At 33.3% G+C, this 72,089-nt stretch overlaps 1 long non-coding RNA gene and 1 pseudogene across 1 annotated transcript; both read right to left on the bottom strand.

Moving 5' to 3' along the window:
* Positions 1-51,895: 51,895 nt before the first annotated feature.
* Positions 51,896-52,734, bottom strand: LOC149547912 (uncharacterized; annotated as a pseudogene).
* Positions 52,735-68,771: 16,037 nt separating this feature from the next.
* LOC149547911 (uncharacterized) lies at positions 68,772-70,699 on the bottom strand. Its single transcript, XR_016354431.1, has 3 exons — positions 70,501-70,699; positions 69,974-70,374; positions 68,772-69,826 (listed from the first exon to the last, which is right to left on the bottom strand). It is a non-coding gene; the product is annotated as an uncharacterized LOC149547911 (long non-coding RNA).
* Positions 70,700-72,089: the final 1,390 nt, after the last annotated feature.

The following is a 72,089-nucleotide window of genomic DNA, read 5'->3' as shown; positions in this document are numbered from 1 at the left end:
AACCTTGGCTTTTTTCTTCTTTCTTCAACAATAGATTGTTCATGAAGTTTAATCCCAAGTTCACTGTGTACTTCTCTATCAGGTAACTTGACATTCCTTTCCTATAAACTAATCTTAGCATTATAATGTGTCTCAACTCTTGAATTTAACTTGGTTCCTAAATGTAGCTTGGTTCTTGAATGTAACTCAGCTCCTAAATGTAACTCAACATCCATTGTATGTGACTCGACAATTATTGATTCTTGTTGATTAACAGCTTGGTTCTTAGTATCATTAGACATGCCTTCATAGTAGTACATAAAGGTTTTGTAATTTTTAGGTTCCTTTTTTTGTTCATCTTCATGTACTTTTTTATATTCATCAACCTTTACATTTTCACTTTCCACAACTTTGTTAGTGTTAGTATTTAAACACTTCTAAGCTTTACTTCTTTTGAAATATCTTAGGAATATACCTTCATCGCTTTTTGCATCAAATTTTTCATTTTTTTTCTTTTAGAATGTCATATTTTCTTCCAAATACCTTAAAATATTTGAAATTGGGTGGGCATCCATACCATAATTCAAAAGGTATAAAATTTGTACCATTCTTGACTTGTACTCGGTACAAGGTATAGACAATTTTACTAACAACATCTCTCTAGTATTTTAAATAAATATTCCTTTCCAGCATCAGTGTTCTTGCATAATCCATCATAGATTTGTTTCTCCTTTCGGCTATCCCATTTTGTGGAGGGGTCCTTGGTGAAGAAGTTTGTCTTTTGATTCCTCCATCCTTGTATAAATTATCTAATTCATTTCATGTAAACTCTCCACCTCTAACAGATCTAAGAAATTTTTTAGCTTCTACCATCTTCATTTTTAACTCTTGCTAGATACCACTTATATATTTGAAAAGAATCATATTTTTCTCTCAAACACATCATTTTCATCATTCTAGAGTACTCATCAAGGAATAGAATAAAATACTTGTCACCTTTCTAGCTTTGCACATTAATTGGTGCACATAGATTAGTATGAACTTTCTCGAATTTATCTTGAAGTATGAATTTTACTCTTAAAATTAGACATTTTCATCTTGCCTAACTGACATTGTTTGCAAATCACATTATTAGGTTTCTTCAATTTTGGAAAATCTCTAACTCTTTTCATCTTACTGATACTTGTTGCAATTTTTTTAGCACTCCCCTCAGGATTCATGGCAAGGGATTAATTGCCTTATGTGCATTATAAGTTGAGTGGTTGTATTTAGCATTGAAAGATCAATCTTTTGGTGTAATGACAACCCCACTCTAACAAGTGGTATCAGAGCTTGGCCACAGGTTCGAATCCTTAGACCCTCAAGTAACGCTAAGGGGAAGATTATTGGAAATTTTTTTAGCTTCCCCCTCAAGATTTGTGGAAAGGGCTTAACTGCCTCTTATGTATTATAAGTTGAGTGGTTGTATCAAAAATTGAAAGATCGATCTTTTGGTGCAATGCTAACCCCATTCTAACAATACTAACCAAGTTGTCAAGATTTAGACGACAACATTTTGTGCCATAGCCACACATCATCAAATTGTACAAAAAGATAGGATTTAGTCATGTCAAGATAAAATTAATTACCTCTTGTTTGATCACCACTTCCAATAAGTTTTCCATCAGTACCATAGATTTTGGCCTTCTTGGTTTCAAATTTAACTTTGCATCCTGAACTATTTAATTATGACACACTCAACATATTATAGTTGTCATTCCACATAGTAAGCATTGGAACACATGATATTTTCTATCAATCTTATTGATCCTTTACCTTTCACTAGATAGGGTGCATCATTACCAAATCTAACACTATTTCCATTATAATGCTCAAGAGTTATGACTTTACTTTTGTCACTAGTCATGTGATGAGAACATCCATTGTCAATGATCCATCTATCACTTTTGGATACATAAGGTGCTAGTGTAGTTGTTTCATCTTCATTAGAATCATGTTTCATAGCAACATAGACAACTTATTCATCATGATCATCTAATTCACTGTCAAATACTTCTTCAGCAATGTAGCAATCTTTCTTTCCCTTGTCTTGATAGCATTTGTTACTCTCATATTTTCTACTTTTGTATTTTTATTCTTAGGGCATCTTGTTGCAATATGACCAACTTCATTACAATTAAAACATATGATGGGTAACTTACGTTTGTATTTTCCTCTTCCTCTATAAAATTTCCTAGCCAACAATGCTTCAAGTTCTTCTAGATCTTCATCATCTATTTCACTATCACTAGCAACATGTTTGACCTTTTTTTTTCTCCTATCTTTAGATTCTTTGAGTGTATGTTTAGCTTTGAAAGCAGAGTCAATATTCTCATATTTAAAATTATCAAAATTTGAAAGTTCCAAAGTTGTAAGTCTATCAACTAGCCCTTCAAGGGTCAAATCACTACCAAGAGTACACCTCAATTCTTGTATGGAAGAGAATCTAATATCATAGATAGGTAGCATGGTTCTTAATACTTTTTTTTATCACAATCTCATTAGATCCTCTAATTGCATTTACAATATCTTTGATTCTTCCACAATACTAAACTATATTTTCACATTTTGCATTTTCATACCATCAAATTTTCCTCTTAGACTTTCTACCTTAGCTCTCAGCAAATTTGTGTCTCCTTTGTCAATTTTCTATAGAGCATCTCGTATTTCTTTAGCATTAGTATATTCTTTGATGTCATCAAACTTTGAATAGATTAGGGAAGATGCAATCTCTAACATTATCTTATTGTTTTCTTTCTTTTCTTTTAGTTGTTGAGTAGTAGGGGTTTCAACCACTTCCACATACTTAGTGGTTATAGTTGATTTTGCAAAATCTCCAAGTCTTCCTAGGTGCAACCTCATCAAACTTTTCCATGCAAGAAAATATCCTTGTTTATCTTGGGTACCTCCTTTTTGTACATCTTGATCTTTAGCTTTAATTACCTTCAAATAGTTTCCTCACAAGCACCAAGAGCTCTGATACTAATTCTTGAAATAATTTAGAATAACTTAGAGGGGGGTGAATTAGTTATCCAGGGTCCAAACGTACGAATAAAACTTTTCAGTATTTAGCAAGTATATGTGTATGCATTGATTAGGTCATCTAATATCACAAACCTTTGTATATTGTTGTCCTAGGTCAAATGAACTTAGTAGAAATGTAAACATAAGTTATCACAAATTCAATAACATAATTTTAACACAAGGATTTAATATAGAAACCCAATTTTGGAAAACCCACCAATAACATGCTACAAATTTTTGCTCTTCTGAAGTGATCTCTGTGAGGAGCCAACCCTGTTAAAGGTTATAATATAGACTATTAAATGTCACCTTGATTAAAGGATTACAATCACCCTATTAAAAGTGACTCTTGTTGGAGGACTTTATAACATTCCATTAGAATATCAACTAGTTAAAGGATTTACTCATGACTGTTAGGTCAACCTTAATCCAAAGGATTTATCCAGACTGATATAATTGCTAGAAAGTAATAGTGGGACTTGATCTAATAACAAAACATCTCACTTGCAAATTTTAGATCTTTGATTTAGCTCTCCATTCAGCTTTCCATTCATTCCTCTCCATCTCTAATTTCTTGTTCACCCTTCAAGCCTTCACCTCCTTAAGCCTTCTTTCTTAGTATGCCAACTCCAAGTTCATTTATTTGGCCATTATATGAAGCAACACCACTAGAATTAGACTTAGGCACCCTAACATTTTGCTCTGGGCCTTGCATTTCCTTAAATAGATAATTTTGATCTTTTTCTACTTAATCGCAATTGTCCATTGTAGGGTTAGGTTAGATTCATTGAATCCTCCCTTATTCCCATTGTATTCCCTTTAGAAACTTTTTTGATCCTCATTAAATTCATGTCAAAACAAGTTATCTTGAATTCTGTGCCACCAACTCATCATGCTTATCATGAACATGATTCACATGATTCAAGAAATTAAATTATGTTGTCTTAGATTTGTCAAATCTTCATTCAAACTCTTTATGTTATGAGTTGGAAATAGCTGACTTCTTATGCTTGGTCAACACTAGGTGTCTTGGTATAAACTAAATCTTGCTCGATCAATTCTTCTATTTTTTGATGCTCAAAACATACTAAATTTTCCTTTTCTTGACACATACTAAATTTTGCTGATGTTTGGTCATAACCATCTTTTTGCTCGACCTGAAGTAAATGCTTGGTTTACACTATTTGTTCAATTAGGCTTGGCAAAAAAAAATTTATTGTATAATCTTCTTCTTGTCTTTGCTTCAATATCCTTTTATTGTAGCCTTAAGTAGATAAACAATACACTATATCATCAAAGTCTTATTTGGTCTTATTTCTCCTTCTATACAACATATAACTCAACCTTTCTCTAGGTACTCTTATTATCCTTTATTATGCAAGTCCTCTCCATTAATAAATCAAATGATAGAATTCTAACCAAAGTTAGCAATTGTCTTACCAGCAAGTACCCAATTTGACATCAGTGACAAAATAATGATTGTTCCCATGATATATTTATACTTCAACAATCTCACTTTTCAACACTAATACCCTAAAATTTGATGATGTGATTGGTGTTATTCTGAGTGAGGAAACTCGTAGGAAAATCTTAGGAGGATCTACATTAAGTAGTGCTTTGAACACACAAAGAAAAGGCAAAATGACTGAGAGAGTAAAGAATTCTAAAAATTATGGGAAATCAAGAGGAAATTCAAAGTGGAAGAGGTCTCAATCAAGAGGACTAAGAGATTGTTGGTACTACCAGGGCATAAGAAGAAAGATTATTGGGCTCAAAAGAAAAATGAAGGAGACAAAAAAGATGGCAATAAGGAGGTAAAAAAGGTAATTAACAAATCCAAAGAGGATACTTTTCTTCTTTCCCTAGAAAGTGTTGATGATTCTTGGGTTTGAGATTATGGGGCCTCATTTCATGCTACACTCCATAGAATTTATTTTATTGATTATGTCCAAGGGGATTTTGGGCTTGTTTATTTGGGGGATAATGAACCCTGTTAGATTGTTGGAAAGGGAGAATGGGAATCATTGGCTACTACATGAGGTAAGACATGTTCCAAGGTTGAGTAGAAATTTAATTTCAGCAGGGAAGCTCAGTGATGAGGGTTGCATAATTACTTTTAATGATAAAAATTAGAAGGTTTCAAAAGGTTTCCATGTAGTAGAAAAAGGTGTGAAAGTAGGCACCATATATCTTTGTATAGGTCATACTTGTAATACCCCAAAATTGGCACATTTCCATGGTAAACCAATTCTAGTCTATTTAATCATCCTAAGTCCTATTTTACTAGGAAATTCTGATTTTGATACTCACTACTTGAACTAAGTGTCAAATGCAAAAAAACCCTAATCTACATTTTTCACACTCTTTATTTAATTCCTAAGTATTGACTCAAATTAGCTACATTAAACCTATTAATTAATTTTAATTTAATTATAAGTCTCCATACTTTAATTAAATTAAAATTATCTTTTAGCCAATGTACAAAGGAATTAAATGTATTTAATCTAATAAGATAATGTCCTCATTTTAATTATTGAGTTTAATTATTCAATTAATTAAGATTATGCATTTATGAGGTCATATTCCATTTTATTAAATTAAATATCTTCTCCAAAATCTTTTCTTCAGTTCAAAAATGGAAATTATGAGTAAACTAGAACTTTAAATGGAATTAACTTAGTTAACTCTTTCTCACACTTAGATGAGACTTAGTTAACTCTCCATCACACTTAGATTTGGATTAGTTAACTTTATCTGTACAAGGAAATTTTCAATCTAACTAAAATATCTATCCCATTAAGGGGGTTGAATTTATTTTTCATCAAACTTATGTTGAAATATCTATCCATTACTATTGCATTCTTAGCTTAAAATTTCTTACATATCAATCTCATATTAAGTGTTAAAATGCATTCATTTAGAATAATATGCTCTTTTTATTTCTTAGTATAATATAAATTTCATATAGATCAAATTTACATTATCATATAGCTTAATCAGATCCTTCATACTAGACGTTTGGTTGCTAGCTTCTCATTCTGAGAGCACTAGCATAATCCAAAAAATGGTTTCAATTCAATCTAAATCTTATATCCTCATCACTCAGGGCATCTCATCATGCAGGGCATCTTGTTCCTCTCTATCTAGCATCTATGTCATCTATCTTATATTTTCATTAGCTAACCAATCTTATAGCAGTTCTTGTCAGAGTTTGATGGATAGGTATCGAAACAATCTAACCCAAACTCCTGAGGATCAAGCCTCATTATAGGGATGATTCTACAACTCATTAGAGGTCTTCTTATCTCTTTCATGGACCAATATTCAGGTGTTCTATCTAGACTTTTGCAAATTAAGCTCCATTTTGGAGATAATTCCAAATTCTTACTAAGGATTAATCTTCATTCTAGTGATAATCCTAACTCTTGTTGAGAATTAAGCCTCATTTTGGGGACAATTCTAAACTCTTTCTTTCAATCACTATCTAATAGACAAGTATCAGAATAGTCTAACCATAACTCCTAAGGATTAAGCCTCATTCAAGGGATAATTCTATGAATCATGATTAATTTTGTCATCTTCTAATGGACAGGTATCAAGATAGTCTAACCCTGACTCCTGAGAATTGAGTCTCATTCTGGGAATAATTTTGTGAAGTTTGACAATCTTTATTCTATCAATCTTGATATCTAGGTGTTCTATCTAGATCTCCTAAGATTAAGCTTCATTCTAGATAACCTTATCTAGAATGAGAATTGAGTCTCATTTTGGGAATAATTTAGTGAAGTTTGACAATCTTTATTCTATCAATCTCGATATCTAGGTGTTCTATCTAGATCTCCTAATATTAAGCTTTGTTTTGGAGATAATCTTTATTCTATCAATCTGAGTATCTAGGTGTTCTATCTAGATCCCCTGAGGTTAAGCTTCAATATGGAGATAACCTTAAAAAGCTTATCAATCTCAGTATATAGGTATTCTATCTGATCCCCTAAAGTTAAGCTTCATTTTGGAGATAACCTTAAAAAGCTTATCAATGTTGATATCTAGGTGTTGTATCTAGATCCCCTAAAGTTAAGCTTCATTCTAGAGATAACCTTAAAAAGCTTATTAATCTTTGTATCTAGGTGTTCTATTTGGATCCCCTAAGGTTAACATTCATTCTAGAGATAACCTTAAAAACCTTATCAATTGGTCTCTATATCATCAATTTCAAAACCAATCTCTCTTCTTGATCTATGCTTCATACTTTGATTTCTTTGAATTGAATGTGTTGCTTACACATTCATTCAAAGAGGGGAAAATGTAATACCCCAAAATTGGCACATTGCCATGCTAAACTAATTCTGGTCTATTTAATCATCCTTAGTTTTATTTTACTAGGAAATTTTAATTTTGATACTCACTACTTGACCAAAGTTTCAAATGTAGAAAAACCCTAATCTGCATTAATCACACTCTTTATTTAATTCCTAAGTATTGACTAAAATTAGCTACATTAAACCTATTAATTAAGCCTAATTTAATTATAAGTCTTCATACTTTAATTAAATCAAAATTACCTTTTAGATAATGTATAAGGGAATTAAATGTATTTAATTTAATAATATAATATCATCATTTTAATTGTTGAGTTTAATTATTCAATTAATTAAGATTATGTATTTATGAGGTCATATTCTATTTTATTAAATTAAATATCTTCTCCAAAATCTTCTCTTCAGTTCAAAAATGGAAATTCTGAGTGAACTAGAACTCAAAATGGAATTAACTTAGTTAACTCTTTCTCACACTCAAATGAGACTCAGTTAACTCTCCATCACACTCAGATCTGGATCAGTTAACTTCACCTGCACAAGGAATTTTCCACTCTAACTGAATATCATATCCTATCTCAACTGTTCATTCTAATTGTTCTTGACCATCAATCAATTTTGAAATTCTATTTAAGGACCCTTCAATTCCTCATTAAGGAGGCTGAATTGATTTTGCATCAGACTTATGCTAAAATATCTATTCATTACTCTTGCATTCTTAGCTTAAAATTGGTAATATCAATATCATTCTAATTTAAAGTGCATACATTTAGATTAAAATGCTTCTTTTATTTCTAGATTAATTGCATTTAATTTAGATTAATTTTTCTTTCTCATAAAACTTAATCAAATCCTCCATACTAGAGGTTTGGTTGTTAGCTTCTCGTTATAAGAGAAATAGCATAATCCATCTAGTTAGGAGGCAACATATCAGGTTGCCAATTTTTTTTGAATGAACGACTCAATGTTATGGGATGGTTTTGCATATAATGATCATGTTGAAGTGTGTGTGAAGATTGAGGCCCACATTTCTTGCATATGTTTATGGCACCGACCCTGGGGCTAAGAAATCAAATTTTTGGCTTCATTTGTTCTATCCATACAATATTCTAGATTCTCACGTGAGAAATCTCATTTTTGCATGAGGAAATTGAGATTTTTCCCCTTTCACTACACTTCCTCATGTGAAAAAGTGTATAATTGCATGGATTCTCGTGTGATACACACCATTTTCTTGTGTGGACCTATGTAGGATTTCACACAAAATTTTGCATCAACAAATGCAAAATGTAGTTTTTAGATTTAGTTTTATCATCATGTTTTAACTAATATGTTTCTAAAGAAATTTTATTTTGGATTTTTTATTTTCAAACAACTTAATAGTTGTTTGTAGGATGCTTGTTGAAGATATCTTATCAACTTGAAATAGTATTGATTGTTTGATTGTAGGACGTTTGTCAAAGATGTACATATCAAAGAAATCATTTCAAACCCACTTAAACATTGTATTTTCTTTTACTGCTTTCCTACACATAGTATAAATAGGGCTTGTGAACTTCATAGGGTGCAAGACAAGGGAATAGAGGAGTATGATCTTTACTACTTGGAAGTAATGCCCAAGAGTAAATCAAAAACCTAGATTCCTTTGAAAGACAATACCCAAGGGAGGCAAGCAAGTTAGTAGTTCTCTTGTATGAGTCTTTCTATGAAGGGATGATGACTTTCTTTTAGGAAATCAAAATCTTGAGAAAGGGCAAGTCAAGATCGATAAGCTAACTCAATGATGAACATGTCTTGTGTGTTTGTATAAGGTGACAAAGTAGAGGAGTATGCTATTTCCCCTTGAAGAAAATTAGAAACTTGGACCTTAGACCTAAACCACCAGTCTGAGTCAACATTTAGAGGGCCTACCAGAGTGATCCAACCTCCAAGAATGACCCAAGTGAGCACACTCCTTTCACCAAAGATTCCAACTCACTATAATAAAGAAGCTTTGGAGAGTGAAAGACTACAAATCAATATTAATTTCTTCCTCTTGATTCTTGATATCACATATCAAGAGGAGCCTCTATCTATTGCACTAGCCGACACTAGCCCCAATCTTTCTAGTCAAGTGTGTACACTTTCAGATGTTGGTGTGGGCTATTGGCCTCAATTTTTCTTGTGAATATATTGTGGGTTAATATAAATGGAATCCAAGTAAAAAATTCTTAGTTATTTGCTACTCGGTTCACCTTTAAAAGGGGTCATAATCTTTCTGGAAGGAGAGGAAGAATCTCTCCTATAGATACTCACCATAGGCATGTACCTAGCTGTTGGAAGGTGGTATATAAACTTGACCCCTACCAAAAGAGTGTTCATTCAATGGATATGCTATTGAGTCCTTGGAATATACAAAAAATATGGGAACCCTCTAGTGGGGTGACATGGCTATGTGAGGTGAATGCATGCACATAATTTGTGAGATAAAGGTTTTTCTTCCTCTACCATTTTTGGTTTTAGGGATAAAGTGTGTCTTTTTCAAGTCTTTAAACTTGTCCAAATCTATCAAATAAACTAAAGGTCAAGACTCCCCCATCCCTCCAAGTTGCTTGGCCCTCGGTTGGATTTTTTGTGGCTACTGCTTGCTTCCCATGTTTGAGAACAATTGCTTATTGAAAAACCAAAATGTTGTCTAAAACAGAAAAACTACCCTGATATCTATCTGAAACTTGTTAACACAATCAGCCTTCAATTAGCCTTCTATTCAAAACTATCAAAACCATTGAAAATATTTTCTAATCCAATCAAAAATTGTCAATTTATCCATATTCTTGTGCCTATTTTTGTGAATTTTTGCATGAGAAAACACCCTATCGGCACTTCCTCATGTGGCTCTGTCCAAGTCCTAATGTGACTCTTTGTGAATCTCCATGTGAGATTCTACAAAAAACTTTCTTTTATGCCAAAATTTTACCTTTTTTCAAATTTTCAACTCCTCATGCAACTATATGCAAGTTCTTGCGTGAAGAAACTAGTCAAAATTTGATTTTCTAAATATTCACTTAGTTCATTGTGCTTTCTCATGTGGTTCCCTAAGAATCCTCATGCGGGATCTTGTCCTAAAAATTGTCAAATTGTTATCTTAGATTTATCTACACTCTAAGTCTAATTTGTATCTACAACACTTGATCACTTCTCTATCTGCAAACAATGCCAAAATAATGACTTCTTCCTTAGTTGAAAACTTGTGACCTACACATGAACTAGTCTCCTCACTTGTTTATCTTATTCTATCCCTTTGTGTTTGTCATACTTAGTGTAACAATAGTCATAAACCTTGGCTATTATATCCATTACTTAGATGACTCATACCTAAGTATACAACACTCTTATCTCACTTTGAGGCTACATTCTAGTGTGGTCCTTGTCTAGGCTTTTTCTTTTTGTCATTGTCTATGATTGTGGCAACAAGAAGTAGATGTGTTTTATCCCATAGACTTAGATAATGTAGAGCTAGGGGTCACAATCATGGTAGAGGCTAATTTTCAACTAATACACAATCTGTGTCTTGTACATCTACTGAGGAGTCTTCATGATCTCCTTCATCGATTAGATCCCCTCATGTTCGAAGAACATTTTCCATGAACTTACAACAAACTAGGAATCCCTTGTATCAAGAGGATCTTGAAACTAGTAAAGGTCATACATCTCCAAAAAACACAACTAAATTCTTATTCAGAAAAGCTTTTCAACCAACATATGCTTAAACTTATCACATCCCCAAAATTGTTGATCAAGACCACAAATATAGAAAACATAGTGGAGAACAAGATCACCACAAGAATGAAAGACATACGGAACCTTTTACTAATCAAAATGAAGAATATGAAGAAATACTTCCCAAACATGTTCAAAATTTTCATAAGGAAAAAAACTTCTAGAAAGTCATGGAAATCTTGCTTAATGAAGAGAAAGAGAAATACTTTCTCAAACTTGATCAAGAGGGAGTCAAGCTACCTCATCACCTTAATGTTGAAACAATCATTACACTTGAAAAGGAAATTGAAATGTCTAAATTGCAAAAACAACTAAATATCATGCAAGAATAGTTAGCCCAGATGATGCATGATAAGGAAAAACCTACAAAAACATACACCTTAGACACTCTTTGTCCATTTCCTTTTGTCAGGAGTATAGGCATGCCTCCTTTTCCAAGAGGAGTTGAATTTCCCAAGTACAATAAATACTTTATAACTTTTGATCCCCAATATCATTTGTTGGAATTCGGTGCCTTATCTATGGAATTTATGCATAATCAAACATGTCTCATGCATCTATTCCCATGAAGTCTATGTGGTTAGGCCATGGAATGGTTTTCATGCTTGCCTATTAGTGTCAAAATTTTCAATGAGATTGCTAACCTATTTGTCCAACAGTACTCCCACAACATATAACACTCAGTTAACATACAAGATTTGTGTAACCTTAAACAAAAAGTTAGGGAAACTTTCCTCGCATTCCTTCAAATATGGAGATAACACATCAAATATTCATGCAAAATCTCTAAAATGGAAAAACTTGACATCTTCATTGCTAATCTTTTACCTAAATTTGGGTATAAAATTCGACATCAAGGTCCACTCATCTTTGAAGACATGGTCACACAAGCTATCCAAATAGAGGAATTCATGGTCAAAAAGGGTGAACTAACCCTTTAGAAGGACACTAAACAAGGATCTACCTCTAATAAGGACAAATCCAAGTATGTGAAAAAGAACTAAGAGGTTATGCATGATGGATTTGTTAACAACATTACTCCTAAACTTGCTAAGGAAGCTTTCAATCTTAAAGACAATATCAAAGCATCCAAGAACATTGAGAAACCTCCTTTTGATAACAAGATATTAGCAAACAAACCAAAGAACTCATATTGAGTTACGTGCCAAAAATGAGAATATACACCTCTTGGTGAACCTTTAGGTGTGGTCTACAAGACCTTATTGTAAAACAAGCTCATTTCTCCATTGGATAACTCTCATCCTTATAATCCACAACCATGACCTCCATGGTGGAACAAGATCAAATTTTGAAAATACCATCAAAACAAGGGTCAAAAAACTAGCAACTATATTAACTTGCATCACAAAGTGCATGAGTTAATTGACAATGGTGACATTATTATGGATGGACATAACAAGAACTCAAATCACAAGGCTTTCAAGGAGCCATTCCCATCTTATGAAAGAGGAGAAAACTCAAAACAAAAATCTCATAAAAAGATCAACTATATGTACTCTAATGATGATGATATAGTCCATATGGTTGAACTAGTTGATTTTGAGTATCATGACATTATCACCATTAAGGGAAAATGAGATAACACCAAACCTAAGACACCTTTTGTCTTGAGGGCCCCTATGTCCAAGACATCTGACAATGAACAATCAAAATCTTGTCCCAACATTGTTACATGTTCCTATGCTAAGTTAGTACTCAAAGGCCATGTGCCTTCTAATAATGATCTAGAACAACACAAAGACAAACCTTTTAATAGTCCATCTAGCAAAGGAACAAAAGTTACACCATCATCTATGGCTATTAGCTACAATATCCTTGATCAATTACAATGAACAAATGCTCAAATCATGATCTTTAAATTGCTCAAATCTCACCTACTCATAGGAAGATTCTCCACAAAGCCCTCACTTAGGAAAATGTACCTCAAGATCTTGATCTTGATAGGTCATCTAACCTCACCTTACTATATGTCCTTCTCCAAGGAGGACGACAATTCACTAAGTCATCTACATAACCAAACACTACACATTGAAGTCATTATACACCAGAAACATTTCTATCATGTGCTCATTGATAATGGAGCTAGTTTAAATATTGTCTATGCTGCTCTACTCATACAATTGGGCTATTCTATAGAGTCCATTGATCCCTGTCGTAAGATATCTATCAAGGCATATGAAAAAGTTGAAAGTAAATCTTTGTGTCTTGTTGTCTTACCACTCTGGGTTGGTCCTATAGAAGGGATGTCACTCTTCAAGTCCTTGACATTCTGTTAGCATACAAAATTCTACTAGGAAGACCATGGATACATGAAATGTGAGTTGTGCCCTCAACTTACCATCAATGCGTCAAGTTCCCATTTCATGGCTCTAAAGTCACCATACCTACAAATACTAGCTATAATTGTAACACATTGAAATCCACTAAAATATTTGTACCTACTAATGGGGAGTCTACAGGCCATCATGATAATAATATGAAACAAATCGAGCAATCATTCAAGCTGAAAGAAATTGGAATGGGTGAATATCACATAGAACCAATTATATCTTTGACATCTCTTCCTGGGTCTCCTCATTAATATGGGAGACCATTTGAAGTGAAGAGACCTTTTGTGCTAACACCTCAAACAAAATATAATGGTACCTTTATCAAATCTATTGTACCTCTAGAGGAGGAAGATCAAAATAGAGCCATTGTTGCATGGATATACAAAGAGGAAACTCCAGTTTGACCTTACAGAACAATCTCATAAAATTACTTCTAAAAAGTATAGTCTAGGTCTTAAACTTGTGAAATGCTTTGGCTATAAGGGGAATGGTCCAATTGGATGCAACAAAAATGGTTTTATTGATCCTATCAAAGTGATAGCTAGAAGGTCTCGAGATACATCCAACCTAGGCTTCAAGAAGATTCCCTTCCATCTAGGGATTAACAAATTTATACTAGAACTTGAGAGTTCATCTGAACATGAGTCATAAGCTGAGTTTTATGATCATGAAGACAATGTTGATGATGAGGATCCTTATCCTTATGTGACTCCTAATGATCTTGCTAAATTCTTTATAGAACTAGATGACTTTGTACCATGTGTCTACAGTGTGGATGGTGATAGTGATTCTTTTAATGACACCATTGATTCTTCTTGTAGCCAACAAGAACAAGGAGAGTCTAATTAGGATTTTTTCATTGAGAAATTTTATAAAAAAACTAGATGATGAAGGAGAATTTATCCCTATCACAATTGGGGAATTCTATAGTTTTTCCCCATGTAGCACAGATTCTTGAGAGTATGAATTTGACTCTCTCTCTGAAGCAACTATAGACTAAGACATAGATCACATTAATGTATATGAAAATCAACTTGAAGTAGGTTAATCACCTAGGGTTAGGTCAGATGAGTCTTATTCAACTAGTGTGATTGAGTCTTTGATTAATGATATTAGTACTCAAAGGCATTCGAACACACTTGTGGATGAAGCTGCTCTAGGTCTCGAATTGCTTATCCAAGCATTTACTGATTATATTGTGAATGCAATAAAACCCACCACATGTCTTTCAGTCACCTATCTTGAGCTCATAGACTAGAATTCCAATGCATCTATTGAAGTCCCTACATTCCATAATGACTATGCTCTTGCCTACTACTTAAACATTGTCAAACCTGTTTAACTAGTAGCGAATAAAGCATCAACATGACTGAAGCTGATATCAAATATCTCAGTCACACAATCAAAAAGAAAAGAAATAAAAGGTTTGATGGTGAAAACCACATTATGGTAGTATTAGAACCTAAAATAGTAAAACTAAAAGACATATCCAAGGGTGAAAGGCTCTCTGAGGTGCCTACAGAAAGATCACTAGTGTTGGTTGAGCTGACACAATCAATCAACTTGGGAAAAGAAGAACATCCTCACATGATACATCTTGCACAGTCATTATCTCTAGAAGAAAAAGAGGAATTCATTTCCTTCTTCCAAGAGAAAAAGATAAATATTGCATGGAAATATTCAGACATGCCAAGCTTAGACCCTAACCTCATAATGCACCATTTATCTATTACACTAGGAGTTAAACTAGTCAAACTAAAACTCAGGAAAATGCATCCCCATGTTGCATTACTTGTAAAATTTGAATTGGAAAATCTAATGAAAGCTGGTTTCATCCATGGTATTGATTACATTGAATGGATATCCAACATTGTTCTAGTCTCCAAGCATGACAAATCTATCAAAGTTTGTACAGATTTTTGAGTTCTGAACTTAGCATATTTGAAGGATGATTTTCCACTCCCCAACATTTATATGATAGTGGATATGAAATGTACTCACTCATGGATGGATTTACAATTATAATCAGATCAAAATTATACCAAAAGATTAGGAAAATATTGCTTTCACTTGTGCATAGGGAACCTTCTATTGGAATGTGATGCCATTTGGTTTGAAAATGTTGGTGCCACATATTAGAGGGTAGTTACTACAATTTTCCATGATATGATGCATAATACCATGGAGGACTATGTCGATGATACCTTGGCTAAGAGCACAAAACACAATAATCACCTTCAAGATCTAGAAACTATCCTAGACCACATGGAGAAATTAATTCTAAGACTTAATCCCAAGAAATGTGTATTTGGGGTAACATCTAGGGAACTGTTTGGCTATATTGTGTCTACAAAAGGAATTGAGGTTGATCTAGAGAAAGTTCAAGAAATAATGGGCATGCCTCCACCCCACAATATTAGTTAGATGAGGTGCTTACAAGGAAGACTTCAATCCATTCACAGATTCATCTCACAACCTAAAAATAGATCACAACCTTTTACCAAGACTCTACACAAAGGTTTGAAATATAACTAAAGCCAAGAGTGTGATCAGAGTCTAGCATAGATAAAGCAATACCTTGATAATCCACCAATCTTAATGCCTCCTATCTATGGGAATCTTCTTATTCTATACATCTCAACAACAAAGTCATCTCTTGGTATTTTTCTAGCTCAAGAAGATAATGATAACAAGGAAAGAGCTATCTACTATCTAAGTCATTTGTTGATTTCTTATGAAATGAATTATAGTTGCATTGAGAAGGCTTTCTTAGCAGTCATATTTGCTTCCCAAAAGTTGAGACACTACATGCTCACTCATACTATGTGATTGGTTGCTAAAATTGATCCACTAAAGTACTTACTGAGCAAGGCAGCTCTAATAGGAAGGTTAGCTAAGTGAGCCATGATACTAAGAAATTTTGACATTTAGTATGTTGAATGAAAGGCTATCAAAAGAAGAGTCATCATTGATCAATTATCAAAAGCACCAATGTAGATTCTTCTTCTACTAAACCTCGACCTCCTTGATGAATCAATTTTAATGCTTATACACCAAACTTGGGTGATGTTCTTTGACAGTTCCTTCACACAATAGGGATTTGGTGTTGGGCTATTGTTTATAACACCATAGAGGTATTCAATGCCTAAGGCATACAAGATTTTTTTCCTTGTAAAAACAAAATTGTAGAATATGAAGCTCTCATTAATGACATGAAGATTGCAATTGAATGGAGAGTGGATTAGTTAAACATCTTTGGTAATTTACAGCTCATAATCAACTAGGTCAATGATGTGTACCAGATGAAGGATAAGAAATTGATCCTTTATAAATACATGGTGGATTATTTGAAGAAATAATTTTCTCATATCACTTTTCAACAAGTTCCTTGAGAAAACAACAAAGTGGTTGATGCAATGGCTACCCTTGCTTCCTTGTTATAGATGCCAAAGAATGATCTTCGATGCTAGTTCTTGGTGGAAATGTTACTCTACCATGCCTATAACTCCCCTAAATCTTAAATGATCTATTCTATTCTAGGACACAACTCATCCCACTACAACAATATATACTCTTACTTGCATAACCAAGCCATCCTGGACAATGTAACCCAGAATGAAAAATGTCACCTTATATGCAATGCTTCAAAGTATGTTATTATTTTTGATGACTTTTTTAGAAGAGGTCTTGATGGAACACTCCTTAGGTGTCTAGAACCTGATTATTCCAAATATGCATTAATCAATGTATGTGAGGGTATCTATAGATCTCACTCTAACAGCTTGACACAAGCTCATAAACTTATTAGAGATGGTTACTATTGGCTGAATATGGAGCAAGAGGAAATCAAATACACCAAGTCTTGCAAAAAATGTTAGCTCCACAAAATCTAATTCATGCTCCACCCAAGGATCTAATTCCATCTATCATACTATGGCCATTCCAAAAATGGGCCTTCAATCTTGTGGGTCAAATTTACCCATCTTCTTCAAATGGACACAAGTTCATCATTACAACTACAGACTACTTCACTAAGTGGGTAGAGGCAGATCCTCTCTCTATAGCAAATGGAAAAACTATAGCTTTTTTCATTATGAATTACATCATATGCAGGTATGGTCTACCTTCCTCCATTATTACTGATAATGGAGGATAGTTTAAAAACAAGGATCTTAAGGAGTTGTGCAAAAAGTTTAGAATCATGCAACATTGGTCTTCTATTTATTACCTCCAGGGTAATGGTTAAGTGGAGCCATCCAACAAGGTGATCTTTAAGATCTTGCATTGTACAATTAACAAATCTGGAAGGGACTGGCACCTTTAGATTAACCTGACTTTATGGGCTTATAGAACAAGTATCAAAACTTCAATAGGTAAAATGCCCTTTGCTTTGTTATATGGAGTGGATGTTGTGCTTCCCATTGAGGTTGAGTTCTTACTTTTTGAATCTCCATAAAGGGCTTCGTTACTAATGATAACTAAAGAATGTCTTAGCTTCAAGAGCTAGAACTATTAGATGAGCATTGGCAAGTGGCATGCAATCATCTTTGAGCTTATCAACAACATATGTTTAGAAGTTACAATAAGAAAGTTAAGCCATGTGACTTCCAATTGGGTGATCTTGTTCTAAGAGAAAACCTTAAGAATTAGCAATAACAAGTACAAAAAGGGAAGTTCAAACCCAACTATCTTGGTCCATACATAGTTATTGAAGTGTTTCGATATGGTGCTTACCTAATTTCAATAATTGAGGGAGAGGTGCTCGAAGAGTCCATCAATACTCTCCATCTTAAGTAGTTCTATAGTTGATTTGATTTCAAAAGCTCTCTATATATACTTAAAAGTCCTAAAAAATCATTACCATGGTGAAAACCTAGAAATAGGTGTCTTGGTAATACCAAAAACATTTGAAAAATCAAAAAACACAAAAAAAAGAATTTATGCTAAGAAGCTGAAAACTTGGTAAATAGGTGCCTCTTGTTTCAAACACTATACCTTGGAGTGCATCTTCTGGCTTCTTGTATAATTTCTTTTCTACTTTGATTTTTTTATTTTGCTCATGTATCCATGGAATAAATCTTTTCATAACTCAGGGGCAACACCCTATAGTGTCATAGGAATCTCTTTTGCGATAGTCATCGATTTTTCTAACTACACGACTATCACTGGTTGTTCTAACTATGTCTACCTACTATCACTAGTGTCACTTTTGAGACTCCTCTAATGGAAAATCTCTTTTGTGTCAGTCACTAATTGTCCTAATTGTGTCTGGCTACTATTGCTCACATCACTTTTGAGACTCTTCTTATAGAAAATCTCTTTTGTGTCAGTCACTAGTTGTCCTAACTATGTCTACCTACTATCACTTGTAACTATGTCTACCTATTGTCACTTGTGTCACTTTTGAGATTCCTCTCATGAAAAATCTCTTTTGCATTAGTCACCAGTTGTCCTAACTATGATTGTCTATTGTCACTTAGTTTCCTACTAAGGTTCTTCTTATTGAAGATTTCTCTTTGACTTTAGTCACCAATTGTTCTAACTATGTCTATCTACTATCATCACACTACTAAAGATATTTCTTTCATATATGTTCTAAATGTTGGCACTTGACATCAATCCTATAATACAAAAATTGAACTAAAAATGATGAATTTGTTTACGATATGCTAAGCTTTTGTTTGTTTTTTTTGCTTTCACTTTATCATGTCTCATTGAGAAACTCAATGATATCTCTTTGAGGAGAGAAGCAAGGACTAGCAAGCATGATCTTTTCTTTGCTTTTGGTTAGTTGGTTTAGTTCCAATGATCTAAAACATCCATATAAAAGGGGTGTCCACTATAAGAGCCTATATTTTGTATTGGATGGTTGTGTGTACCTTGACTCATTTTATATGGACTCTTCATTGAGGATGGTTCTTCTCCTTTCTTTTTGGAGTGAACTCTTTATGCTATAGTAAATATTGATACTTGTCTTGCTAAGTGAACATATAGGTCACTATGAGTATACTTAGCACACTTCTATATTAGGTTATGAATGCAAGGGTCGTTGTGAATAGAATACTTACTTATTACTTAGTATAAGATGGATCTCTCATGTTTTTAGTGTGTCTTCATGCAAGAAAATTTTTAGTCATCCTAGAATTTATGCTTTGATACTTATGTTCACTTCCTACATCAAAAGGGACAAATGTTCTAGTCATTCTAGCTTCTTGTGCCACAAATGCTTACATTTAATCTTGAGAAAACTAGAACAGGTGTCATATTCATATTCCTATGATTGCAATGTTGGTGGGAATTGTATGACATGTGGATTTAGCTAAATGCGTAGTAATGACAATATTTGAAGCTTGGTAACTAGACTTAGGGTTGCATCTAGCATAGGGTTGCATTACATAAGCTTATGGTTGCATAACAATAATTTTCTTAGGTACTCTTTATGTTCCTTCTCATCACAAGAATATATCATAATGTCATCAAGGAAAATGACCACAAACTTATCAAAAAAAGTACAGAGTACTCCATTCATGAAGCTCATGAGTACAACTAGAGCATTTTTAAGGCCAAATGGGACCATGGTGAACTCGTAGTGACCATACCTCATACAAAATGTAGTCTTGAGGAAGTCACTATCCAAAATCCTCAACTGATGATAACCTAACTTCAAATCAATCTTTAAAAACACTTAGGCACCCTATAACTGATCGAAGAGATCATCAATCCTAGGAAGTGAGTATCAGTTCTTGATGGTTACTTTGTTCAACTATCGATAATCAATACACAACCATAGTGATCTATCTTTCTTCTTTATGAAGATCACTGATGCACCCCAATGTGACACACTAGGTTGAATATGCCCTTTCTCTAAGAGTTCCTCCAACTGATTCTTATAGTTCACTGAGCTCATGAGTAGTCATCATGTACAGTGCTCTTGATACTTGCTCAACTCTTGGCATAAGATCAATATAAAAATCCACTGCTCTAGAAAGAGGCATACTAGGGAGTTCTAAAGGAAACACATCTACAAACTTTGGCAAGATTGGAAAATCATCAAGGAATGGCTTCCCCCTCTGAATCTTCCTCTTTGTCACTAATGGTGATAGTGAATAACTGACATCCCTTTCACATGCACCATCTAAGCTACATAGAGGAAATCATACGAAGGGATATAGGTCTCTTTACTTCGAAGATCACTCCAGAGTTCCCATCTTCATCCACACATTCCACTCTCTTATGTTGACAATCCATCTTGGAACTATGGGCATAAAGCCAATCCATGCCAGGGACAACATCATAAGAACCTAGAGTGGTAATTTGTAGATTAGCCATCATGGACATGTCTCCAATCTGCATCTAGCAATTGTGCACCATGGAACTAATTGACACTCTAGCTCCTGAGGCTAACTCTACTTCCCAGCTGACATCCTATCTAACTACCACTAGCCCATAATGCTCCACCACATATGGAGATATAAAAGAGTTAGTAGCTTCAGAATCAAATAAAATAGCAACCATACTACCCTATATTATATATGTAGCCTCGATAAATATTGCTTGATGCTCAACCTATAAATTTCCAACCATTGCAAAAACTCAGTGGGACCTGCCCATATCACCAACTATCAACTCTAAAAAATCCCCTCTCTAACTACTGGATGACTATCCCTAAAGACACTCTCTAGCTATATAACCCATGCCACCACAAGTGTAGCATGGTCCTTGGGAATAAGATTTTAAACCCTATGATCCAGACTGATGTAGGCCTCCTAACCTACTAGATCCATTGTATCCACTCCTAGAATACTACTAAGTCTTCACTAACTATGACTATGGGGCCTGTACCTTTTGATCCTATTTGGGACCCTATGACTACCACTATTTGGGTTTGGAGCCTTGATAACCCTATAAGGGTTTCTGTTGCTGCTGTTGTGGTTTTTGCTACTGAGACTATTGGCCCTTAGAGGACCCTACTATATAGGTCTGATTCCCTTTCCAAGGGGGTTTTTGTTGGGTAGAGTTTTATTTTGAGACCAATCTCATGACTCCTCTCTACCTCGAGTATCCTCAGCAACTAGTGCTATCTCAACTACCTATCTGAAGGTGGTAGGGAAGGCCAAATAGACTGGACCCTGTAGTGAGAAATTTAGTCCAATGATGAAGCGATGTACTCACAATTTCTCATCCTTCATGTATTCAACATATGGAAGGAGCTCGAGAAACCTACTCTCATATTGAGCTATTGTGAGACCCCTTTGATATAGAGAATGAAATTTCTCAATCTGCTTCTATTTGAAGTGCTTGAATAGGTACCTATCCCAGAATCTCTCCAAGAATGACTCCCATGTGAGGGTATCCATCCTCACTCCCCCTATAGTCTCCTCTTGATGCTACCAATTGGAGGCATCTCCCCTCAGCTGATGGACTGTTAGACATGCCTTTATATTACTCCCATAAGGATGTAATCCAAAACACTACTGTAGACTCTATAACTAAGCCTCTACTACTATGCCTTTAGTGGAACCGATATAGAATGGTGGCTGGAGTCATATCAACTTTCTAATATCATCTCCTACATGTCTAGGAGGTCTATCAAGTGGTGGTCCTCTCTAATGTATTGACTCACCCTCATGCTCACCCTGTCCCTCTACTTGACTTAGTCAGGGACTCCTACTCCTCTCTCTACCACCGAGCCTACCTCATTTGGGTTCATGTGCTTCCTCTTTGGGAATCTTCTGCCCTTGTTGTACTATAAGTGGTAGCCTCTGCTAAACTACTCCAATCAGTATTTGAAGGGCATCCAAGATATCCTGATTCAAGTTCAATGCTGGTGGTGGTGATGGAGGTGGTGCAAGTGGTGGTCCATCCTCCTGTTCTGCTCTACCACATCTCATCCTATGACCTCTACCTCTTTGGTTGCTTCGTGTGATGGGAGGCATCCTACACAATTTAAAGCTTAGATTAAGTTTTAGAAGCATAATGGTTTTAGGTTCCTAGTGTTGAAACACGAGCTCTAATACCAAAATGTCATGCCCAAAATACAGGTGCAAAAACATACATAATAGATTTTTTTTAAAGCAATAATAATTAAATTCAATAAGTTTGATAAGCTTGTTTTCACAATTAAAGTATAGGTACACTATAAGACAGATACAAGATCTATCAATACTTTAAGACTACATCCCAATTTTTAAAACAACATGTAGGAATAGATCATTTAATTAAACTTTCATTATTAAATTGATTAATTAAATTAAACATCCAATTTTAAAAAATTAAAAGATCTAACTCATAATTTATTTTATTTACTATTTTTTTTAATAGTTTACTCTCAAAACAATAGTATACTAGACCCACTAGCAAACATAATCTACAACTACCTTAAAGTAGTATTAATAAGATGATATAACATTATTTAATCAAAATATTAATAATAGTGTAATTTAATTATTCTAATAACAATTTAAATAATTACATCTCTAATTATTTGAAACATAGAATAGAAATAACTCTCTAACTAAGGACGTCACAACTAACACACAAATAAATTTAAACTTTATTTAAACTTTGTTCTAAACTTCTTATATTCAAATCTATAATTTATTCTAAAATACACCATTTCTAATAATAATAAAAAATTAAAATTAAATACAACTAAATAATAGAATAAAATCAAAACATTAACCTTATCTCATAATCTATGATTTGCTACACTAACATTATAACACTAAATTAACCTATACTAATATTAACTACAAAATTTAAAAAGAACAATATACCTAGTTAACATTTAAAAATACTAACTAATTAATATTTAAGTACACAAAAATTAAATTACTAAATTTTAAAACTTTATATAAAAACTAAACTTACTAAACTAACCTAACAACTAACATCCTACATTAATACTAACCTAACATCCCTACATCTGTTAACATTCTACCCTAGTCCCCAAACTTTATTAACCCTTACCCCTTATACTAACTTCCCTAAACTCTTCCCCCATCCATGTGGGTACCAAGCTACGACCCCCCACCCCCCACCCCCCCCCCCCCCCCCCCCAACACACACACACACAACCCAAGGCTGAACATGTAGCCCAAACACATCCCCAAGAAAAGTACACTTGGCCTAGAAAAAAGGCAAGAAATAAAGGGTTGAAAACTTTAAACAAACCTGCATCCATTAAAAATTTGACCCTCCATATTTGATTTGCTCATCATGAGACTGACATGGGCACATGGTCTCAAGCCCAAACAAGTTGTTTGCTGGCAGGAAATTTGCATGAGGAAGGATGAGATAATAATTTATTTATTTTTCAAACTTAAAATATGACTTGCCCCCCTTCATTCCATTTGCTAGGTAGTTATTATGTCAGACATGACATAGGGCACGTCGTTCGAAGGCCAACACATAAATGGCTAGAAGGAAATTGCATGGGAGGGAATAGGGATATAAAATGCCCTTTGTCAAATCAAAAGTTTTTTTTAAACAAAGACCCCTCCCCCTTAAAATAGTACACATTTAATGCATGCTATAGGTCAAGGATGACTACGCCAAGGGGAGAGAAAATAGTTATGACAAAGTTTAGTTGTTGGGTTTTTAGAGTAGGATAGGATATTTTGAAATATGTTTTATGAATTTTATTATTATTATTATTTTGTTTATTTAATTTTCAAGATTAATTAATTTTATACAAAAGATTTCAAAAGAGGATTTTGAAGGAAATATTCCTTGTTACTTCAAAGAGATTAATTTTTTTCCCTCATACAAAATCCAGACAGTTTTTACTCTTGGAACACTTTTTTTTTCCAATCCTATTTTTGTGTAAGTATAGATTTTCAAAGCATAATATTTTTTTATAACAAGGAGGTTTTTTTTTTTTTTTTTAATTTGGATTTAAGCCGCCCATATCTAATAAATCAAGACAGTAATATTTAATTTCTTTCTAACATTGATTATATTCATCGAGTTCAAATATTGCATTTCAAACAAAGACATAGGATTACTTTACTTCCTAATAATTATGAAATACAATGAAGTCATAATCAAGCAACAAATTTTCTTTAACATACTTGAAATCTTAATTTGCATAATGGTATATCATCATTCTATATAATTAATCCAAATCAAATGAATATGATTACAAAACATAAGAATGCCTAAGAAAGAGTGAACATAATTTTATCCATTTTTTGATACCCACATGCATAACTAAAATACTTTAAGACTCATATGCAAGAATATCACCCAATTATCTTTTTCTATTAGATCGCCTAATTCAAAGGCTCCATCAGGAAAGAACCAGGAAGAAAACTCGACATTGTTTTCATTTCCACAATAAGTTAACAATATCATTTTTACATAGGATTTCAATCTTGAGGAGAAATCTCCCAACATAACTAAATTTCAACAACAATTCTGAATATCCTTCTTGGCTCCACAAAAGGGGAAATCATTACCAATTTCTGCAACACATCACGGTGATCATGGAGAGAAAGAAAACTGACTGAGTAACAACCAAACATAACATGAAGAAAAAATCAAAAATTCACTCCCATCCTAGTTTGCTCAACAGGTTTGACATTGAACTAGACTAGGGAGAAGATGGATTTTTCCAACAGGAGATGTCAAATACAACACCATAACACGTGCCCTTTCAGGGCTATAAACTCAAGAACTTATGTTCTTCCATATCTTAATTTCCAAAACTCATACACATGGTTTGTGCTGACAAGTAGGGGCCCATAACACCCTACCCTTCCTCCCTCTTCTCATCTTGAGAAGAGACTCTACACTGTCAGAGTCCAACTAAAGACCTCCCCTCGTACATGGCCACTTCTGCCCTATCTGAGGGTGAGTAATGCCAATACAACCCATACAATCCCTTCAAAATTCAAAAAAAAATACAAAGGAAAACATTTAATAAAACCTATTTCAATCCCTCCCAACATATTCAACACACACACAAACATACATATGCAAACAGAATAACTTAAGCATGCAACAAAACATGAACAACATGAGCTGAGGGATTCCTACATTCAAAATCAAGTTATGGCAATTGAACAATTTTAGATGAGCATTCCCTTCCTTCTCCTTCTCCTTCAATCCAGAATTCCTCTCTAAAACTAGAGGTTGGGTGAACACTCAAACCTCTCAAAATTACCTCTAAATAAGATCCTAAACTCAACCACATTCCAAATGTAATAACCCCCCCACTTGTCTAAAATTTCTAGAGTCTTCTAACTCAACTAGACATAAGGCTAACCTCAAGGTGGAGTTAAATTTATCCAACTCATGATGAAAACATTCAATTTTCACAATAAAACAAAAATGGGGTTTTTGAGTGACCATAAAAGTCAACAATAGGGGCTAGGGGGGTAGAAAATGACCCCAACCCATACCCATGCCCCTTAAGTAGTTAGATTTCATAATTTTAGGCCTTTAGGATTAATTAGGGACCTATCAAAAGCTAGGAAATTTTAGAACTTCCTAACAGCCTTCAAAAATGTAGATTACTCAATCTAAATTAGGGGTAATTAATCTTGATTACTAACTGATTTGTAAAAAAGTCACTAACCTAGTCAAAATTAGATCTTTAGGCTACTTGGTTAACCCTAAATATCATGTTGGAATGCATATACAATTCATGAGTGTCAAGTGACACTATAAAAACACTGTTACAAAACATTAACATTTAAAGATTACAAAATGATACATTTATCTAATCCATGATACAAATAAAATATGAACAACAAGGTTTGTACCTTTTGTTAGACTCAACCCTAGTTTCCACAATTGATATATAGGGTTTAGTTTCATTTCTCCATTAGATTTTTTGGCTAAAATATCTTGCACACTCATTGCACACATCAATAGCTCAAGAAAATTAGGTGTGTGTGTGTGTGTCTGTGTGTGTCTGTGTGTGTGTGTGTGTCTGTGTGTGTGTGTGTGTGTGTGTGTGTCTTATCAGGGAAATCACATAAATTAAAACATCCATCTTTCAGATAACTAGTTGTTTATCTCGTTTCTACTCATATTCTTAATCATTAAAATTGAATAACAAAAGTGTTAATTTTGCATTCACTGCCTACACTACTTCAATAGTATACATGTTCATAAAACATTGAATAACATAATTAAACATCTGAAAGTAAAATATCACACAACATAATGACATAATAATGTTCAATGTATGTGACAGTGTCTCAACATATTGATTCATGACTATCAAAATAATAATGTATCAACTATGCTAAGATGGGTCAGGGCGAGGCCTCATACTCTCTACTACTCAATCTTTTGTAGTGTTTCCTAGGTCGACTAGCCTCAATATCTACATATATAGGAATCCTTGGGTTGCCTCTCATCTGGAAAAATAGGTTTTGTCAGGAGAATATGCTCCCATGCCCATACCTAAAGAACATAGACCCCAACGGCCATGCTCTTCCTCTCATGATAGACAATCTCGTGCATCTTGTGGAACATGTGGGTGAGCATGCACTGACCCCATCTATATCATATAGGTGCCCCTAGCATCATCTCCAAAATCCATCTGCATCCACACTCTAATCTATGTTGACCTCTATCTAGCATCAAGAAGTAGCAGATAAATATGCCCAATACTATTGGTAACCTGTGAGTGGACTCGTATGTGTGTACTAGCTTATCCCATCAGATAGCTCTACCCATAATTAGATCATCTTAAAATATGGCCCTTAGTGCCTTTGTACCTATCCATGGTACTATGTCATAAACCACCCATGGCCCATGGAATGGTATATGAAGTATTTTGTAGATATCCTCGGGTGTGATGGTCATCTCTCCCTAGGGCAGATGGAAGGTGTTCATCTCTGAATAGAAATGCTCAACCAGTGTAGTCAAAAGGCCATGATTCACCAGCAATGCAAGAATCTAACCAAGATATGACAACCCAAGAGCATCAATATGTGCCATATCGGCATCATCTAACTATCACAATAGAGCTCCATAAGGTAGGTAATGTGATCTGAATTTGACATCTTGAAAGGTAACCTACACACACGAAAATAATAGGAAAATGATCAGTCTTAGATAGGTAATAAATGACTATAAATCAATTTTCAAATATTTAAACTTTCACTTTACACCATATTTTCATGTGAGAATTCATGTTCTCATGCAAGCTTGTACATCTTCGCATGAGGAAACACTTTCTTGTGCAAAAGCAATCAAACTTCTAGTGAAAAATTCATTAAATTTAGGGATTCTTGTGTGAACAATGGGTGTCTTCCACACAAGGAAACCCATCAAACTAGGCAAAGAAGTACTAGCTTGGTACTTCTTCATGTGAAAAGAGACTTAGCTCATGTGAGAAAAGACATCCTCGTACGAGAACTGACACAACAAATTGAAAAATGACATAAAACATGCTAAAAATGACTCAAAAAGCATGAAATTACAAAAATGAAATGAGATTATTGATAACTCACTAGATGTCCATACTCTATCAGCCAACTATGTTTTTTGGAGTGCTCAAATCGATGTGAATGCACAGGGACCACCATCTTTATCTTCAGAGATCTCTTCTCCACAAAAGATAAAAGCACAAATGAATTGAAAATTACCCTTTTGGCCCTTATATAGGTTTTGATCTAATCTTTCAAAGTGCTCTAATTGATGTGAAAATCACCCCCTAACTAATTTGGCTTCTATGAGCCCATTTTTAGGATCGAATTCAAAATTTAACACACTTAAACAACTCAAAATTGTATTTTAAAATTTTGGGACTGACATGATTGAATGCTTGTGTAGTCCATTTTTCTGATACTTTGTGCATCTTGAAATCTTTTCAAACCATAATTTCTTTAGTTTTTTCAAAAAAAATGGAAAAAGTCAACTCAAGTCAACTTTGGTCAAACTTGGTATTTTGGACCTTGAAATCACTTTGAATTGACTTCAAATTATTTTCAAATTCTTCTGATCTATTCTACATTCCTTTGAATCTTAGCTATCTTCAATATCTTTTAGTATACTACTCTGCATCGCTATTCTAGTGTGTCATCTCTTGATTTTACTCCTAAGGGGGCACGATGATTACATCATTGAATCTTTCGAAAGTGGTTTCAATTCAATCTAAATCTTATATTCCACATCACTCAGGGTATCTCATCACTTGAGACATCTTGTTCCTCTCTACTTGGCATCTATGTCATCTATCTTATCTTTTCATCTACTAACCAATCTTATAAAAGTTCTTATCAGAGTTTAATGGACAGGTATCAAGATAGTCTAATGCTAACTCCTTAGGATCAAGCCTCATTCTAGGGATGATTCTATGACTCATGAGAGGTCTTGTTATCTCTTTCATGGAATAGTATTTATGTGTTCTATTTGGACTTTGGAGAATTATAGTGCCTTCCCCTAGGTCACATTTTTATTATCATTCTCAAACTCTTTTAGGGCTAGTTTTATGTTGATGGTAAGCAACATTGTTTTGAGACTATCAGATATTGTGCTATGGATTCAGTTGATATGTGATGAGATTACTTAGACTCTACATTTCATGTATGCATGATGATTATTACATTGCTTCCAGTTATTGATGATGATTAGTTAGATGGTTTAATATCACATGTGTTTTATTATGGATACTTAGCCCATGCTTGCATGTGTATGGTGTATGTGTTTGTTCTTGGATGGCATTTTTGATGTGGTTAAGGAAGGGAGTCGTAGTCACCTACTAGTCGAGATCTACATGATGCACCACTTCCTGCCATTGCCTGTTTAGCTTAGCATATATATATATATATATATATATATATATATATATATATATAGTATGTACATACATGGTTTTTATGTAGGTTGTAGGTACTGAGTATCGACTTCCCTGAATTTCTAGGATGAGCGTACCCTATCGCATTATCTCAATGGTAAGAGAGGGGAGATAAATTCTCAAGTCTAAATTCCAACCCTTTAAGCCATTTGTCCTAATTGAAAATTAGGACAAGTATCTGAGTTGAGTACCCTCTGAATGCATCAGATGACGTAATTCATGATGTTAACCCTTTTGGTTTGATTTGGTATGTGTTTTGCTATAGTGGGTTTTCGTATTTTATTTTATGAGTCTTTAGTGTATTTTCTATTAATTAAGCCTAATTAAAAGATTTAATTAATAGTTTAATTTAATGAAAAATTATTATGATATTTTAATATTTATTTAATTTAATTAATTGGAAAATTAATAAAATAAAATAATTAAATTTGAAGATAAAAGTTATAATTTTAAAGTGGAATGTGATAATATTTATTTAAGTTAATAAATATTTTAGCAATTAAGTTTTGGAAATGAATTTAAAAGTGGAAATGATATTAAAATTATTAAAAGATTCTAGATTGCATGATGTGTGCATGTGATTAAAATATAAATATATTAAGATAAAATAAGTGGAATTATTAAAGTTAGTGCATGATATTTAAAAATAATAAATAAATTAAATTGAAAAGAGTAAAGTAAATATTATATTAATTAATGTGCATTATTTTAATATTTAGGAGTTTGCAAATTCTCAGGAGTTATCATGTAGACAACATAGAAGTTTGCACTCTAAGAATGCACAAGTTGTCTACACTTAGGAGTTAGCATATTATTTGAGCACATGGTGTCTACAACTTTATGATTCATCGAGAAGGTTGGAGAAGACTCATGCTTAGTTTTCATGCTTATCTTCTAGTTCTTTCTAGACACATTCTAGATGCATCTTAGAGGCCTTTAAATAGAGGCTCTCCTAGTGTGTTTGGACAAGCTTCAAAGCTTACATGCATTTGAGAAGCCCATATGCTTCTACATGCTCATATGCTTCTATAAGCACTTCTAGTCACGTGGGAATTTCAGTTGGTTCGGTCTTGGAGGAATTGCAAATGTTGGAGAAGGAAGGGATTCTCTATGGACTTTTGAGGGATGGCAAATTAGCATCAATGTCCAGGTGCACTCATGATTTTTGTATATTCCATTTGCACACTTTCTCTTCCTATCTTCATCATGTCTGTTATATGTGTCTGAATATACTCCATGAATGAATCTTTAATCTTAAAATTGGAATCTAGATATGTACGTTAATTTTGATTGGTTGAGAAGAAAACAATAGAAAACCCTAGCTTCTATTCATGAAAGAAATTATATCTGAATTGGGTTTGGGTTTGAATTTATATTGTGAAATTAGATAGACAAGATTTGAAATTAAAATGAAAATTCTAAAACTTGAATGGTTAAATGTAATCTTTCTATCAAATTATATTTTCAGATGTGTATGGACAAATCTATTAGATGGATTAATGGACATATTTAGAGAACAATTATTTTAAAGAATTAGAAAACCCTTTTTGTTTAAAAGTTATATATATGTTCTCTTTTTAAAGTATACATATCTTCATACATATATATGCTATTATAAAATGTTGTAGTAATTGATAGCAATCTACGTGTATATATATATATATATATACACACACACATACATATACATGTATGTATGTATATATATATATATATATATATATATATATATATATATATATATATATATATATATATATATATATATATATATATATATATAATTAAAGGCTACTCATTTAAATATCGCAGTGAGAAACAATGTATTGTTTTGGGAAAACGTTTTTGAAAAATGTTATAAAATATATATATAAATCTGAATTTGCATATGATAAAAATGTTTATTTAAAACATTATTTTAAAAAAAAAAATTAAAAATTACATTGAGCAAGGGAGGGCGAAGCCCATACCCCCTGCCTGGCTGCGGCTTCCGTGCCTGCGGTCGCAGGTACTGCGACTGCCAGCGACAGCAGGTAGGGCCGCATGGCTCCTCCATAAAGGCGGCGGCCTTTTTAAATAAATGCTATATGTGTAATGCATTTCGAATTTTACTTATCAATTTTTTTAATGAATTTTGTTTAATGTTATATTAATAATTTTTAATTAATAATTATTATGTATATATTAATTATTATATAATATAATATAATATTGATTAATATATAATTATAAATAAAATTTGATTAATAAAATATTTCTTTAATTAATTAATCATTTTATGGTATTTTAATAATATAAAACTAATTTGGTTAGATTTAACTATTATAACGATTAATATTAAAAGGCTTAAATTTTAGTAATATTTAATTGAGTATTATTAGAATGGATTGTGTAACTAGGTTAATTGATTGATGTAATTGATCATTTTAATAAACTTATAATATTCTTATTCAAAGATTGATAACTGGCTCTCTTATAATATAATGAATAATGATCCTTAATTTATGTTGAAAAGTTGAAGTACCATTAAGGAAGAGTTATTCAGTTAGTAACATGGATCTTAGCAAATAAAACGAATGATTTAATTAAGGGTCAATGAAGATTAGTTTAATGAGTAAATATTTACCCTTAAGTTATTCTTAGAATATTATTTTAAATAATGGAAAGAATAATGCTATCAAGAGAACAAATGGGTTGACTTGTAGGTCAAATGATTAATCTTATATACTTGAAGTATACTAGCAAACAAAAACTAAAACCTCCATACTCAATTTAACTATGTAATTTTAGCAAACCAAAACATATGTTTGCATTGTGTTTTCTCTATGCTATTTGTTTTGAGTTTTTGGGTTGACTAGATTGTTGACCAGTCTTAGGTTGTTACCAGAGGCTCTGGGGTTGTGAGATGTGATGGCATGTTGATCTTATTTGGTCTCGATCTTTCTAAACCCAACCATGGTTATGTGATGGTATGCTCTATGAGAGGTTTGTATTTACTGATTTTTATTGCTCATCAATCTTCTTGTGTGAAGCTGAGATGTATGTGTATCTGAGACACTTGACTTAACCATTTTTGAGTCATCGATTAGTTATCCTTGGGTTACTTTCTAGTCGCCATGATGGGACTGAAACATTGATTTATTCTTGATGATGTCATGTTGTGACATGTTTTGACTCAACGATTTTGGAGTCTTCAATCAGTATGATTTTGAGATATATTTTGGTTATTGAGAACCAATGGATACTTTTGATAATCACTGATACCTTTAGTTGCCAATAGAGAACTGTTGTGGTCATGATTTTCTATGGATGCTTTTCATCTGCTCATGGAGATTTGATGCTTTTATTGTGGATATTTGATGATTGTTATTGTGGATTATCTTTTGATATTTCTTTCCAGTTGCTTGTATAGGACTGGGGTGATTTTATGATTCCATGAGCTTAGGGTAAGTTATCTACTTGTAGTGTCAGGAAGTGGCTTGCAATGGGGACCGAGGCCCTAAGTGGCTGCCAGGATAACTCATTGTAAGTTTTGTTAATAAGTGATAACATTTACACTAAATGGGGATTAAATGAACCTAAAAAGATAATTGTTTTGGTTCTTGCCCATGCCTCGAGTGCTTGTACAGACTAGGATGGGAGTAGAGAGAATGCTTGGTTGCGACCTTGCATTCCATAGTATGCCTTGTTAGTATGAGAGGATACTAATGGCTACATAAGGATTAGTAGGGACCCATGGAGTTGTAAGCTAACTGCCAAGGTAACTTCTACATGATATATGCGATGACACTTGCCCGCTTACAGAGTAGGTTTTCTACATGTCATTATGTGCCTCTAAGAATTAGATGTCGATTTTGTGATTGGAACCTTTGAGTTAGTATACTTTTAAGATTCCTAGACTTAGAGAGTATTTGCATTATGTGATTTTTGATATCCTATTTGAGACTTGTGATTATCTCCTCAACACAGTGGGAGTGAACCATTAAGGTTCCACGCGGTTGGGTGGTAGTGCTTTATCACTCTTATCATTTGAGATCCATCCGTAGACATCGTGGTTGGAGCATTCTTGGTTGGTATTTATCTTCATTCTATTCTTGGATCATTATGATAGATTATATACCTTATGATGGATGTATTTACTAGTATGTATCCTTATATTGATGATTTGCATATGTTAGATGATGTTATCTTATGCTTTACTTTGCATGTTAGATTACTTTCTACATATGATGTAGGATGTTTTAGGAGTGACATCCCTACTATGTTAATAGCCGATGATCTCTTTGGTGCTTTGGGATGTTATGTACGGAGGGATGGCTAGGATCCATGCTAGTCTAATGATTTTATTTACGGTTGGGAGGAATCATACACTTAGTTATTTATGTTTGTAATATATGGTTATCTTTTATGATGGATGTTTATATCTTTTTTGATGATGTATCATGTATGGTTTATGGTTTCATTTATGTTATTGCATCATGGATTAGAGTTAGTATAATGATGTAGTTTATTTACACGGATGTATATTCTTTTAAGCCTTTCATACCTTATGACATGTACAGTGGATGATTGAGCTAAACTAAAATGTAATTACAAAAAGGACACTTGTATATTGTTTAAGAACTTTGGATGTATCATTGCTAAGGATGTAGTGTTAGATGGAATTCATTAATAGTTAATTTAGATGTGATACAACGTTAAGAGATCTTTAAGAATGTAACCGGTTATGTGTTATGTTATGTTTACTTTTATTTGAATTGTTGATATTGCTTCTTCTATCATGTGAATGATGTAGATGGTTTTACTTTCATGTTTTTTAAAAAAAAAAATTGTTTGTCAAACTTAGTGAAACTTTAGGTTAATTCTTTGGATCTCTTGGCAGGGCATTACAAGAATTAAGCTTTGTTCTGGAGATAATTCCAAATTCTTGCTGAGGGTTAATCTTCATTCTAGAGATAATCCTAACTCTTTTTGAGAATTAAGCCTCATTTTGGGGACAATTCTAAACTCTTTCTTTCAATCATTATTTAATGGATAGGTATTAGGATAGTCTAACCTTGACTCCTAAGGATTAAGCCTCATTCTAGGTATAATTCGATGAATCATGATTAATCTTGTCATCTTCTAATGGATAGGTATCGGGACAATCTAACCTTGACTCCTAAGAATTGAGTCTCATTCTAGGAACAATTCTGTGAAGTTTGACAATCTTTTTTCTATCAATCTCAATATCTAGATGTTGTATCTGGATCCCCTAAGGTTAAGCTTTGTTTTAGAGATAACCTTAAAAATCTTATCAATCTCAGTATCTAGGTGTTCTATCTAGATCCCCAAATGGTAAGCTTCATTCTAGATATAATCTTAAAAAGCTTATCAATCTTGGTATCTAGGTGTTCTATATGGATCCCCTAAGGTTAAGCTTCATTCTAGAGATAACCTTAAGAAGCTTATCAATATTGATATCTAGGTGTTCAATATAGATCCCCTAAGGTTAAGCTTCATTCTAGAGACAACCTTAAAAAGTTTATCAATTGGTCTCTATATCATCAATTTCAAAACCAATCTCTCTTCTTGATCTATGCTTCATAGTTTTGATTTCTTTGAATCGAATGTGTTGCTTGCACATTCATTTAGAGAGGGGCAAATAAAATACCCCAAAATTGACACATTTCTATACTAAACCAATTCTGGTCTATTCAATCATCCTAAGTCCTATTTTACTAGGCAATTTTGATTTTGATACTTTCTAGTTGACCTAAGTGTCAAATGTAGAAAAACCCTAATCTACATTAATCACACTCTTTATTTAATTCGTAAGTATTGTCTCAAATTAGCTACATTAAACCTATTAATTAAGTTTAATTTAATTATAAGTCTTCATACTTTAATTAAATTACAATTACCTTTTAGCTAGTGTACAAGGGAATTAAATGTATTTAATTTAATAAGATAATGTCCTTATTTTAATTATTGAGTTTAATTATTTAATTAATAAAGATTATGCATTTATGAGGTCATATTCTATTTTATTAAATTAAATATCTTCTCCAAAATCTTCTCTAAAGTTCATAAATGGAAATTTTGAGTGTACTAGAACTCAAAATGGAATTAACTTAGTTAACTCTCCATCACACTCAGATCTAGATTAGTTAACTTCACCTACACAAGGAATTTTCCCTCTAACTAAATCTCATCTCCAATATTGACCATTCATTCCAATTAATCTTGACCATTGATCAATTTTGGAATTATATTTAAGGAGCCTTCAATTCCTCATTAAGGAGGTTGAATTTATTTTGCATCAGACTTATGCTAAAATATATATTCATTGCTCTTCCATTCTCAGCTTAAAATTCTTACATATCAATATCATTCTAGTTTAAAATGCATACATTTAGATTAAAATGCTTCTTTTATTTCTAGATTAATTGCATTTCATTTAAATTAATTTTCATTCTCATATAGCTTAATCAAATCCTTCATACTAGAGGTTTGTTTGCTAGCTTCTCATTCTGAGAGCAATAGCATAATCCATCTAGTTAGGAGGCAACAGATCGGTTTGCTAAATTGTTTTAGATGAATGACTCAATGTTCATTATGGGATGGTTTTGCATATAATGATCATGTTGAAGTTTGTGTGAAGAATGAGACCCACATACAATACTATTCCTTCTACTTTAATTGTTTTAGTGAAAAATGAATGTTCAGGTATGGTTGTTGCACTTGAGCATGAAGAACAAACAATTATTGTAGATTTTGATACAACGTTATGGCACCACAAACTTGGCCACATGAGTGAGAAAGGTATTAAATTACTTCATTTTAAGAAATTTTTACTAGGTCTAAAATGTGTCAATGTAAATTTTTGTGAAAGTTATGTGTGTAAAATAAAAGAGAGTGAGTTTTGTAAAGACTGTGAAGGAGAAGAAAAATGAGAAATTAAAGTTTGTGCATACATATGTATGGAGACCAGCTCAGGTATCTTCCCTTGGTGACTATCATTATTATGTTACATTTATTGATTATGCAACTAGAAAAGTATGAGTTTATTTCCTTAGACAGAAATGTGATGTATTTCAAACTTTTAAGAAATGGAAATTCTTGGTTGAGAATGACACTGGGAAAAAGCTAAAATTTCTCATATTTGATAATGGTGGTGAATATTTCAGCAAAGAATAAGAATATTATTGCTCCATTAATGGTATTTATAGACAAAAAAAAATTCCAAGCACTCCACAAGAAAATGGAGAGGTTGAACACATGAATAGGACTATAATGGAGCATACAAGGAGTATGATGTTGCATGTTGGGCTGCCCTTAAACATGTGGGTAGAAGTTGTCAATAATGTTGTATATTTTATTAATAGAGGTACCTTTACTCCTTTGGGATGTGGTATTCCAAAGGAAGTATAGACTGGTAAGAAGATGAGGTATTATTTTATCAAAACCTTTGGTTGTGAAGCATTTGCACATATAGATTCTAAAAATAGAACCAAGCTAGAAGCTAAGTCAAAGAAATGTGTATTTGTTGGATATGACATTGATGAATTTGGTTATAGGTTTTGAGATTTTAAAAATCATAAAATTGTAAGAAGTAGGGATGTCATGTTTAATGAGAAAGCTTTGTACAAAGATTTGTTGCAGGAACATGAGAAGAAAGAAAATAATTATGTAGTGCTAGATAATACTCCAAAAGATGATGTTCCAATAGTTCCTTATGATCTACAAAAACTACAATAACAAGTGCCACACACCCTAGTGAATTCTAGATGGTCAATAAGGCTAGTAGACCTCTAAAAAGATTGTCTCCTTCTTTGTATTTGTTGATCTTAGATTGGTTTTGACAATTGAGTGTCAACACACTTAAGATATTTACTTAGTTCATGCCGAACTAGTAATGTATGTCAAGTGCAAATACAAGATTGTGTCAAGTTGTAATGAGTGTTGAGTCACTCATGTGCCAAGTCACTCAAGTGCTAAGTAGATAGACCATGTCGAGTGAACAGTATGTGTTGAGTATCAGTAACTTCAAGTGCCAAGTAATTCATATTAGACATATTCGTTTGTAATTGCACAAACAACTATGTAAACCATTTTCAAGCCGACTTAAGGTTAGATTTCAATTCTTTAAAGATAAGGATGAATCTATTTGCAAAATCCATATGTATTTGTATGCAACTAATCAAAAAATAGGAAGGATTAAGTGGCAAAAAGAATGAATCTCATTCGTAGATTCATAGCTAACCCTAAGCCACCAAAGTCTTTATAAGGAAGATGAAACCTCAAAAATTAAATCAATCGAGCAAGAAAGAGATCATGTTATAGGAGGTAACAAGGGGTGAATGATTGAATTTTTTCATATAGCATTCAAGGTGACTTAGCAGCCAGAGTGAATTGCAAAATCAGTTGGAGGAGAACAAAGAATAGAAGGATACAACAATTATCATATCAGATCAAAGAGGATCAAGAAGGACACTGTATGGATTTGATCTTTTAATTAGGCAACTAGAGCCGATCACAAGATATATTTTGAAACATCCTAACAAGTAATTTTAGTTAAATCTCCTCGGTAGAGTAGTCCTAACAGGCTATAGTAAATCCTTTGATAGGGTGACATTCCAAGTGGATGTTCTAAAGTCCTTTAACTAGGCACACTTCTAACAGGGTGTTGAGATCCTCTAACAAGGTGGGACTTAATAGTCTTTGTAAGCCTTTAATAGGGTAGATCATATTTCATGGTCAAACTAGTGTAACCTTAATTGGCTACACTTTATTGCTGCAATAGTGAAGATTTGTGGGTGTCATCCCCACCCCAGTTTTACCTTCTCGTTTGGAGGATTTCTAGGTAATCATATCTAGCGTTAAGTGTGTGTGTGTGTTTGATTATATGCTTACATGATTTAGATGTATGTACTTTACATGTTATTTTAAATTCATATATTACATGCATCTAATGAATGGTGAAATTTTTAATAGTTGAAGTTTGAACTTCTGATTCACTCCCCCCCCCTTCCCTCCCACACCTAGAAGTACATATTTCCCATTTGTAATTTTAATAGAATTATATTTTAATTACTAATATTGGTGAATCTAAATGTTACAATGAAGCTATGTAGGTGGATACAAAGATTTAGTGGGAGCCTGCAATGAAAGAAGAAATGGACTCTTTGCTAAAAAATCAGACATGGGACTTATGCAAGTTGTATGCAGGTAAAGGGGCTTGATGGAATAAATGGGTTTATATGTTGAGAGAAGAATATTGAGGTAATAAAATATTTAAAGCCAAGTTAGAGGTCAAAGGATTTGCACAGAAAAAGAGCATTGATTTTGATGAGATATTCTCTCGCATTGTTAAAATGACTTATATTCACACTATTTTAAGTATTGTGGATACTAAAGGATTGATTAGATGTCAATATTGTTGTATATTTGATTAATAAAGGTCCCTCTCCTCCTTTGGGTTGTGGTATTTTAGAGAAAATATGGACTGGTAAGAAGGTGAGTTATTCTTCTCTCAGAACCTTTGGTTGTGAAGCATTTGCACGTATAGATTCTAAAAATAGAACCAAACCAGAAGCTAAGTCAAAGAAATGTGTATTTGTTGGATAAGACATTGATGACACTAGTAACTTGGAACTCAATTTTTGAGAAATTTTGGTTGAAATTTTGACATGGGTTGGTCCAAATTTTGACCAAGCAGTTTGTGGTAATTTTTCTCATCAAAATTTTGACCAACTTGCATGTTGGTCAAAATTTTGACCAATAGATTCATCAAAAAAAATTAATTTTTGGTAGCTCTGATTTGTCATTGTTGGTCAAAATTTCCACCAATGTTTGGTCAAATTTGTTTTAGAATTGGTGGAAATTTTGACCAATTCTTGGTAGAAAACTATCAAGAATCGATCGAATTTTCGACCAATGTTTGGTTAAATTTTTTTTAGAATTGGTCAAAATTTTGACCAATTCTTGGTAGAAAACTATCAAGAATTGGTCAAAATTTCAACCAATGTTTGGTCAAATATTTTTTATAATTGGTGGAAATTTTGACCAAGTCTTGGTAGAAAACTATCAAGAATTGGTCAAAATTTCCACCAATGTCTGGTTGAAAATGTTTTATAATTGGTGGAAATTTCGATCAATTCCTAGTAGAAAACTATCAAGAATTGGTCAAAATCTCCACCAATGTTTGGTTGAAATTTTTTTGGTGCTATATCAACCAATTGTTTCTTATCCAAGACATTTAATTTGTAACCTTTTAAATCTCTACAAAGATAAAGTTGGAGTAGGAAAAAATTTCTTCTCAAAGGTGTCCTCTAATTGTAAAGCATCCATTCCATTATCTGTTCAACAAACAAGACATATCTAGTTCAACAGATAATGGAATGGATTCTTTACAATCAAAGGACACCTTTGAGAAGAAACATTCTCCTACTCTGACTTTATCTTTTAGAGATTTAAAAGGTTGCAAATTAAATGGCTTGGATAAGAAACAATTTCTTGATACCGCATGGAACAAATGGACATTTATGCATAGGGCACCATCAGTTATGTGAGTGATACAGATATAGCTGAATTTTTTAGGGTCAAAGCCACCAATTAATATAAGGTTTCTAATCTCCATGAGGTTAACATTGTGGTTGTAAGGGTTGTGGAGAGGGCACTTCTTCATTGTCCACTTCATCTGATTAACTTTCTCCACTTCCTATGCATGGATGGTGCCAATGGTGTTGATTTACTGCCAACCATTAGATGTTTGGTAGTACTAAGTCTATACTCAACCTCTTTGGGTCTTGCCTGTGCACACAAACATATTCATGTTATAGATCACTTGAAAAATTCAATCATCTTAAATTTGTTGCTTACTCTAACAAACAAAATATAAGAAGGATTCAATAATAACAATGTAGATAATAAAGAACAAATTAAGATCCCCATAAATTTGTCAAAAATAGACTACTACTACCACTCTGATTGGTGGACTTTCGAACTGCTAAATTCTAAGAGAATATCAAGAATTTGCAATTTATGGACAACAATGTATTGAAGCATGTATGAATATAAGAGAAAGAAGAACATAAAAATATAACATAGATATGTATTCTTTGAAATGAAAGCATCCAAGAATGTCATTTATTTCAATGGTATATAAGATTGCCTATTATCACAAGTTCATTACAACACTAATTACTAAATGCTCACAAGACATGAATACAAAATCACATAATTATCAAGATGCACACACAAAGGCAATGTAAGGAGTGTTTTCCATGATGACACATCATTGAATATTTAAAAAATTACTATTATACAAATGCCAAGTTGCAAAATTCATAATGTCTTGCAACATTCAATGGTTGCAATGTCATCTGAGCATATACTTCATCTGTCTCCACATCTACTTGGCATCCATGGAAGCATTATTTTATCAAACCTCTCTACACTTCCATTTTATAGAATCACGAGGAATGAAGTGTTAATGAGTCCAACATAAGATGAAAATACAGTAAAAAGTCACATGCATAGTGACATTGTGAAGCTAACAGACTGATGAGGTGGAAGATTTGGATAATTCAGTATGTGAGCATCGACCTCTTTGTTTGTTGAGGCAGCTACCTAAAATCATTTTTCAAAAAAATTAAACTCAACTAGTAGAAATTGCATTTTTTGAAGGTTGGGTACAAGAAAATAATCGATAGAAAATAAGCATATATTGACTTACTTTCTTCAACCTCTCTATTGAACATGTTTCACATACCATACATAAATCTTCAGTTTATAAAGCTACAATTTTACCTCCTCACTATAGCCTTGTCGAAAATAGACAACCATACTTCCAACAGTAGGTAAGGACACCAAAGGTCGAGCATAGGCATGCCAAAGCTCTGAGTTAAGACAACACCTTTCTCCTGTTGATGGAAGGTGAATAAGAAAATTGGGTATATCATACAGATTATATAGCTGAAATTTTACCATAAAGAAAATAAAAACATACAATTCAATTACTTTCAGGAAATAGAATATTCTCTTCTCACAATAATTTTATCTCTGGTAATGGCATTTGCTAGAAAGTTATTTACACATTTTTACTTGAAGCTGAGTAATATGCATACATAGTACCTAGTGTGAAATATTCTTTATTTTAATTATTTCCCCAAATCAAACAAAAAAAAATTAGACCAGATACATAAATGAAAGACCTCTAAGTTTCTTTATTCCAAAAATAATCCTAACCCTTACAATTTTGCCTTTAATGGAGACTTCACAAATTTGGTAGAGTTATAAGCTCCATCACAAATCCACCACTTAAGCAGAGTTAGGATTTCATCCAAACCTTATGTAGTACTCTTTTAGGTTTTTGTCTCTAGAAAACATAAACAGTTTATCAAATCTAAAAGCACATCTTACTTCATCCATGCAATCTTTTTATAAAGAATCTAAGAAGAATCTAAAATATTAAGCCAACTTCGCTGACTATAAAATTAATCATATTTGGAGATCTTTATTTAATCAAGTGACATTTGATAATATTCTATTATTTATAAATTTATTATTATTAATTAAATTAATAGATATTAACTCATCATTTGAATATTTTATTTATCTTTTGACAACTTGATAAAAACCAATTTAATTGATTGTCATTGTAAAAACTAAATAAATTACATTGGATGTCTTGTGGTCTTACATGGCAATAACTATTTTTTTATTAAAGGTAACTGCAAACACTAATTGGCCTACAATTGTCTAGGATTGAACAGACCCTAGTCATGGGCATGGTAATATACATCTATATCAAATAAGTTGTCAGGATTTTGAATTACAATGTTAATATCAACTAGGTTAATCCTTATTACAGTGTCAGGATTTTGAAATGAGTCAAATCTCTTTAAAATGCACTTAAAATCATAGAGCAACCTATTAGACATAAGAAATATCTATAAGTTAAGCCATCTAAAGTAAAGAGAACAAATGGACTACCTAACTACATCAAATTTCTAAGGTCAAAAGTTCTATTCTCAACAAGAATATTTACCAAAGAACTAGTCAATTAGTAGTTGGGCATTGTTGAGGCATAAATAATTTCTCAATTGTCTAGGAGTTTACTTTATCTTCATCTTGAAATCTCATTTCATATAGATGACAAGAACAAAGCTTAAAGAGTTTAAGGAAAACTTGTTGGTTGATACAACTAATGGCATGCACCTAATCCGAGTTAAAGACAGTCTACATATCATTGTAACTACAAAAAGTGGTCTTGGAAGTTGCATTAGTAGTTTTTCTAGGAAAGTTTTATGTTTGGTAGCACTCCACTATGAAAAGAAAGAAAATAGTTTTATAGTATATACAAACAAGGGAAGAACAAAAACATCAATCTCAAAAAATTGATTTTCTTTCCTTGACTGGAGGATCTATAAGAATGTTCTATATAATAGAGGATCTACAATGTGTCATGTTTAAGGTTGTTCCCTCCCTTGCTTGGAAATCATTGATCACCTTACCAAAAAATTACCATATGCAACAAGTTTACAAAGAGAAATTGTGGGTAATCATTTTTATTCGACTAGGCATGCAATAGTATAGAAGGGGTATTTGCATGCAACAGGGCTATTAAGCATTATGGGTAGTGAAAATGTGGTCATGTATTATCCTTTTATGCACTGCATAATGGATGGAATACACCAAGAAATATTGTGGAGCCCACAAACAATGAGCTCTAAATTGTTTAATTTGGTTATTAGAAACAATAAGTTGTGGAATGTAAATTACAAAATATAAACAAGTTTTAAATAAAAAAGGAGAATTAGGATAATACCAAGACCAAGTACTTGAACACTGGTACCACAACCTTCTTGAATTGACTTTATTGTTGATCCTTTTTCTCCTATTAAACTTTAAAATTTTGTCCCAGATAGTAGCATCTAAGTTGAAATTGATCCCAATATACCTTGTTACCCTTGACCAAAATATTTCATTGCATATATGCCCTCTATTGTGTTCTTATAAACCTTAAGCATGCCATCCATAGCTAGGGATATACCTACATAAGGTTCATCCTTTACTGAGATCATAACCTTAAATATAGCAAAAATCAATAGCATTTAATACAAGTTAAGATCTAGTATTAAACATCATTTATTAGTTTTTAAAATACAAGGCTATAATAGTTTAAATATTAGATTAAAATAATTTGCTAAGATCATAACCAAGCTGCAAGAGACAATCAAAACAAAAGTAGAGGTTAAAGAATAGTTTATGATCTCAGCAAAGGATTCTAAGCTGCTTGGTTTTGAAATCATTATTCAATCATAATCCCATCAACATAAGTACCTACTAGAAACACTCAAAACAAAAGTGGAGGTTAAAGAATATTAATAGTTGTCTCTGATATGTATCAATTAACTTCCTGTAGAAGACAAAAACTATGTTAACAAGCACATTTAAGAAATAAGCATTGAAGCTGGGGACAATTTGAAAAGCACAAAAACTAAGGAGGTGAATATTAAAAACACAATGTTGGAGATTTTAGCTTCTTTCTGAAAGTTGTGAGGGATTTAACTAGCATGATGAATCCACATGTGAGAATATAATATGTTAAAAGAGCCATAATAGCCATTTTTCAACAAGACAAAGCATAAACATCAAAGTAAAACAAAAATTGGTTTCAAAAGAAAGAGTAACACAAGAAGAAAGGAAAGAATATTCAAGTTTATAAATTGGTTTAACATAGAGAAAAACACATTCATGTAATTTTAAAATTCTAATTATTTAATGGACTAGTATTATTATTCCCAGATTGACCATATGTTATCAAAAGAAGAGAAAGTACTCTATATGTGTGGCCAAGATAATAAAGGAAACTCATTTTTACTATGGTACAATCCTTTTCATGTATGGTTAAAACTTTGATACCAAAAGTAATGTGCACTCACAATTGTAGAATTTCAACATCTTAAGCTCACTGGCTCAAAACCTACATTTATACAAAGTGACAGATAGGTTACAATGTAATCAATCTAATCTAAAACAGCAATGACAATCTGTAATAACAGACCAGATCAACCAAAGATAAAAAGAGACAGAAATGTAAAGTTGAATGAACAATAGGGTAATGAGCAAGTAAAGCAATCATAGATATTGAATGAATAATTTATTACTTAACTATCTATTGGAAATGATTGAAAAGATCATAAGGAAGATTGTTGGAATGATCATATGGAACTGGTAAAGAATGTTCTCAATCATTGTTTTGTCATTGATGTCAAACTTTCTACTTGCAGAAATGACAATTGCTTTAGTGATCCAAATACTATCAAGTGGTTGATTGACAAGAAGGAGGCAATCAATAAGATGTAACTAGAACACCTAGAGAAAGGTTGAAGTTATGATGTTGTAATGAAGTACAAGGATCAGTCAAGACATTGATGAAATAGTGTACTGATGACATACTCTAAGACACAGAGAAAGGGCACACTGAAACATATCAAAGATGTAAGGTTTTAGCTAAGTCATTTATAAAGCCCAACTAAGTTCATTAGAGAGAGGGAGTCGAGCAAGCTAGTAGGTGTCGAACAGATTCCTAGTTGAAGCCGAGTAAGTTCAACTTTAGGTGTCGAGTGATATCAAGTGTCGAGTGATACAGAGTTTATCAAGTGCCGAGTGATATCAAGTGCTGAGTGATCCAGAGTGATCAGGTGCCGAGTGATACAGTTTTGTTTAGGTGCCGAGCTATCCAGGAAATAGATGTTGAGCATTAGAAAACCAATAGTGTCGAGTAACACAGAGATGTCGAGCATCAGTAAACCAATAATGTCGAGTTGCTATATTATTTCGAAAATCAAAGATTTGCCAAATCTAAGCTAACAAGGTTGTTATCTAGAAATTTGTGAATTAAATAGAAGATAAGAATGATGAGTTGGTGGCACAGAACACCATCTAGAACATTTTTGAGGTTACAACTAGAGCTTAGACGAATTTTCTAGAAAAGAACAAGATATGGGGTAGATACATTGTATCCTACCTAATCCATTTGAATCCCTAAAATTGGAAAGAGAGAATTGAGGGGAAAAAGGAAAACCAAATTTCTATTTAAGGAGTCATAAGGTCATGAAGCAAAGAGAGAGAGGTGGTCAAGCATGAAAGCATAATTGTTGAAGAAGGTGCTAAGGAGAAGAGAGCACAGAAACTCTGTTTGGATAGAGGACCACAAGGATGATTGCATTAGCATGATGAGTAAGAAGACTCAAAGAGACAAAGATTGAGAGGAAGACAAGCTATCAGAGCTGAAGTGATTAAAGCCAAGCAATAGGACTGAACTAAAGAGTGATATGAAATTTGCAAAGTATGTTGTAAGTTGTATCAAATCAAAAAGCCATTATTGTTATTCTCTAGCAATTGTAATAGATAGTTTAAATCCTATGGACTTAGGTTGGTTTAATAGCCATGAGGTAAATCTTTTAATAGGGTGACATTCCAAGTGAATGTTCCAAATTTCTTTGACCAGGCCCATTCCTAACAGTTTGGTGAAATCCTCTAACAAGGTCACATTTAATAGTGTGTTGTAAGCCTTTAACAAGGCATCACTTTAGAAGAGTGAGAATCAAGTAGCATGTTACTGGTGGTTTTTCCCAAATTGAGTTTCCACGTAAATCACTGTGTCATGTGTTGATCTTGCATGTTTTATTTCTGCATGTTGATTTAATGTAACTTGCTAATATGGTTGATTTAAGTTTGGATGGATAAAAAGGGTATGGATTCATTAAAAGTAGTGAAAAAGTATTATTAGGGCATTTGGACCTTGAATATCTGATTCACCCCCCCCCCCCCCCTCTCAATTATTCTAAAATAATTATAACAATTGGTATCAGAGCCAAATTGTTGATTCAGTTTGACGGGACTATAAGTAGAAAAGATCAAAATGCCTAAGAGAGAAGTTCCCAAGCTCAAAAAAGACAATTTTGTTGCATGGCAAAGTTTGATGAAGCTGCATCTTGGATCCATAGGAGATTATGCCCAAAATTCAATTGTTACTGAACATGTTGATCCAATTGGTACTCTTACTGTAGAAGATATGAAAAATAAACAGGAACATAATCAAACAATGTTGGAGATTGCTTCTGCACTCAACTATGCTAAATTTGATGATATCAAAGGATGTGACGCTGCATTCAAAATGTGGAAAGCCCTATCAGACATCTATGGAGAATATCAGAATGTACAAAGAGCAAAAAGAGAAATCCTCAGAGCAAAGTTTGATGATATGAAAATGGAGGAAAATGAGAATGCTTCTCAGTATGGCGCAAGAATAAAGGAAGTGGTAAGTGCAATAAGATGTTTGAGTGGTCAATTGGCTAAAGATATTGTTAATAGTAAGTTCTTAAGAACCTTGCTCCCTATCTATGCTATTAGAGTATCAGCAATATAAGAGCTAAGATGTGTACCAAGAAACAATCTAAGTTTTGAAGGTATAGTGGGTAGACTCACTGCATTTGAGTTATCTAACTTTGACAACTACAGACCTGAGAATGTTGAATCTACTTTGAAGGCCAAACTATCACTGAAAGATGATGAAGAGGTGCAATCAAAGAAAGGAAAAAAAATGAAATATGTATCCAGTGACAGTAGCACTAATGAGGAAGATGTGGAAAAATTGGAAGCACTGCTAGCTAGAAGATTTCACAGAGGTAAAGGAAAATTCAAAGGTAAGATGCCTATCATTTGTTTTAATTGTAATGAAGTAGGACATATTGCTGCAAGATGTACACAGAAAAAGGATTATAAGGAAGGCAACAAGTACAAGTACAAAAGAGAAGATGAAAAAAGAGATTACAAAGACAAAGGCAAGAAGTGTTATATTGTTGAAGAAAATTTTGATGATAATGATGATGAAGTTATTTATGTAGCCATGAAGGACCAATCTAATGAAGAAGAGCCAACAACACTGGTAACATGTATGAACAAGAATGATAGATCGATCATAGATAGTGGATTCTCACATCACATGACAAGAGACAAAGGTAAGTTTGTTAACTTTACTCAGTATGATGGAAATTGTGTTAGATTTGGTAATGATGCTCCATGTCAAATAAAAGGAAAAGGTTCCATTAAGCTCACAGAGAAAATTTCATGTGATAATGCTATGTTGAAGGATTAAACTACAATTTGCTAAGTGTCTCATAGTTAGGCAAAATAGGATGCAAAGTAGAATTTGGAAACAAAATTGCAAAAATCTATGATACTAATGGTAAACTGATAGGAAAATGAGATCAAACAAGAAGTAATCTGTTTTATCTTGATATGGATGATGTTTCTTGTTTTGTTGCCAAATTTGATGATGAATGGTTATGGCATAGAAGGCTATGTCATGTCAACTTTGACAATTTGGTCAATATCAGTAAAATGAAGAAAGTCAGAGGTTTACCAAAATTGAAGAAGCCTGACAATAACATGTACAAACAGTGTCAGCTAGGAAAGATGAAAAAGTCAAGTTTCAAAAGCAAAAGCTATACATCTAAAGAAGTACTTAAGCTAGTTCATACTGACTTATGTGGTCCAATGGAAGTACAAAGCTACAAAGGAGATAAATACATAATGTTATTTGTTGATGACTATCCCAAGATGATTACTGTTATGTTCTTAAAACAAAAATCTGATGCTTTTCAAATTTTTAAGTGGTATGTGGCCAGATCTAAGCCGAGAAGTTTGTTATCTAGAAATCTATGAATTAAATGGAAGATAAGAATGATGAGCTAGTGGCACAGAACACCATGTAGAACATTTTTGAGGTTACAACTGGAGCCTAGACAAAGTTTCTAGATAAGAACACGATATGGGGTAGATACATTGTATCCTACCTAATCCATTTGAATCCTTAAAATTGGAAAGGGATAATTGAGCAAGAAAAAGGCAAACCAGATTTCTATTTAAGGAGTCATAAGGTCATGAAGCAAAGAGAGAGAGGTGGTCAAGCATAAAAGCATAATTGTTGAAGAAGGTGCTAAGGAGAAGAGAGCACAGAAACTTTGTTTGGATAGACGACCACAAGGATGATTGCATTGGCATGATGAGTAAGAAGACTCAAGGAGATGAAGCTTGAGAGGAAGACAAGCTGTCAGAGCTGAAGTGATTAAAGCCAAGTAATAGGATTGAACTAAAGAGTGATATGAAATCTGCAAAGTATGTTGTAAGTTGTATCAGATCAAAAATCCATTATTGTTACTCTCTAGCAATTGTAATAGATAGTTTAAATCTTATGGACTTAGGTTGGTTTAATAGCCATGAGGTAAATCCTTTAACAAGGTGACATTCCAAGTGAATGTTCTAAAGTCCTTTGACCAGGCCCATTCCTAACGGTTTGGTGAAATCCTCTAACAAGGTCACATTTAATAGTGTGTTGTAAGCCTTTAACAAGGCATCACTTTAGAAGAGCGAGAATCAAGTAGCATGTTACTGGTGGTTTTTCCCAAATTGGGTTTCCACGTAAATCACTGTGTCATGTGTTGATCTTGCATGTTTTATTTTTGCATGTTGATTTACTGTAACTTGCTAATATGGTTGATTTAAGTTTGGATGGATGAAAAGTGTATGGATTCATTAAAAATAGTGAAAAAGTATTATTAGGGCATTTGGACCTTGAATAACTAATTCACACCCCCCCCTCCACCCCTCTTAGTTATTCTAAAAGAATTGTAAAACTATCATAATATTCACATAAACTACATCCATGTTAAAATAACTCAAGTTTACATAGCATCTCCTCACATCCAATAATTTATTGCTCTCATTAACTCCACAACACTTCTTAATCAATCTTCAACTCATTTTTGTAATTTTATAATTAAGTCTTCAAATATTTATTCATATTTAACAACAAAACCAAGTATTTAATACAAGTTAAGATCCTTTGCTGAGATCATAACCAATCTTAGAATCCAATGGACACAACACCTAATGCAAAAGCAATGCTGATATAAGGATCCATTGGGATAAGATGCATATTCTTCGAGGTCTCCCTGGTGTGGATAGCAACATAAAGCTCCCATACTCCTTTGATATTTTATGAGCTTCAAATTGAAAAGCTACAAAATACTAGTTCATCATGTCCTCTTCACACCATACAAATTCTTTACACTATAACTTTATTATTGTTTCCTGCACACGATGCAAAATCTAAACAAAATTGAAACTCCAAAAGATTCTATATAAGAATTCAATTTGGACAATTCTTTTTCAAAGTGACAGGCTTATCAATTTTCACATAGTTCCAATACTATCCATAGTTTGAGTGAAGGTAAAATGTTAATTAACACAACTCTTAAATACCCAATAAGTAATAGGGTTTCTAGAGTTTCTGGGGTTTTAAATGCAAAATTCTAGCCTACATATATTATATGCTCTCAAATCACTTATAACTTGTTATAAATTCTTTCTAAAAAGAAAATAAGACTAAGGGTAACTACTCTTTTTGAATTGTAGAGAAATCTCAAAACATAGACATTTGCACTATTACATTCAACCGGATATATAAGACATGCTATTGGAATGGTTAAACCTTGCATAAAAATTAATAATCTGTGCTCACATTTCCAAGTCTAATTCAAAATAGGACACCAATTGTGAGTGCAGGTGCAAACGATTTGCTACTCATTATGCCAGAATGTAAGTTGAATAGCTTTCTCCTACCATTAATTGGACCTACCATTAAAAAAATGAATTGTGAAGAGGTTTTATATTACTTCAACTCTTTGCAATTTTTTTCATCATCAAAATTTTAGATCATGCTACACATCTCTATAAATAATGGAAACTACAAGGTTTTGGTGTTTGAGGTGTGGAGGTTTCAACTACCTATTTCAAATTTTAATAAAAATATAGAAGATTGAAACACCAAACTCTGATCTATGACCTACTTAATCTTTTTAGGAATGACCCGGTCAGGCCAGTGATCTATCACTAAGGGTTATTTTTATCCCTTTTCCCAAAAATGAAAAGTGCATGAACTATCATCCAATTATCACAAAATTGATAGAGGATATCGATGATGTATATTTCAGGGATAGGGTCAAGTTTTCTATATACTTATTTATTGAAAGTTTGGTTGGATATACTGAAAGAGTGATTCCAAAGTCTTAACTTTAAGCTCAAACATCTACAAAATTGTTTGTACATCATGCAATACTAGTGATGATTCATTTGTTGTAGATATTTCTTCATACTTAGGGTTCCATCCCATGTTTTGTGTTAAGCTACCTAACCCATATACATTTAGCCTAAGCTTGTTTTAATCTTGACATCCATCAGAGTTGGAATTCTTCATACTTGACTACAATAGGTAAACAAAATCCATTGAACCTGAAGTACAAGCATCTTCCTTTTGGGTTTGTAGCCTTCACCTCAGTAAGGCATGGTATGCATGTGACAATTTAACAATTTATGCAAATTTTGGACAATACCTTGCAAATTATGTAAGATAACACTATATTTGCTTTTCAATTTGCAAACCTTGCAACTTTTGCCACAATATTTTTAAATTGCACACCAGTATGTTGGGCTCCATGTGGGTTATAAGAAAAAGCTACATCATCAATGGAGTCTCTATCCAGTTGACATTTGATAATTCATATTAATTTGGAATAACAAGTTTGTCATTGTACTCATATTGATCATATCTTGTTTATGATGAATGGAGTAGCTCCATTTTCTATTATCTCTTTTAAATATATGACATGCTACTGAATTATTTTGTACATGCCTATTGCATGTATGCCATGATTCACAAGTTAAATAATTCCATTACTTAGCTAGATTGAGGATTGTCTAAAGTGTGAAACTTAAGTGATTGTTAAGGAACAACACATGCAATAATTTGTACTTAAAAGTAATGAAAGATTAGAAGCAGATGAGGATACATTGGTTTTCATGGGGACCAATTTGGGAAAAATCTAGCAACAGAAAGAGGAAAATGTATTTAATTGCCAAGGGGCTCAACCTTGGATTTGCAAATCCTAGCTTAATGTAAGAGTTAAATGAGCTTATGAAGAGAAAAATAAATCCTAAATATTCATAACAAGGAGCTCTTTTATGAATAGAATTTCATACTCAAGCACCAACAATGATGGAAGTTGGATTGTAGAATAGATCATCTCTACTCTACTTCACTATGTTGCATGGATTCCAGATTGCATACTAAGGCTTACTTTTATGATCGTTCACTTTGTCTCTACTTTGCTTCATTGTGTTGAGTCTAATATTGCATGCATACCTTAGCTTAAGTGTCTTTCTCTCTCTTAGTTGCCATTTGGCTATAGTTTTTATACATTATCATATCTGTGAAGGGTTGATTAAGTATGAGCTTATTATTATTTGTAAAGAAAAATGGTAAATCTAAAATTGCAGGTATTGATCCCAAACCAAACATCAATTTGGTGTATAAGAACCTTTCATTCTCGAGCATTCCAAAAAAAACTTGTTTTCAAGAGCCCACTTCCCTATTCTCTCTGTTATGGAGTAAGCATTAACCAACATTCTCAAGCTATAGTATTTGACTATAGAAATTAACACTAGCTTGTTCACAATACCAAGAATAGTCTATAACATTCAAAAGACTATAAAACTCAAGATTGAAAATTCTTATTGAGAAATTTAATGGTAAGCTTATTTATCTCCTTAGGGAACTACTCTTGAACAAAATGGCTTCCTTCAAGAAACAATTTGATCACAATGTTGAGCACATCAGTGTTGGGCATCTGGCTCTGCCCGATACTATAATACACCCTCCCTGGAAATCTTAGAGAATAATCCTTAGTGCCAATGATCCAAAGTGTAGGAGCTTGAATGGTATAATCTATGATTTCCCCTAATTTTCCCCAATTACTGTAACCCAACAACCAATAAGCACATCATAAAACTTTTATAATAAAAGACATGTGCTGGGTAATTGAAAGAGATTTCTAGCCTTACCTTTTCATAGTCATGTAGGGAACTTGCATGGAGAAAGAAAAACCTAATTTCTCATACAAGCTTGAGTATGCTTTCAAGTCATCCTCAATAAAATAATATGGTAGAGGAGCTGCAAGGTCATAGACGTCCATTATCTCTTGACCCTCTTCTGCCACTGGTAGCTCACTTCTTGAGAAAAGTGTATATATATATTCCTTACCATTGCTTCTGTATTAAAATGCCCAAAGTCTACCAAGGCTCTTTTGGGCTCCTACGTGCATAAAAAGCCTTATGAAAATAATCTCATTAGCAAAATAAGTCATTATAAGTTGGGTAGTAGGTTAAGAGAATAAAGAATGAATGTATAAGTCTTGTGGTGGAGACAAAGGCACAATCAATAGATTTTCTTATTTGTGAAAGATCTTATAGGAGACAAATGCTCGCACATTAACTTTGGTCCCAATGAATTTTCCTTCAACACTTTTAGGTTATCCCTTCCATAACAATCCACCATGCTGGACTAATCCTTCCCACACCCAAAATATATTTTTTTAGGTTGCCCTTTACCTCTCTTGACAGTCTCAAAGCTTGACCATGGCACTTGAGAATTGCTTAGGGCAGACTTTAGTTGTGAAATCCTCTGAATTAGTGCTAATGAATCTGTAAAGAGGAAAGTCTCAGATTTTCTCTGATTAATAAATACATTGTATAAACAAACTTTTACAGAATCAAATAATTTCTCTCCTAATCCAATAATGTTTGGATTTTCTCTCGTTAAACATGTTGAACAAAAAGTTGTGATAGAATCAAAATATTGAGCACTAATTTTAGAGTTTCTTCATCATGAACCCTCAAATATGATTTGATTTAAAAATATATAGACACTCAATTAGGTAATTTCATGGGATTTTCATGTCTCTAAGTAAGAAAATAGTAAGTAAACTACTGCTTGGGAAAAAATAATCGATAATGGGATAGAATTGAAGAAATCTAGATGAAGAAGAAAGTTATCACCACATGAAATTCAAAAAGGCACTTACTAAAAGAAAATTATCCTACAATTTAAATAAAATTGAGCTAGACTTACTCTAAGTTTGTTTCAATCCCTCTAAATGGGATTTTTCGATGAGCCCCGAGAAAATTTGAGGCACCATATAGCCATTACAAATCAAATTCTTAGGATACAATAAATTCATCCCATATTTGGGGCTTAAAAAAGAATTTTTGAAATGATTTGTATTGGAATATATCGTAATTTTTGAAACAACTACATTTGGAGAGCGTCTAAGAATGCAAGCAACTGCATAGAAGTTGAAACCCTAGTAAAAGGAGAATGGAGAAATACCAATTTGGCACATGTTGAGAAGTGTCACAAATTTATACCTCTTCTCCAATCTATCATTATCCACTTCTTGTGTCATTTGTAGCCAAAAGTGCAAGCATTATCAGAAAGGGCATTGTAGTGCATGACTCGGCCAAACAAAATAGAAAGCAATGACTCATGGCCTACCGCCTAGCTATGAACCAGCTTACACTTCACCTAGGTGCTCACTCATGTGATAAGCAGGTTTATGGAAAGCCCTTGTTGGTGGTAAACCTCAGGGAATCCCAATAGTCAACATAAATTGGTGCATGAGGAAATGCATTACCCACTAATAAATGATCTACTTATGTAGCTAGAGGATCTGAAGCTAGTCCTAGTTCAAACCCAATGTGATTCAATGGACCAAGATAAACTAATTCAAGTTCATAAAAAGGCACTAGGTAAACTCAATCTCTATTTATTGGATCTTGATCTATGATTGGATATGGAATCGATGGGCTCGGTCTGGGCACATTGAGGGTTTGATTGGATATATATATATATATATATATATATATATATATATATATATATTGTAATCACCTAAAAATGGTCATCTAGACTATTAGCCCCCTTCTCAGCATTTTGGCTAAATTAATTTAATCATTTACCTAGACCAAATTGCTAATAATCAATTTATTTGATTATAACCTATAGTTTGACTATGCTATCCTAAGTTCATTATTTGATTAAAAGAACATGTCCCCTTTTAATTAAATAAAATACCCCATTCTTCTAACCCACTTAAAGTGCACACATAAAGTCCTTTTTCTATTTTGCAATTAAAAGAAAAGGCTTTGTGACTTTTGTCTTATATGACAAGTCAACTTATATTCTATTGGTTGATTTGTGTGTGCACATGGATCACTCCTCTTTTCAAATTCCACCGTTGATCATCCACCATCTTCATCTTGATCTCTACCGTCCATACATCTTTAAAAGGGAGAGAGCTTTCCCCCTCAATGATCCTCATTTTGAATATTGTTATGCTGCAGGTTTTCTAACAGGTTTCTTTGGAGCTTTGTGGAGAACTTCTATTTCTTGTCTACATTCTCTCATACCATAGCATCTTAGCTTAGCTTTCATTTTTACATGTAGCTTAATCTCACATAGCTTAATAATGGTATTGTAACACTCTCATACATGTTTTAGCATAGCTGCATTTGACATTCTCATTCTAGCTTAATCTTCATTTGCATTGCATCCTTGAGGAACTCCTTGGGACATTTGCATTCTTGCATCTTGTCTTTGGAACCTCCCATTGCATGGTTTACTAGCAAGAAGAGTATCTCTAAGGCTCATCTGAGAGCCTTTTTATTCTTGGATAGAAGGGTTTAGAGTGGGGCACTTTCGAGTGTACATTTTTTGGCGCCCACCGTGGGGCTTGAATCAAGTTCTAGCTCCATTTGTTTTTATTATTTATCTCTAGTTTTTTACAGCAGCATATTGGATCTAATCAAGTGCTTTTGTAGAATTATCACTTTGGTTTTAAGGCCAACCCATAAGTAGATTGGTTTGAAGGCCAAAAATCTAGTTGGTTTAAAGATTTGATCATATCTTTTAAACCGCTTAGAGTTTGGTTTTGAAATTTTTTTTGCAAGTTGGGTATATGCTCAAAATGTCTCAGTCCGATTTTCAAAGAATTTTGACATGATTTTCATAAATTATGATTTTTTCTTTATTTTTCATAAAAAGCCATTTTTGATCGCAAATCAGCGCATTTTTTGTAAAAACTTACATTTTCAGAAATCTTTTTGAATTCTAATGGGGGTTCTTTTTTTGTGTTTTGAATTTTGAAGTCATATTAAGGATCAAAAACTTGATTTGATAAATTTGGCCTATTTTGACAAAATCAATCTCTAGGGAGCAAATGAAGAGATTTTTTAAAATTTTTTGCATTTTTGGAAAGCTCTCTAATTTTTAACAGGGGTCTCTTCTTTTCATTTTCATTTTTGGATACGAAATCATAGCAAAAAAGTCCAATCTTGTTGACTAGGTCAAAACCAAAGAGTAAAAATGAGAGCATTTGTGATTAACTTGCACTTTCTTTACATGCACTTGGTTGGAAGATAAATTAGATTTTTGAGGCAACTCACCACTTTTTATTGCAGATTTTTATGTTATTTCACACTAACTTTTTGTGCTAACAAGTTGTGATTACAGGTTGCCATCCTTATGAAAAAAAAATTGAAACATTGCATAAAAAGAATGCATGTCAAAGCTTCAAATGCGCAAGGGCTACTAACATTTTTTGCAGGGCTGCCCAAAGCATAAAAACCCAAAATTTCTTGCTTTTTAGTTTTCATGTGCGGCATATACTAGTTTTTTATTTTTAGGCACATTAAAACTTACAATTGGGATCTTTTGGTGATAGGAGAGTATGCTCTTCACCCTTGTGGTGAATCAGAAATCTTGACTTACCATTTGGTTTCAAGAGTAAGAGGCAACTGAATCTTCTTGGCGTGTTTGGGAGAAAATGATTGGAATAGGAGAGTATGCTCTTCACCCTTGTGGTGAACCAGAAATCTTGACTTCCAAAATTTGATCCACTTTGTGTAGTTAGAATCTTTTAGAGGGCCTGCTCTCGGACAACCTGAGAGGAATGACCCAAGTGGGGACAAGCTGATTACCTAGCTCTTCCAACTCACTATAAACTTAAGGCTACTAAGGACACAAAACTTTGGTAGACGTAGTGTTTGTCTTCTCTTAGTGTGATTGCTTATGGGATTTCGACCATAGGGAGATCACTAGGCAAGAATGCTTAAGGTACTCTTGTGATCGCGAGATCGGTTACTCATTGCAAGGTGAGGTGTCCTGTAATTGGGAGCAAGAGGAACACTATGAACGGAAGCCTGATCTAAAAACTCTAAGTTAGTAGCTACCCTTTTTCAGCCGCTCAACTTCTTGGTGCAAGGATTGATCCTAGTGGACTACCCGGATCACCCCAAGATTTACACTCACCATATGTGTTCCCTTAGTTGTGCTTATGGCACTTCCATGACAAAGCCAATATCTCTTATGGACAACCACTTGGTGTGAGGCAAAGGAGCATCAAGTGTGGGCCAAGTTGTTGAGTAATGAACCATGACTTCTAGGTAGATATTGCTTGATGTGTTCTCGAATGTGCTATACCAGTGAAAATGTTTTGAACATACACATGATGACAGTTATACAGCTTTCTTTTGAGACCTCAAATATGCTTGTATCATGCAAGGTTGCTTTGTCCCTTGCTTGATTGTTTGAAGAATACTCCATGTGTCACTATCTTGCTTGGAAAGAAAATTTTTTTGAACATCAAACTTGCTATGCTATTAACTATTGTCAAACTTTGTCAACCAAGTCAAAGCATCAAGTTTTAACATTTTTTCTTGTGTTGCTTGCTAAGGGGAGTCTCATCATTTGACTTTGATATGCTATGTCTCTAGTTCTGGAACATGCTTAAAGTGGCTCTTTGGTCTTAGTGCTCTTGGTTTTTTTGTCTTCATGGTCTATGTTCGCTTGCTAGTTATCCTTTTGCTGAAATGGTTACCTTGATTTCTTGACTACACTCTTGGGTTGGAAAAGTTGTTCACTTGTCACCCTGCTTGCTCTATCTATTTGGCTATTTGGGCATCTTGCCTAGCTATTGACTTGAATCATTCATGTTGTAAGTTTCTTGGACATATTGTTTGACAAGTCGCTTTAATCTCTCTCTACTATCTTGGCAAGTGAACACTCTACCTCCTATAGTTTCAACATCAAGTTATCCTCTAGGCTCTTTTATGCTTGGCTTTGCATCTACCACTATGGAATTCAAATCTTGTGCTACCAAACTTCAACCAAATCTAGATGATCATGATATCCTCCATGTCACTAAAGAGTTTCAAGTTCTATATGCACAATACAAAGAACTAGAAGAGACAAATGATCTTTCTTACCTTCATCTCTCTAAGCGCATGACAGAAATGAAGTCTAAACTTGAGAAAAGGTTAGAGGAGAAGATTTCATCATTACATGAATCTTCCTTAAGGTCTTTACATGCATGTGAGTCACCTTCTTTGAGGTCATCCTCTTCTTCTAGGTCTACATGCTCTACTTCAAGACATCAAATGTCTTCATCTTCTAGATCTAAAGACCTTTGTAGAGAACAAACACTTGAGCCTATGACAAAATTTCATAATGGACCTATCTTTGACCAAGATAATGATGAAGACATGGATGCATACCATTCACTTGAGAAACAAGAAGAAGATCCTAGACATACTTCTAATAGAACTTTTGCTCCCTTGGAAGATTCTTATGATGACACTTTGCAAAAACTTCTTGGTAATAAGATCATCATGTTACCTAAGTCTAGCTCATATGGAAACCCATTCTTGGATATCTATTGTGCTTATCATCAACATAATGAGCATAGTACTTCAGATTGCATTGAGCTAAAACATAAAATCCAAGATCTTATTGATAATGGAATTATTGATACCTTTAATGATTCATGTGGTGAAGATACTTCTCTTGAGCAAGATTACATTAATGAACCTATGTCTAGTAGCAGCTCTATTACATCTTCCACTTCTTCGAACACTCGTGCATCTCCCAACACTTCAAATCTTTCCAACATGCCTCCATCAAATAAAGAATCTAATGCTTTCCACATTGACTACGTGTATCCTAAAGGGCTATCTCTAAAAGAAACTCAAGCTAACCTTTACTTGGCTGCACACCTTTTCCATGCTACTAATCCTAAACATCCTCAACCTTCATGCACTACTATGCCTAATCCAAGCACTACTCCATTCACTCTTCATTCTCCCTTGTCCTTAGAAGTGGCTCCATGTCAAGAGGACTCTCAAAAAGAAAAAGCTATAAATGTCAAGAAAGATCAAGATCAAGCACCCTTTCATCTCTTTCAAGATTTTTCCCCTCCATATTCTATATCTTATCCACCTCCTAAGTATGATGAAGAAAAAACTTCTATTATCTCCCTTGAGCTTACTAAAAATTATGAGAAAAGTTCTCTTCATATGCTATCCAAAGCTACTTGTCAAGATCAAAGCATCCCCTCATGTTCTACTTCTCCATATCCACTTCAAAATTGTGCTCAAGCTTCAAGTGCTACTATTAAAGATGTTGTTCCTATCAAAGGTACTTATGAGTCTATTGATGGCTTTGACCATGTTACTCATTCTAAAGATGTTGATATCCCTTCCCACTATCCCTTTGCATCTTCTAAATCTATCCTTGGTCCTTATCCATCTAAGCTAAAGCATTCAAACCTTCCATCCATTTTGGGGCCTTATGTTCCTCCATCTCCTACATTCACTCATAGCTCATTCCCTAGCTCTCCTATATTACCTCAAGATCAACAAAGACACTCATCCTTGATGACTTTTCACCCATCTATCCATCTAAACCAGTAATATCAGCCATATTCATCCATGAATCCCAATTGCTTTGGAAGTGAGAACAAACATAAGAATCCATTGAAAAATGAAGATCACTATGTCCCATCTAATCGACATGTGAATGCTAAGAAGGAGAATGCACAAAAGAGACCGCAAAGGTCCACTATTAAAAAAGCTAAATCAAAGAAAATATGGGTTCCTAAACCCATTATTGAAGAAATGTGTTTTGAAGTATCCAAAGCAAAATCTAAAGCTATATGGATTCCCAAGTCTCTTTTAAAAGACTTGAATATTGATAATACTTCAAAGTTGACATTCAAGCTTCCAAAGGCTTCCATTCCATCTTCTTCCAAAAATCTTTCTAAAAATATTCCAAAGCCTTCCACTCCACTTTTTTCCAAATCTCTTCTACCACCTCATACATCTAAACCTCAAGCTACTTCATCCATGATTCCTCCATCATTCCAATACCCTTCAAGGTGTGTGTCAATGTTGATCTTGTCCAATATTTCAGCTACTCTCATGAAATCCTCTAAAGCTTACACTTACTTTCTATACATGAACTCTTATCCTTCATATACTCTTCCTACTACCATTTCTCTTTCATCACCCTATCAACATCTTTGAGCATACCTTTCTATGGTCTTGGCTTGTTATGACTTATCTTTCCTATAGGAACACTATCTACATTCAAAAAGCTTGAGCTATTTCTAAAAATGAAAAAAAAAAAAAAATGAAAAAATGAAAAAAAAAAAAAAAAAATTTAAAAAAAATGAAAAAAAATGAAAATGTGCCTTGGTGAAAACCACTTCTTGTGGCACCTTGGTAGCAAAAGTAAAGAGAAATAAATTTATCCTATGGTGAAAACTACTTCTTGTGGCACCTTAGATAAGTACCATGATGAAAACCTGGCAAACAGGCATCATGCATAATTCTTCCATCATCCATCTATCCCTTCTTCTCTCTTTGATCTTGACAATGTTGAGCTATCTTTGCATATTGGCTATCTTATCCACCATATTTTCTATTATGCTCTCCCATTCACTCATAGCCTCTATCTTGAGCCTTATTCTTATTGCTCTATCCCATTGCTATACTATCTAGTTGACCCCTTGGTCTTGATCATAATAAATGAAACATGGTTCTCATAGGTCTCTTGACATGGCTACTCTTTTGGACTACACACTTCATGCTATCTCACTTGTTGGCTTCATTGCTTATCCTACATGATATCTTGCTCATTTCTTCCATTTCTTATCCAAAACATGCTTCATATGACTATTTCACCTCTTTCCCTAGCTTGGGTACTCTTGAGGAGTCAGTCCTTGAGGATCACTTTCACTTGCTTCATACTCATTTTTCATCCATCTTTGCGTATCCACCAGCTTGTTGCTCCATCATATCCTATACCTTGCTAGACATTGGGAGAAAATGATGTGATCTTGCTTGAGAACTAGTGATCTCTAAATTATTCTAAAAAATCCAAAAAATCATATATCATGCTGAAAAAATCCTAAAAATCAGAAAATTTCCTGAAAAAAAGATCTTCTTAATGAAAACCTAGCAATAGGCACTTTGATGTATCACCAAAAAAATTCAAAAATTGAAAAATACAAAAAAATTGAAAAAGTCCTGAAAAAATCTGTCAAGTGGTGAAAACCTGGAAACAGGCGCTACTTGAAACCCTTGCACCTATGTCTATCAGTCTCAATCATCCACTTCGCTACACATTTCCTAGCTTGGAATTGTTTCTTGTCCTCATCTCGAGGGCATAGCTGCTTAGCCTTTTGAGGTATTCTTGTGCATTAGGGTTTCTTTGACAACTCACAAAATAGTGTTTTTCAACACTTCCCCCACCTTGACATCAAGTGTTTTTCAACACTTTTCAGATAGTTTACCTACGGTCTTTGATGTCGCAATATTTCTCACTATCAGAATCAAGTCTTGAAGAAATGGCCAAGTGACTTACACACATGCACTTTAACACTTAAACGACTGAGCTATGCTGATCTTTATCTACTTTGTGTGTTGTCTATGATAATTTCTTTGCCATGTGTTCCCTCCCTAATAGTCTTTCGAGGATGTCGTTGACTAGAAGACTGGGGGCATGGGACATGTTTTCTTGATTTCTGCTTGTGGGTATACTTTTGTTTGTCTATAGCGTTGTAAGCATTCATGCTTGTCCTATTCAACACTTTGACTTATAAATGTATCATCCTTGATTGTTTTGCAAGACCGCACTCAGGGTTTATCCTGGCGCTTATGCCTTGATACCGGTGTAATCTTGCTAAATTAAACTTAGGGAATCTAATCGTGTATTTATCTTGACTTACATGTCTCTGATGCTTAGATTGGATTTCCACATACCTATCTAATATCGATCATATTCATATCCTCATAGTTATACTAGTGATGGTTGTATGATCTCATGATGTCCCTAATAAATGCTCAATGATGAAATTAAGAGTCTAAATGTTATGCACTTCTTGCTGGTAAACCACTTTGCATATTAGCTTGCATTTTAGGTTCATTTTATAGCTTAGTCTTGCATTCTTGCATATGGGGAGAGCTCTCTCTTCATCTTTTTGTGGACGTATTAGCTAACTCCTTTCATATATTTCTTTACTTTCTTCTTGTTCATGTCTTTTCACCTTTTTAATCTTTCACTTCATCTCTTTTCTATCTTATCATCACATTATATAAAGTTTTGACCTCTTAAATAATTCAACATACTAGATTCATTTTCGGGATCGAAATCCAAATTCGAGTTCATCTTGATGGTCAAAATTGCCTTTTAAAATTCTACTTTCTTCTGAGCAGTTAGCTGACCTTTTGAGGTCTAATCTCTGAATCATCACTGGGGCATCTTCATTTCTTCATGTCTTCATCATTTCCATACTTCATATCTACTTAAATTCACTATTTCATGTCTAAAATCACCTTTCTACTCATTTCGACCTTATTTTTATGCTATATCCTTCAAGGTCAACTCTAGTCAAACTGGGGCATTTTATCAATTTTTTTATATAGTCATTCTTGGGTTCTAATCATCTATCTGTCATCTTGGACATTGCTATATTCTAATTTTCTCATTTCTAGCCAGTTTTTGCATCCCCTTACCTCATTTCAATTTTGATCCGGAGGGGGCATAAATACTCTATCACTACTTAGGAGCATTTGTTTGATCTTCTCACTTGCTCTCACTCTATCTGCTTTTCTAAGTGTTAGTATTCTTCTTGAATTCTAACATCATCTCTTCCTAGTGTTCAGTACTACTGCTATCAGTCTGTGCATTCAAGACTTGCTATCTATTTCTGCATTTCACTCTTCGGAATTAGACATCTATATCTATCATCGCCTACTTGGCTTCGATTTTCTTTGACATAATGTGTTCCTAGATCGATCACGCATTAGTCAAAGAGGGGCAATATATATATATATATATATATATATATATATATATATATATATATATATATATATATATATATATATATATATATATATATATATATATATATATATTATTGAGTTGGTCAAAATTCAACTTGAGAATACATAGGTTGGTTAAAATTTAGACCAAATCAACCATAGAATTTTTATTTTTGACCAACGTGGGAATGAAAAGAAAAAAAAAAAAAAAGGAATTATAGATTTGGTCAAGAATTTTGGTAGAAAAATGAGTGCAAATGTACTAGTGTGAATTTGGTTATAGGCTTTGGGATTTTGAAAATCATAAAATTGTAAGAAGTGGAGATGTCATGTTCAACAAGAAAGCATTGTGCATAGATTTTTTGCAGCAATATGAGAAGAAAGAAAATAATTATGTAGTGTTGGATGATACTCCAAAAGATGATGTTCCAACACCTTCTCATGATCTACAACAACTCTAACAACAAATACCACACATCCCAATGAATGTTAGATGATCAACAAGGCTAAGTAGACCTCCAAAAATATTTTCTACTTCTTTGTATTCTATTTTACTTACTAATGCTGGTGAATTTGAATGTTATGATGAAGCTATGCATGTGGATACAAAGATTCACTATGAGTCTACAATGAAAGAAGAAATGGACTCTTTGCTAAAAATTAGACATGGGATTTATGCAAGTTGTGTGTAGGTAAAAGGGCTTTACAGAATAAATGGGTTTATAAGTTGAAAGAAGAGGATGGAGGTAAGAAAATATTTAAAGCCAAGTTAGTCGTCAAAGGACTTGCACAGAAAAATGTTATTGATTTCAATGAGATATTCTCTGTCATTGTTAAATTGACTTCTATTCACATTGTTTTAAGTATTGTGGCTATTGAAGATTTGCATTTAGAGTAGCTTGATGTTAAAACTACTCTTCTTCATGGTGATTTAGATGAAGAGATATATGTTTCACAACCATATGGAATCGAGGTCAAAGGTAAGGGGAACTTAGTGTGCAGATTGCAAAAAAAAAATATGGTTTGAAGAAAGCACCTCAGTAATGATATCTAAAACTTGTCATCTTTATGCATGAGCATGGATACAGTAGGTTTCATTAGATCACTATGTTTATTTTAAGAGGCTAAATGATGATATCTACATTATTTTATGCTTATATGTTGACAATATGCTTGTAGTTGGGTCTAACATGGATCACATTAAGGGGTTAAAAGCATAGTTAGCACATTCATTTCCCATGAAGGATTTTGGGGTAGAAAAACAAATCCTTGGTATGAAAATATGCCAAGATAGGAAGAACAAAAAATTGACATTGTCTCAGGTTGATTATATTGAGAAGGTGTTGCAAACTTTCTTTATGGAGAATGTTAAAGCTATCAACACACCTTTACCTGGTCATTTGAAGTTGACTAAGGAGATGTGTCTAAAGACACAAGAAGATGAGGATAAGATGTCCAAGGTTCCCTATGCTTCAGTTGTAGCTATGGTATGTAATAGGCTAGATATTGCATATGTAGTGGGAGTCATTAGTAGACATATGCTTCATCTAGGAATTGAGCACTGGAATGCAGACAAATGGATTCTCAGACATTTGAGAGGAACATCTAGTAAGTGTTTACATTTTGGGGGCTCTATTACTAATTTACAGAGCTATGTTGATTCATATTTGGAAGGGGATATTGATACCAGGATGAGTACTACAGGTTATGTATTTGCTATTGGTGGGGCAATAGTGAGATCAATTTCTTGATTGCAGAAGATTAATGTTTTATCCACTAAAGAGGCATAGTATGTTGTTTCTATAGAGGAATCCATGGAGATGATATGGATTTAGTTCTTCATAGAAGAAATGGGACACCCACAGAGGGATAATTACTTTTTTACATATAGCTAGAGTGACATTCATCTTAGCAACAATTATGCTTTACTTTCAAAGGCAAAATACATATAGTTGTGGTACCATTTCATTCGGTTAGTTTTGGATGATGGATAGTTAAAGTTGGAGAAGAGACATATAGAAGATAATCTAGCATATATATTTACCAAGGTAGTAACAAGGGAGAATTTGAACTCCTCTTAAGCTTTTATTGGTCTTCTAGACTAAATAATGTTGGAATACTTTAAAATAATTGAGAGGAGAGGTAAATCAGTTATGCAAGGTCCAAAACTCCCAATAAAAAATTTTAATCCTTAAAAAAACTCATACATATATCTTTTTATACAAGTTTATATGTTTTAAACATGTAGGTTATTGTCCTAGGTCAAAATCACTTTGCAAAAATGGAAACATGAAACATAAAAGAATCATTCACCCATATGACACAAGGATTTTAAGTGGAAATCCAATTTGGAAAAAAATCACTAGTAACATGCTACTAATTCTGTCTTCTGAAGTGATGCCCTGTGAAAGGTCAAACCTATTAAATATTACAATGCACACTGTTAAATATGACCTGGTTAAAGGATTTCAATCACCTTGTTAGGAGTGAGCCTTGTTAGAGGAATTTAGACAACCATTCTATTAGAATGTCACTCGGTTAAAGGATTTTCAAATGACTATGGTGCAAGAGAACCTAAAATAAAAGAACATGAAAAAGTTAAGATTCCTTATTTGAGAAATTTAAATCCATTTGAGTCATTTATATTGTATTTGGGTCAAGTTTTAAAGGCTATGAATCCATTTTGTCAAAAATGTAAAAGTTGCATAAAAAGTTGTAAATTGCAACATTGAGAAAGTTGCTAACAATACAAAAATGATGTAAAAAGGTATATGGTTGGTCTTGGGGGTATTTAGAAAGGTTTATCACTATAAAATGGATATAAATACTATTTTATGGTTGAACCAAATCAATTTTTTGTCAAGAAAAAATATTTTGATACATTTTTGGTGCATTCTATTGTTGTTGTTTTGATTGGTGTTTTAGTTTTAGTGTTGTTTTTAGGCCTTGTACAACCATGTACAGCCTAAAAACCATGTAATATAGTAAGGGATAGATATTATGATGAATCCTTCTTCTCATTCTTTTGGTTTGGTTCAATTTTATTAAAAAAATGAATAAGTTATGCACATTTTGGTGAAAGTTAGTATTTGTAGATTTGATGATTTCAGGGATAGTCATGTTGTAGCATTTGGTATGGACATATTTTGATGAATAGAGACCTATAATAATATTCATTAGAAATATACATGAATTAGCTTTCATTTTCTTTTGGTTTGGGTTGTTTTTATATAGATTTTTGAAAGTTATGGGCATTTGAGTGAAAATTAGTTTTTAACAATCTGCATTGAAGTTGCAGGCAATGATTTATTCTTGTAAAATGATTTGTGAATGGTAAAAATAAATGGCTTACATATTTGAAAACTAGATTCATTAATAGATAATTTTAAATTGGTTTGGTCTCATTTAGATTTGTTTTGAGGAAGATATGAGATGCCTTAGGAAGGGTTTCGTGTTTTAAATCTGGTTTATGACAGAAAAATGATAGTCTGAAACAATTATTGGTTGAGGAACCAAATGGAATCATAAGACCTTGTAATTTTGAAAACTGGTAGTTCTTGATATTGGTTGAAAACTTAATTCTTTCCAAAAAATTTAATATTCTGATGTTATGGGTCAAATAAATCAATCTTTAAAGACTATCTTGAAGACAACAATGTTGTGGTTTTCCTCATAAGTTGCCTTTGTTCAAAGATATTATTGAATGGATGTTGAAAGGATAATAAAGGATCCTATTGATAATCTTTTTTGTATGATGTTCTACATCATATTGGTATCAGATCTTGAAGATCTTGAGTGTGTGGGTAGAGCGCCGAGGGAGGCAATCCACACCAGGACCTTAGAGATTTGGTATTTGTTTTGTTGATGAGTTTTGTGACAGTTGTCAGCTTTGTATGGCGAACTTCTAAGTTTTATAGTTTTTGGTTATAGTTGTGGGCATTTTTGAAAACCATAAAACTCTCTGGTTTCCTTTGCGAAAAGCTTTTGTTTATCTTTGCAACTTGTAAATACTTCTTGTCTTCTTGGAAGCATGATATGGATTCTGCTGGAAACACTCTTCTTAACTATGAACATAGATTTTTTTGTGTGACAGTTATTGAAAGGTTTGTTGAAAATATTGTTTTATAACTTTAGGGATTCCAGTGACCAATTTATATTGTGTATATGTATTGATATAGTCATATTTCTTTACCTGTGCATGGACAAAAATGAGATGAAAATGGGTTCATCTTCAAAGGAGAGGAGGCGTTCTTAAGGTATAATAGGTATCTTCAAGTGCATAAGGGTTTTGCTATAATGAAGCTAATAAAATTCAAACAAGTTCAAGTATGTCACAGCAAAGGTATGATACAGTTGCCATTTTTTATTCTGATGAAAGAGATTAAAGGAATGAAATATATTTTATTCCTATTTTCAGTTTTTGGAAAAGGTTGATTCAAAAGAGATATAAATATTTCAGTCTCAGCTGGGTTTCAAAGATTTGTTTGGAATGAATATGAAATCTTTATAACTAGGTTATTCTATTATAAAGATTTTTTTTTTTAGTTTTTGACAAGATGATTTCGAAATAAAAAGAAGACCATAGTGAGGCATTTCTTGAAAAGGATAAGGGTTTCGAAGAAAGTTTTTTTAATGAAAGTTTGTTCTTTCATTTAGACTATTTCTTCAAAAGGCAAGACCATTTATGTTGACAACAGATTTCAATTCTCTACAATGGTATTCCTAAAGTTTTTATTTTCAAAATATCTTGAGGGCTTCAAACCCGAATTAATACTTGTACAATTTGGAAATGGTTATAGCTGACATTTTTTTTTTTAAAAGGGCAAGATCAAATTCAGAACTAAACTGATTTCAGTTGGTATTAAAACAACAGCTCAATAAGGGTTGGGTTTCTAACAACCCTAACTGGTTCAGTTGATTATGTGTAACTAATTTATTTCGAAAATACATCTCTATTTATAGAGATCATTTGTAAATCTAAAAATAGTGTGTGTGTAAAAAGGCATTGAAAGAAACATATAAGACTTGTAATGTTCTGAAAGGAAGTTGTGTTGAAAAGCTATATTATAAGCTTATATACATGTATAGATGCAAAATACATGTTTGTATGTGTATGTGTATATGAGACTGTAAAAGAACAACAAGAAAAAGATTGAACACCTTGAGTAGTTCTTTCTGCTGATTGTAAAGGAATTTGAAGCAATAAAGATTATAGCTTCACGGAGTGGTTTTTCTCCCTATGAAGAATCCCAGTTGAGGAATTTTGAGGGTTTCCCACTCGGCAAAATCTGAGTCTCAATATTTTGTGAGTTGGCATTTTCTTTATGTTCATGATGAATGTTTCAATTTCCAGGAATGTTTCATTCTGATATATATGGTTAAAAATTGAAATCAGCAATTCTTCAAAATTAAATATATAGAGTTCTGATTCACCCCCCTCTCAGAACTCTCTCACTTCTAACATAGGCTTCAAGAAAATATAGTGTTGTAATTATCCCTTTTATTGTTACAACTAAAGCTATGTCGAAGAAAGCAATTGTTAACTTCATTTGTAGGTGAATGTTTAAATGTAGATTGGAAGGTAAACTATAATGATTGTTAACTTTGAACAATATGAAACAGAATGCTCCAAACATGAAACAATATGTCGATATAATTTTTTTAAAAAAAAATCTTTATGGCTTTCCCTTCAACAATTTAAAACACGTCCATTGCACATATGAAAAGGAACAATCCCTTGACGGGAATAGATTTCCATTAATTGATCTAATGACAAGAGTTACTGAATTCCCTCTCCCCAAATTTCTAAACTTTTAGAGAACCATTAATGTTGAGATACCAATAGTGATCTATCAAGTTGTTTCATGACCCTTTTCAAATAATACATACACAACCTTCCAAAATACCAAGACTAAAGCCTATGAATTACCCATGAATCTTACGAATCGACAATTTTTAAAAAAAAAACCTTTAAATTTACAGATTTTAACAATTTAAAACTTATTTCATTCACCCTGTATTGAATATAACGTAAACACACCATAACATCATCAAATAGAAGTTAACATACATAAACATGGCACATAAATGATAAATCCATGGCATACATAACTACGTAAAAGGTAAATTGTAGGCTGTAACTGAAGTAAATAAAAATCATATGATCATAATAATTCAAATCATAAAATGTATGTAAGATGAAGATCCATAAGACATCAAATCATAAATATATGTAAGAATCTAAGATGAAGATCCATGAAACATATGTCTATCAATATCTGTAAACAAAATGAAAAAATAAGACTCCAGCTCAAGCCTCATCATCATCCTGAAGCTCAGTAGCAGCCTCAGCCTTGGCTCAGTAGTAGCCTCAGCCTTGGCCTCTGAGTATCTAGTTTGCCTACTAGAAAGGCGTCTAAGGTAGGTCCTAGAGGACTACTGAGCCATATCCCCTGCATGTAAGATGGGCTCATGAACAACATCACTATAGACTATGTCTATGCATGTGCATGTGTCTACCAATGCCTGAACATGCTCTAGTTGCTTCCGCTACCATGGCCATAGCCTTAGCCTCAGCCTCTCTACCCACCTGGTCAACCCACTCATGGTCTTCCTCATTGAAGACTGGATTCACAACCTCAATGAGCCACTATGATTTTGGATCAATCTCCTCCAGAATGATTAGAGAGGAGTCAGTGCCCAAAATTTATCTAATCCTAAAATGAAGGTTGTAATGAACAAAGACAAGATCATTCAACCTCTGCATAGTCAACCTATTTCTCCTCTTTGAGTGGATGTGCTCGAACATGGACCAATTGCGCTCACATCCAAAAGCATTGCTTGGCTGACTCAGAATACAAATGGCAATTTTTTGAAGTTTTGGGGTTGTGAACCCAAACATTTGCCACCATCTATCTGAAATAAGGGAAAACAAAAACAATTAGTCTCATTTACAACTTTAAAATTACATAATCAACAATTAAAATGCAAAACTTATAAGTCATGAATATATTATTTAATTTTTACTTCCTTGTATTATTGTCTGAGCATATATGGTCATCCTGCTAGAGAAAAGTGGCCCTTCTTTATTATTGAACTTGTCGAGCTCAATGGTTGCAGCTACACTATCCTCATCACTATTCAACCTCTGGATCATTGTATATAAGCCAGTGAGAACCTCCTCGTCTGCCTTGAAGTCAAGACGGAAACAGAATGTCAGATTCAAAAAGTTGCTGCATGGATGGGTTGGTGGAGCTGATTCTGCCACTCCTATCAATGATATCCCAAATAGGGGCATACTTCTCCTGCACTTCTGCATATTGGGCTCTAATGGTCTCCTTGGTCCTAGCCATGCCCTCATATATGTAGCCCATAGAGGGCTTCTCCCCATTAGCAGTTTGTAAGAGAGATACAAGGGGCTTAGTGACCTACATATAATGTAAAATATATATTTGAGTCAAAATTTAAATATAAAATAATATAATTTAAAATAAAACTAAATCATTAAACAATTAAATATTAAATATTAAATAGTAAATAGTAAAACACTAGATGTTAAATTGTAATAAATTTACCTTAAGGATTTCTTTAGCAGGTTTCCAAAAACCATCATCATCAAAGATGCAATTCACCACATCTACCTCTATAGTGGTCGTAGCATAGGAAGATGAAATCCACTCCCTCCCAACAAACATGCTCCTCAAAACATCCCTTGATGTCAACAAAGACTACAGTGTGGTGAAATTCGAAGCAAACTTTGTGATGCCTGAACGAGCTAACTCCTTGCCTCTTGTGTACTTCCTCATTGTGCTAAGAACAAATGAATGATTATAAATAAACTTGCATATATTTTTTGCCCTTTTGACACATAATTTTATCCACTCAAGCTTGCCAATTTCCTCCAACATGAGCTCAATTCAGTATGCCACACAAGGAGACCAAAATATGGTGGGGTGCCTCTCCATCAAAAGTTTACCTAAAACAATTTTTAGTTAATTAGAAATTCAAATTTCAAATATGTTAGAACTTAGGAAACTTAGAATTAGAAAAAGTTAAAAATCAAATAAATTTATTTTCAAAACTTGAAAAGTTAAAAGTTTACCTGCAGCAACATAACTTGTTGCATTATCCGTCACCATCTGCATCACATGTTGTTTCCCCACCTCTGCTATGAATTCCTCAATAACTTCACATAAGTATGTGGTGTTTTTTTATATGAGTGGAAGCATCAATAGATTTGAGGAATATGGTATATCCTACAAAACAATGAATTATAATGGATCATCAACAAATTAGCAATTAACAAATCAAAATTTGAAATTTGAAATCACAATTCACAATTATGTATGTAGAAAAATATTATGATCAATCACCTCCATAGGAAATAAGAAAATTGAGAAGTGTTATATTCCTCCTATCTGTCCAACCATCAGTCATGATGGTGCAACCCTTTTCAATCCACTCATTTTGGTGCTCCTCAAGCTCAACCTTCATATCCTCTACCATTTCATCCAAGAGATATCCACTCAACTCAGCCTTAGTTGGGGTTTTAAACCCCATACCACAAATAGCAACTGCATCTATCATGTTTTACCAATAAGAAGCCCTATCACAAATAGATTATGATTAGAAATTTAGATGTCAAATCATTATATACGCTTGTAAAGTGAATCTATGATTAATCAATGAATCATAAAATAAGTAGATATAATTAAAGTTTTACTTTGAATTTAACCTTAAAGAAAGCAAAGAAAAAAGCATCAATTACCTGACTGCAACAAATGGAATGTTGCAAAAGTACCAAAATTTTCAAATCTCTTTTATGGCAGCATTATGAATCTCCTTGTTCAAACCCATACCCTCAGGCGTGGGTCATGAGCCAAGAGTAGTGTGGAACACAAAGTAACTATCTAATCTATTTTTCCGCACTCTAGGCCACAATAGGTTGGAGTTGGACTCAATCTCTATATAAGACCGACAAGCACTAGAACTAGGAGAAAAAGGAGGCCTGGAAGAACTCTCTCCAACACAACCTACAGATGTGGAAGCTGATGCAGATGCAGCTACGAGAGCATAGGAGCCAATAGCCCTTAACCCTTCAAGTTGCATTTTCTTATTCAATTTGTCTTGTTCGTATTTTTCTAATGCCACTAAACAAGTGTGTTTTGCCTCAACAATTTGTTGAGTGCAAATTGTAATATCATGTCTAGGTATAGCAGCAATGTGGTATTTGAATCTATAAATACCACCAAAATTTATTTCTTTACAAAACATACATTTTATTTGAAATTTGATTCTTTTAGGAAATTCTTCAATATATTTCCAACATTAATCTTTTTTACCCATTGCAAAAAATGAAATCAAAGGGTTGCTGCAATAAGAAAATTCAAGTAAAACATTAAAGTTTGAAACTAATTAAAAAAAGCTACAAAACAAAAAACACTAGTTTGCAATTTAGTAAAACTGAAAAAGCATTCAAAATTTGCAAATGGAAACTAAAAAAAATTAACAAAAAATCCATAATACACTAACATGCAAAAAAAAATCAGCACTTACCTCTTGCAAATGAGTTGAGGAATGTTGCTATTGACTCCTTAATGCTCCCAATGCAATTCTTGGCCTCCCCAGATGGACTTCTGAGCTCTCTAGTGCTCTTCCTTCTTGCTAGTTGGAAACCTGTGGTTTCTCTTT

The sequence above is a fragment of the Cupressus sempervirens genome, chromosome 7 (assembly GCF_028749045.1).
Source record: "Cupressus sempervirens isolate cs-2001-9-10 chromosome 7, ASM2874904v1, whole genome shotgun sequence".
In the NCBI taxonomy this organism is placed as follows: Eukaryota; Viridiplantae; Streptophyta; class Pinopsida; order Cupressales; family Cupressaceae; genus Cupressus; species Cupressus sempervirens.
This window is presented reverse-complemented; position numbering and strand designations above follow the sequence as displayed.